At 24.3% G+C, this 72,089-nt stretch overlaps 2 protein-coding genes across 2 annotated transcripts; one reads left to right on the forward strand and one right to left on the reverse strand.

The window, feature by feature from the left end:
- Positions 1–1,749: 1,749 nt before the first annotated feature.
- On the reverse strand, positions 1,750–3,588 carry LOC122507944. The gene is made up of 2 exons (XM_043620968.1): positions 2,645–3,588; positions 1,750–2,208 (listed from the first exon to the last, which is right to left on the reverse strand). Exons 1-2 carry the CDS (start codon positions 3,460–3,462, stop codon positions 1,815–1,817), a joined length of 1,212 nt encoding a protein of 403 aa, XP_043476903.1. The 5' UTR covers positions 3,463–3,588; the 3' UTR covers positions 1,750–1,814.
- A 7,914-nt stretch (positions 3,589–11,502) lies between these two features.
- Positions 11,503–16,121, forward strand: LOC122507945 (venom acid phosphatase Acph-1-like). Its single transcript, XM_043620969.1, has 6 exons — positions 11,503–11,866; positions 12,438–12,548; positions 14,299–14,564; positions 14,752–15,035; positions 15,282–15,490; positions 15,835–16,121. The coding sequence occupies exons 1-6, from the start codon at positions 11,738–11,740 to the stop codon at positions 15,979–15,981; spliced, it is 1,146 nt and encodes a 381-aa protein (XP_043476904.1). The 5' UTR covers positions 11,503–11,737; the 3' UTR covers positions 15,982–16,121.
- Positions 16,122–72,089: the final 55,968 nt, after the last annotated feature.

Below are 72,089 nucleotides of genomic sequence, written 5' to 3' on the forward strand. Positions count from 1 at the left end.
TATATAAATAATAATTAATAATAATAACAATAATAATAATAATGATAATAATAATAATAATAATAATAATAATAATAATAATAATAATAATAATAATAATAATAATAATAATAATAATAATAATAATAATAATAATAATAATAATAATAATAATAATAATAATAATAATAATAATAATAATAATAATAATAATAATAATAATAATAATAATAATAATAATAATAATAATAATAATAATAATAATAATAATAATAATAATAATAATAATAATAATAATAATAATAATAATAATAATAATATTAATAATATTAATAATTAATTACTATAATTATTATAATATTGATACTATCACTCGGTCGTATAATTATTATTGTTGTTATTATTGTAATAATAACAATAAACAACAATGATAATAATAACGTTAATTATAATTTTAACTACTTTGTTTGAAATTTGGTAAAATTATAAATTTCAAGCAATTCTTGACTACGTTTTATTTTTAAAATAAAACAATTGAAATTTGGCAAAAATATAAATTTCAAGCAATTCTTGACTACGTTTTATTTTTATAAATAAAACAATTAAAATTTGGTAAAATTATAAATTTCAAGCAATTCTTGACTATATGTTTCATTTTTAAATTCTTTATCAATTATTTATAGATAAAAATTATGTCACCAATTGATTTCTTAAAAATAGTGAACGAATTAATATTGATAATAAATATTGGGTTATCTTGAAATTAGTCATAATTTTACTTATCAACTATACAGTGTTAATGCTATCAACCTTGAACCTGCGGCACTGTTTTGAAAGTTTGTCTTTATCAATTATTCCGTAATATTTAAAATTAATTCCATGATTAATGCTACTATATAAATACTTTATTCAATTAATTGTATTTATATTCATTTACTATTTATTTTTCACTAACTTTAATATTAATTTTTTTGAAAATTAATTTTTATTAAAGACTAATAAATACTGTTAATTAACTAGTTAATAATTAGAATGTTTATTAACAAATGATAATAATTATAAAATATTTATAATAAAAATTATTATTGTTATTATTATTTTTAATTAACAAATAACTCATAAAATTGAACTTTAACAAAAATTAAATTATTAAGTTATTAAATTAAAAATTAATATTAATTATTAATTATTAATTATTAATTATTAATTAATTAATTAATTAATTAATTAATTAAATAATATTATAATTTTACTGCAACATTGCTAGTATTTTGGAAAGTTTAGAAGTTGTAAAAACTATTAAAAATTAAAAAACAAAATTTTAAACAAAAAATTTTAAAAAATTAAATTATTAGGAAATAAATAAATTAATTAATTTGAAAAAATGTAATACATTTTAAACAGTAACTAGCAGCAAAAAATTTTCTAATTTCATTAATTTAAAAAAAGTAACTAAAAAAATAATATTTTTGTTTTTAATAAAATTTATCAAAAAGAATCCAATTATTTAAAAAGAGTTTCAATAAAATTGTATGCAAAATTGCAAACATTTAATTATTTTCATAAATAATAAAAATTTCACAGGAATTCAATTAATTTTATAAATAATAAAATTTTTTTAAGGATTATTTTCATAAAAAATAATTAATGATTCTAGAAAATAATAATTGAAAATTAAAATGATGAAAATAATTTTGATCAAGTTACAGTAACAATATTCTTATAATATAAAATAATGATAAATAAGGAATAGTATATAAAATCAACAAATATTAAAAATACAAATTTATTTTTCAAAAATATAGCCAAATTTGTCAAAAAAAAAAAAATAATTTTCAACAATCAAAATCGTCAAGCTTTTTATACAAATCAAATAAATTATCCATGATTCTGAATTTATATTTTTCTTCATTTTTAAATTCATTTACAACAATATTTGTGAGAGGCATTTTTTCATTGATTCTTTGAAAGGAAGCATCATGTCCCAATAGTGTTACTGACATTATAGAAAATGCTTGAATCATACAATGAACTTCGATTTTTGATACAGATTTTTTTAAATCTTCAAATGGAAATATTAAATTTACATTTAAATTTGCCTCTTTCATTAAACATTCTTCTAATGTTTGATGATAAATTAACAGTAAACTATCCATTTTTTCTTGGCGAAAATTTTCTGATGTTGTACTATATAGAAAATACAGTAAATCATAAGCTGGGGCACAGTATCTGTGTACAGAAATAAAAAAATATATGATTAACAAATTAATGAGTGGAAGGTGAAGAGATCATCATAAAAGCAACAATGTAAAATTTTTATTTGATAAAAAAATTTGTTCACTTATAATTGGTTTTTTAGAAAAAAAAATTAATAAAAGTGATAAAGATTTCAAGAATCGTAGTAGAGAAAAATTTTTAATTAATATTTTTAATTGATAATTTAAAAATTTTTTTATTTTGTTTTTTTACTTTTTTTCATTCTTTCTTTTTTTCTTTGTCTTCTTTTTTTGCCTTTCTTTTTTTTGCTTTTCTTTTATTTTCTTTTTTAGTTTTGCCATTTTTTATCATTTTTTTTTAGTTAAAAACAATTTTAATTAATAATTTTAATTAGCTTGAATTTAAATTGACAATTTTAATTTTTAATTAGTAGAGTGAAAATAATTACCGTGCCATTTGAAAATCGACGATACAACACTGCTTCACCTTTTCGTTTTGATATTTAAACAAAATATTATTTGTCCAAAGATCAGCGTGGACCAAAACATTAATTTCCTTATTTATCGGTGACGTATGTTTAAAATGATTCAAAGCAATTGTTTCAATTTTTTTTCTATACATCATTCGTTTTTCCTTTTCATCAATCTCCTCTGAATTATCAATTAGATGAAGTAAATTTTTCACAAAATAATCCAAAGTTGATTGAAACGTACAATCATTTAAATTAATTTTAATGTTCTCCCTCCAACACAATTCTAAAACCGTGATTTTCTTTTTTTCTTCAAAAATAATTGATTTCGCATGAAACCGAGCGATAGATTTCATGACAACAGTACAATGTTCAAATGAAAAGAAATCAAATTTATCTAAACACTTAAAATTTACCATCTCTTCTAAAACTAGGCAATTATCAAATCCTAAAAAACATTTCGGGATAAGTTGCCTTTCCTTCGATAATTGAAGTTTTGGAAATATTTTTACGTAAAGTCCAAGTTCAATTTTAAAACAATCGCCTTCTTCGACAAAATTATTTTGTGGACCATCAATTGGGGGGAGTTTTACAAAAAAATCTAAATATTCACGTTTGTTTCTTTTATTTTTAAAACTCACATTAAGATTGTAGTACTGTCCCAAAAAACCCTCGAATTCACTGCGCGGGGTAAATTTAAAATGAAAATTTTTATTTTTTGGATAATTGAGATAGACATTTTTTTTTATTATTTCAAAGCACTTTTCTGTATTTAAAACACTTTCGGCTTGCATCATTCTTTGCTCACTTATATTCAGCAACTGAATGAAGAATAAATATATATATGGTAATTGCTAAAGTTTTATCTCAGGAAATATATATATTTCATCAGTAAAAAAGAAAAAAAAATAGTGATAACAGTTTAAATACAGTGTTCCCTTTTTTGTAAAACATATGTGAAAAAAAGTCTCCATAATTCATAGAAAAACGTGATGAATCATAGAAATGAAAATTGAAAATAAAATTAAAATGTTTTATTAAATAGACAAATAGTACAACATATGGTACTCTCTAAATTAGAATTAGTAAAAATCTTTACTAATTTGAATTAGTAACTGACTTTTTGCTTTTCAATTAGTAAATTTTACTATTAAATAGTTATTTCTACGAATTTTTTAGTAAAATTTACTAATTCAAAAGCAAAAAGTCAGTCACTAATTCTAATTAGTAAATATTTTTACTAATTCAAATTTAGAGAGTAGCAATATTGACGCAACTTTGTTATATTGTGCTATTTGCGTTTCAAAAATTTCTGGAAGGTACTCAAATTTTCAGGAAGCAGACTTTGCACTCGATAATTATAATTTTAAAAAAGTAGCAGAAAGTAGCGTTAAAACTAAAAAAATTGTAAAAAAAATAGCTATGGAAAAATTAAACTTGACGACCAAAAAAATAATTTTAGACACTTCACAGAACAGACAAAAAATTTTATTATTTATGAAAGAATTAAAATATTTATAAAAATTATTTAATTCTTGCGAAGAATTTTCTAAAAATTTTTAAATAATTAATTTCTTTCGGATAATTTTATGCAAATTATAATTTAAACAATTGAATTCCTGAGAAATTGGTATTATTTATGAAAAGAATTGAATTCTTACGAAGATTTTAAAAAATTTTTTTTAAAATAATTAAATTCTGTTTGAAAATTTTATGAAAATAGTAAATATTGAAATCATTACTTGCGAAAAGTTTTTAAAAATAATTAAATTTAATAAAGAATTATATTAAAATTTTTGAGAATAATTGAATGTCTGTATGGCATTTTATTATATTTTTTTGAAAATAATTGAATTCCTAAAAAGAATTTTATTATTTATAAAAATAATTAAATTTTTGCGAACGATTTTATTAGAATTTTTTAAAATAATTGAATTTCCAAGAAAAAATTTATTACTTTTAAAAATAATTGAATTCTTGTGATGAATATTGTTATTTATGAAAATAATTGAATTTTGTAAAGAATTTTATTCAAATGCCTCAAAATAATTGAATTTTTGGGAATACTTTTGTTATTTATCAACATTATTAAATGCTTTCAAAGAATTATTTATATAAATAATTGAATTATTAAGAAGAATTTTATTAACAATCTAAAAGAATAATTGAATTATTTCAAAACAATTTAATTAAAATTCTATTTAAAATAAATGATTTCTATTGAAAAATGTTATTAAACTATTTGAAAATAATTGAATTCTTCCAAAGAATTTAAAAAAAAACATTTTTTAAAATAAGTAATTTTTTCGAGGAATTGAATTGAAATTAAATTTTAAGGAATAATTACATTTTTTAAGCAATGCCTATATAAAATTGTATTAAAAATAATTAAAATCCTGCGATAAATTTTATTATTTATGAAAATAATTGAGTAAATGTTAAGAATTTTATTAAAATTTTCAAAAATTATTGAATTTCTGAGAAAAATTTGATTATTTCCGAAAAAAAATTGAATTATTGCGCAAAATTTTATTAAAAATAATTGAAATTCATTGAAGAATTTTATTATTTATGAATATAATTGAATAGTTGCAAAGAATTTTATAAAAAATTTTTTAAATTATTGAATTCCTGAGAAGAATTTCATTATTTCGGAAAATAATTGAATTATGGCGAAAAATTTTCTTAAAATGTTTTTAAAAAAATTCAATTTCTGTGCAAAATTTTGTAATTTATGAAAATAATTGAATTCTTTATAAGAATTTTTTAAACAGTATTTAAAATAATTAATTTTTTCGAAATATAAAAAAAATTATGTAAATCGTATTTTAAATAATTGAATTCTTGCGAAAAACTTTATTTCTGAAAATAATTGAATTTTTCGATTAATTAATTTAAAACCTAGAATAAAAAATAATGGAAATTTTTTGATGAGTTTCATTATTTATGAAAATAATTGAATTCTTGCTTAGAATTTTATCAGAAATTTTTTTTAAAAAATTGAATTTCCTTGAAAAATGTCATTATTTGTGGAAGTAATTGAATTATTGTGAAGAATTGTATAAGAATTTTTTAAGTCATTGATTTTTTCGAAATGTTTTTGAAAATACTATTCCAAATTAATTGAATTCCTGTAGAAATTTTATTATTTATGAAAATAATTGAATTTTGGATGGATTTTATCAATTTCTTTTTTAATTGAATTCTTTTGCGAAATATTATGAAAATACTAGATATTGAAAGTAATTGAATTTCGAATTTTTTTTATAAATAATTGAATCGTTTTAAAAAATTTGATTATAATTTTTAATAATAGTTTTTTGATTTCTAGTATTGGCGAATTTAAAGTAAATTCTAAAAAAACAGAAATAGTAGCTTTTAGTGACTGAAATCTAAAAAAGTACCTAAACAGTAACATGACGTAAAAAAAGTAGTAAATAGTAGGTTTTAGTAGATAAGTGCGAAGCCGGGAAGGTTCCACCTTCTTGGAAATTTTGAAACCTTCCGGAAAGTTTTGTAATCTTTCTGCAAAGTTCAGGCAAGCTTTCCGCAACAAGAAAAATAAAAGTATGAAAAGTAGGATTAGAGAAAATTTACGTATAATCCACCCCCACAAACCAAGTGTTGCCCAGCCCCTACTTTAAATTTTTTATAGGGAACGATCAATTCTAACAGATGTTGAATGTCAGTTCCTAAAAAAAAGGGTTGTAAGAACCCAATAAAGGGTGGTGGAAGATCTATGCTCTAATAATCGAAGAAAAAAAGTGTCCAATGAAAGAAATTTACTGCCTCTACTAATTAAGAAAGCGTCTTTGTGACCAAGCTAGCCCTTTTTTTCCTCTCTTTCTCTCTCTCTCTCTCTCTCTCTTTTTCTCCAACCCTTTTCGTCGTCGACTATCCCAGTGGAAGAATTAATTAATTCAGAATGTATCAATTAAGAATAAAATTTACTCCTCTTGCATGGACTTGTTTTAATTCCATCTCATTTTTATTGAATCGTTTTGAAATAAAAGAAAAATATTTTCTCTTCCCTTTCTCAACTGTACGGCTATATCCATTTCTTTTCACTAACGGAAGGAGAAGGAGAGAAAAGAGAGGAGGGATTTTTTTTTCTCCATCACTTTTCGTTCTTTTTATTGCAAATTGGACGTGAAAAATGACGCCTTGATTAATCTGGTGGATAATTTAAAAATGAAGGGGTTACTGTCGACGGGAAAGACTGTGGATAAAAATGCAAGACGCGAAATTGCCAATCAGCGAAGGAGCGCAAGGGATGAATGAGGAAAAGAGAGAATGTCGGGAGTTCGGTGCGTAACTTAGTTAAAAAATTATCCTTTTAGTGAATCTCATTGGTTCGCTTGAACGCGTACGTTTAAGAGTGTCGATTTACATTTTATACATTTTGTACACTTTGTACATTTTGTACATTTTGTACATTTTGTACACTTTATACATTTTATACATTTTGTACATTTTATACATTTTGAACACTTTATACATTTTATACATTTTGTACATTTTGTACATTTTATACATTTTGTACATTTTATACATTTTATACATTTTATACATTATAAAAAATTTTAAATTTCTCTTTTTGATTTTAAAATTATTTTTTAAATGTGAAAAATGTATTTTCAAATATAAAGTATCTACATGAGCGATTTTTCTTTTTCAATTCGATTGAAGGGGGGAAAAAATATAATTTTTTTTCTTTATCTCAGTCAGACTAATGCGGACGATTCATTACTGTTGGAATACAGATAATTCTCGGTGGGTATAGTGAGAAGAAAGAGGTTATAGAAAAGAGGTGACACATGTGTTCAAAGTCTGTGTCCACTGATCTTTGCCGACTGGAACTTGGTCGGTAAAGTCTCGTTAAAGACTAAAGGTGGATCTTTGGTCGATTGCTTTCCGAACGCAAGAACTTAATTTGTCTCTTGGAACGAGACTCTATCGGTCCAATTTTCAAGATAAATTCTCCATTTTCGCGGCAAATGATCCCAATTTTTATTATTCAATTCAATAATTTCAATTACTTTTCTACTATTTATTTTAATTATATTATAACTATTTTTTGAAAAACATATTTTTAAGAAACTAATAATTTTTTCATTTCAATTTACAGCACAAAAGATATTTTGCATTTTGCAAAAAAATTGCAACAAAACTTATAAATAGACTCTAATCATAATATACAGTATATTAAAATAAAAAACTTACAGAATTTCCCTGGACTTTTCCCTGAGTTCCAGACAAAATTTTGAATTTTTCCCTGACCCTATAAAGAATATTCTGATTCACTTTAAAAATGATTGGATACTCAAAAAACTGTTCTATTACATTTAATTACGAATTTTTTTTCTTGTAACATTATTCCAAAACAGCAATAAATTCTTTTTTAAATAAATATTTAATCATTATTTATTATTCCATAGAAATTAAGATTTTCAAAAATTTCAATTTCAAATCTTTATGAAATTCAACAACTTATAATAAAATAAACTATGAAATTACCAAGAATTCTAAAAAAAAACCTTAAATTTTTTTCTATTTCTGACAATATTTTAATTTAAATAACTTAATTCTATTAAAGAAATGCCATAAAGTTATTATTTATAAATCATTGAATTAATTTTTTTTTAACAATTTTTATTTCAATTCTGTTGAAATTGGTTTCAATTACAAAAATTTTAACGAAATTCTTTGAAAGAATTCAATTATCTTAATAAATAATAAAATTCTTTCTAGAAATTTAATTATTTTCATAAATAACAATATTTATAACAAGAATTCAATTATTTTGAAAATTAATGAAATTCTTCTAAGAAATTTTTTTTAATTCAGTAATTTTTGTATCTATTATTTTAATAAAAATTCCCAAAAGAATTCAATTATTTTCCAAAAGAATAAAAATTTTACAGGAATTCAATTATTAAAAATAAAATTTACATAAATTTTAAAAAACCAACTGTTTGCCACTTTTTTTACAAAATTCTTCGCAATAATATTCAATTATTATCCTAAATAATAAAATAACTTATTTTAGAATTTCAATTTTTTTAAATACAATTTTAATCGAATTTCTCGAAAAATGTAATTATTCTTAATAATTTAAATTGAATAGGTATTCTTTTAGAATTTTCTGATTAAATTAAATTTTGATTTAATTTGCATAAATTTTAAAAAAACCAATTGTTTGAAACTTTTTTTTTATAAATTTCTTCACAATAATACAATTATTTTCATAAATAATTAAACTCATTGCAGAAATTCAATTTTTTTGTAAAAAAATTTTAATCGAATTCCTCGATAAATGAAATTACTCTTAAAAATTTGAATTGAATTGAATTCTCGTAAAATTTTCTAATAAAAATTGATTTAAAAATTAATTTCAGTTAAAGTTTTAGATAATAATTGAATTTTTGATAAGTTACTAATAATTACAATTTTTAAAAATAATTGAATTCTGTAAAGGTTTCAAATTAAAATCTTTGAAAAATCTGAATTTTTCATAAACTTAATTAAAAATTCTATGGAACTAATTTTTTTCCAAAAACTTAATCGAAATTTTTCAAAAATTATTTCAAGTTTTTATTTTCTAATGTAATATTTAATTGAAGAATTTACGAATAATCGAATTTTCGTAAAACGAATTGTATACAAATGTATATTTAAAAATTCTCAAAGAAGAACTTTTTCAAAATTTATTAAAAATTGAAATTGATGTATATATGTAGTTTCAAGTACAGAAACGAAAAAGTATTTTATAAAATTTTTTTTTTCGTATTTAACTTTTTGTGATGAAAAAAAAAAAACTATCGATATCGATTCTTTATTGAAGTACAGGGGGTGGGGGAGGGGGGGGGGAATCAGGAGAAATCACTGTCCCGTGGGAAGCAAAGATGAGAATCGTAAAGAAAGACGAGGAGAAATTTAAAGTGGAAGGGAAGAGAGGATTAAGAGAAAACAAAATCAAATACGTGAAAGAGGGACAAACACTCAAGGGGGGGGGGGTGAAGAGGGAATTGTTGTAAAAACGTTGGCGACAGACGAGGCATGGCTCGTCTTTGTCGGCAGGCCTGCTAATTAGTTTACTAACTTATCGACTCCTCTTTGTATTTACGACCACACTGTTAAACATCTCCACCGTGAAGGTATTGATGACTCCTGTCATCGTGCACTTGAGGTGTTGCCCTCTCTCACAAATAAGCCAATGGATAAAATCCACTTTTTGCCTGGCAAAATTGTCTTCAATTTGAAATTGCCCTACTTGGGCCCTATTTCAGCCTATTTTTGCCCTTTTTGACTTATTCAATTTTTTTTTGTGTTTCGTTTACCCGCACGTCGAAAAATTCCATGGAATTACCCTCTGGAAATTCCGTGGAGTTATTCTATAGAATTTCCATGAAGTTTCCATGAAAATTCTGCAAGTTTTTTATTTTTAAAATATTTTAACATTTTCAGGGTTGTCATACTCTCCAAATTTTATTAAAATTCGTCGAAAAAATTCAATTATTTAAAAATTTGTTAATAAAATTCTTTATGAGGATTCAATTTTGAAAAACATTTATTAGTAAAAATGTTTACTTATTTCAATTTGTGACAGATTTTTTGCTTTTGAATTATAGTGAATTTTACTAATAAATTAGTAGAAATTACTATTTCTTACAATTAGTAAAATTTATTAATTTAAAAGCAAAAAGTCAGTCTCTAATTCGAATTAATATTTTTACTAATTTAAATTTAGAGAGTAGGTCAGGGATATCAGGGAAAATCAGGGATTTTCATTAAAGTACATACTAAAAAAAATTGAATTTAGAAGTTTCAAATGATTGCAGAATTTCAATTTATTTCCCTGAATGTTTTCTGATTTCCCTGACCAGAGGCAATCCTATTCTTTTTTTGGTTGAAAATTGTAGTAAAAATTATAAAAACTCTTTGTTTATTTATTTTTTAAAAAAACAGTCGATGATAAATTTCCTGAAATAAAATATTTTATAATATAAATAAATGTTCATTGATGTGAATAAAAGATCAAACAATTTTGAAGGATATGTTGGAAACCTGAGAAATGTAGAAGTGACATTGTTAATTATTGTTTTTGGTATCATTTTATATATACCTTTGACATATTAACTGCATGGGGAAATAGCAAAGCATTACCTGTATGTCACTATTTCAATGAAAATGTGAAATACCTTTTCAGTTGTAATAATGGAAGCCCGGAAAATGTGATATTTCCAGAGCCTAAAGCAAAAGATACCGAATCTATTATTCTCATCTCACAGTGACACTCGAAACTTGTTTTTTATTTCTATTGTTCTCTATTATTGTTAATCCGAAAAGAAATATATTCAATTTTCGTTATATTTCATTTTTCACTTATTAATATTCATTAAAATTTATAAATTCATTTTCCTTTTTTAATATGCTGGCAATTTTTCCTATTTTCTATAACTGTTTATTTATTTTTATTTTTTTTTCTATAAAAAAATTTTCTATAAAGATATTATGACTAAAAATATATTAACTATAAAAAAATAAAAAACTAAAAAAATTAATTCAAAAAACTAAAAAAGCCAAAAAAAAATTAACTATAAATATACTAACTAAAAATAATAATATAGAAATCAACTAATAATAGAAATGAATAATTGTGTTTTATCAAAATTAAAAACTAGCAAAATGTCACTATTTAATCAGTAATTTTTTTTCTGACGTGATTTTTAATAAACTTTACGTCATATAGAATTATTTTTTTTATAAAATTCAAACAATAACGGATTTATAATAGGGCCTATAAAATGTTACAGCACTGAAAGTTTCTTATCATTTGGTTAGACTGAAATAAAACCACAGCAGAATGTCATAACAAGCGTTATCAGTACTCTGCATATTCAACAAGAAAATGTGAAACATTGTGATATTCTGTCATTTTTCTAAGAAAAAAAAAAGAATCAGTAAAATATTTTTGATAACATATAATTTATACCAGGGAGTTAATTAAATATATTTTCGAAAATTTATAAATTCAAAGAAAGAAAAGAAAAAGGAGAACAAACGAATAGAATGAAAATTGTGTATTATTTGGCAGCTTCCGTATTCATATTTATCACACTCTCATTGACAATTTACCTAGTTCTTCAGTTTGTTTATTCTGACGACGATGAAAAGCCTCAACTTGAATTAACCATTGTTGTAAGAAAATAATATTACTTTTAGATATATTTATTTTATTATTTTATATCAGATATAGAAATAATATGCGAATGAAAAATTTTGTATACTAAATTTTAATTATTTAATGCAGAGAAAAATTTTATTTAAACTTAGTAGAATTTATTTGAGTTGAGTAAATATGTATTTTTCTCAGAGCCAACTGGATTATTTATTTGGTTTAAATAAAAATTTTATTTTTTGAATAAAATTTATTAGAACCAAATAAAATTTATTTGAACCAAATAAAATTTATTTTAACCAAATAAAATTTATTTGAAATAAATAAAATTTATTTTAACCAAATAAAATTTAATTGAACCAAATACAATTTTTTTTAACCAAATAAAATTTATTTAAAACAAATATAATGTCTAGTTGGCTCCGAAGTAAAATTATATCTTTTTTCTGGTTGTATCAATAAAATAGAATAGAAAAAGTTTAAATTTAATTTTATTGATAATAAATTGATTTATTTATAAAAAAAACTGATTTATTTATAATAAACTAATTTATTTATAATAAATTAATTTATTTTTTCTTATATTTACAGGTTTTTAGAAATGGAGAGCGAATGCCATACACTGATGCTGGAGAGGGCTATAAGAACAACCCGAACGTGGAAAATAATTACTTTCCAATGGGACAAAGTGGATTAACAAACGTATGATTTATTTTTATTGTTAAATAATTATTTCAAAAAGAAAAAAAATTAAAATGAACTCCTATATTATAAAATTTTAGACAGCGAACAATTTTTAGAAATTTTTATTTAATTAAAATTTCGTTTGACTGCTCTAAATTATTATGCAAATTATTCTCCTAATAATTTAGGAGAAATTTATAAAAAATACTAGAAAATTGTTAATTGTTAAAAAATTTTTATTAAGAAGTAGAAAATATATTCATTTTATGCATAATTTTTATTTTCCAATGACAATATTGTTTATAAACTCATTTTTTTCTTTTGGGAAGAAAAACATTGGATATTCCCGTTTCTTAATATTTTTGTAGAAAATTCTCAATTTTCATAAGGAAATAATTTGCATAAATTCTATTTCTTAATTTCAATTGTTTTAATAAAATTCAAAGTTTTTTTTAAAAATAAAGGAAAAAAATGTTTATAAATTATATTTGTCAATTAGAAAATTTCATTGAAAATGAAACTGAAAATTTTTTAATTTTTAGAAAATAAAGGAAAAAATTTTATTCAAAAAAAAGTTCTGTTAAATTTATTTACTTATTTTATTTTATTTATTTAAAATTCTTCAAAACATTTAAATTTAAACTAAAATTCATTTACAAATCAATTTTTATTATAGAAAATTCTACGAGAATTCAATTATTTAAATACAAAAGCAAATTATTTAATGTTTCCTAAAATTTAATTCTTATAAAGAATTTTATTAACAAATTTTTAAACAATTAAATTCTTTTGATGAATTTTAATAAAAAATTTTGAAATAGTAATATTTTTCAAGGAATTCGATTAAAATTGTATTAAAAATAATTGAAATTCTGTGATTAGTTTTATTATTTCTGAAAATAATTGAATTATTGAGAAGAATTTTATAAAAAAGTTTCAAACAATTGTTTTTTTTTTTAAATTTATGCAAATTTTATTTTTAATAATTGAATTCCTGTAAAATTTTTATTCTTTTGGAAAATAATTGAATGTTTGTGTAGAACTTTGACAAAATTTTGGAAAATAATTGAATTCTTTTAGGAAATTTTATTAAAATAATAGATATACAAACTATTAAATTGAAAAATTTTTTGAAAATAATTGAAATTTTGCCATGAATTTTATTAAAAGTTTTGAAAATAATTGAATTTTATTGCTTTTGAAAATAATTGAATTCTTGTGATGAATATTGTTATTTATGAAAATAATGGACTTCCTCCGAATGATTTTATTATTTATAATAAAATAATTAAATCCCTGAAGAGAATTTGAAAATTTATGAAAATAATTGAATTACTGCTAAGAATTTAATGTCGAATTTTAAAACATTTGATTTTTTGAAAAAATTTTTGCAAATTCCATTTGCCATGAATTTAATTAAATTTTTTGAAAATAATTGAATTTTGAAGAAGAATTTTTTATTTCTAATGATAATAATTAGGATTTTGTCGAGAATTTTTTGTAATTTTTAAACATAATTAAATTTTGTGATAAGAATTTTATTACTTTTAAAAATAATTGAATTTCTGCAATTATTTGTAACTTCTTCAAAATTCCATTTTTTAGTATTTTTAACTAAAATTCTTCTGTAAATACATTATTTTTATTAAATAATTATATATATATATATATATATATATATTAACGCGAATTGTTGCTGTTTATTTTTATAGTCTAGGATTTACATTATTTTTATTAAATTCCATTCGCATTTTATTCAATTTTTTAGGAGGGAAAACTAAATGAATACAAATTAGGGCAAACTCTTCGAGAAAAGTATAAAGATTTTTTAAATTCAACATATCAATATGAATTTATTGAAGCACGAAGCACAATTTATGATTCGACCAAAGTTTCCTTGCAATTAGTTCTTGCAGGATTGTATCCTCCAGATAGTTCACAAATTTGGAATTCTTCAATTAAATGGCAGCCAATTCCTTTTGAATATGAACCGGAAACTGACGATATTTTGCTAACGTCAATAAAATGTTCTCGGTACATTGAGAAAATTAAATTAAAAATAAAAATAAAAGAATGAAAATTATAATCAAGCATCAAAATAACTTAAAATTAAAATTAAAAATTAAAATGAATTGCAATTAAGAACTATTGTTTAGTAAGTAAATGAAATAAATATTAATTCAATAGAATTGCATTTAACTTTTTTCAATTTTATATATAGCTATTTGGAAGAATTGAAAAATTTGAAGCAAACTATTCAGGTGAAGGAGAAATTACAAAAATTTGAAAATTTGATACAAAATTTATCGAATATTACTGGAGAGAAAATAAATAATTTATCTGATTTATATAAAATTCATTTCACCCTTGAGATGGAGGAAAAAATGAATCTCAAATTACCAAATTGGACGAAGTATGTTCTAAATAATACTCAAGTAATGGAGGCAATTTTATTCAACTTTGAATTAATGACTTACAATAATTTGATGAAAAAATTGAGTACCGGTAAATTTTCTACAGTACAAAAATAAACTTTAGATTTATAAATAGATAGTTAATATCTATTTATAAATAAACATTTAATATCTATTTTTAAATAGACGCATTTAATATCTATTTTCAAGTAGACATTTAATGTCTATTTTAAAATAGACATTTAATGTCTATTTTCAAATAGACATTTAATATATATTTTTAAGAAACATTCCTCACTAAAATTACTAATATCAGCAAAATTAATCTTTTTTCCAGGCTCTCTTATAAACAAAATAGCAGATGAAATGATAAGAATAAAAGATAATCTATTGAGGAAGAAAACAAAAATTTATCTCTACAGTGGACATCATGATAATCTCATTAACTTACTGTCTACACTTGGAGTCTATAAGTTGCACATTCCTAAATTTTCAAGTGCAATAATGATCGAATTGCACAAATTAAATAACCAATATTTTGTGCAGGTAAAGTTTTAATTTTCCCCTTATAGAAATTTATAGACTTCTTTTTTATTTTAATTCTCATTTAAGGGCATTGAACCATTATGACGTTACAGTTATAACACTGACGTCATAATAGTTCAAATGCTAAGTTCAAATGTTAAGTAAAATAAAAAGAAAAATTAATAAATAAAATTATAAATTATTTTTATAAATTAAATAAAATATAATGTAAAATAAACAAAGTGTAAAATAAATAAAATTTAGTAAAGAAAAATAATGTATGGTAAAAAAAAAAATAAAATATAAATATACAAATATATAAAATTATTTAAATTAAATACAATTAATTTAATATAAAATTTCAGATACTCTATTATTCGGGAATTCCATCTAAAATTGAAATTTTAGAAATTCCAGGATGCTTAAAGTTATGTCCTCTAGATGAATTTCTCGAATTGATGAAACCTGTGTTGCCAGAGAAAAATGAAAATGTTTGCATACAAACTTCTTGATAGACTATAGTCTACAATATATGCTGGAAAAATTGTGATGTACATCAGAGATTATTCAACTACCAATTGGAAATTGGTTCTTTAGTTATAATTAGCTTTTGTAACTATATATAATTTAATAAAATATTAATTTTAAAGTATTAACATTGGACTTCGATTAAAGTTTATAGTTTTTATTTATTTATTTATTAAACATTTTAATAAAATTTTTTGCAATAATTCAATTATTTTCATAAATAATAAAATTCATCGCAAGATTTCAAATATTTTTAATACAATTTAAAAAAATTGTAATTAATCTTAAAAAATTTATTTTAAATTCGTCAAAAAAATCAATTACTTAAAAAAATGTTTTTTTTAATTTATTGGGAGAATTTAATTAATGCAAAAATGTTAGAATTTTTTACAGGAATTCACTTATTTTTAAATATTTTAACCAAAAAAGTTCAAAAGAAATCTATTAATTTAAAATTTTAAATACAATTGTAATTAAATTTTTTTGAAATAATTCAATTATTCTTTAAGATTGTATCAAAATTCTTTCTAAGAATTCAATTATTTACATAAATAATTCTTTCCAAGAATTCAATTATTTACATAAATAATTCTTTCCAAGAATTCCATTATTTACATAAATAATTCTTTAAAAGAATTCAATTATGTCGATAAATAACAAAATTATTCCCAAAAATTCAATTATTTTGAGGCATTTTAATAAAATACTTTGCAAAATTCATTTATTTTCCTAAATAACAATATTCATCACAAGATTTGAATTATTTTAAAAAATAATAAATTTTTTCTTGGATATTCAATTATTTTAAAAAATTCTAATAAAATCGTTCGCAAGAATTCAATTCTTTTCATGAATCTTAAAAATTTCCCAGGAATTTAATTATTTAAAAATTGTTTTGTAAAAATCTTTGTAAGAATTCAATTCTTTTTATGAATAATAAAAATTTCTCAGGAATTCAATTATTTTTGGAAATTTTAATAAAATTCTTTGCAACCATTCAATTATTTTTGTAAATAATAAAATTCTTCTCAGGAATTAAATTATTTTTTAAAATTTTAACGATATTTGTTGCAAGAATTCAATTATTTTTATAAATATTAAAACTCATGGCAGGATTTCAATTATTTTTAATACAATAATTTTAAATAAATTCCACGAAAAAAATGCAACTATTATCAAAAATTTCAATAAAATTTTTTAAAAGAATTCAATTATTTGACAAAAATTTAAATAAATTTCTTTATAATAATTGAATTGTTTTTAATGTAATTTTAATAAAATTTTTTGAAAGAATTCAATTATTTGCAAAAATATTAGAATTTTTCACAGGAATTTAATTATTTTCAAATATTTTCATAAAATTGTTGGTAAGAAATCAATTATTTTAAGTACAATTTTAATTTAATTTTTTTGAAATAATTCAATTATTCTTTTAAATTTTATATAAAATCCATTCCAAGAATTCAATTATTTACATAAATAATTCGTGGAAAGAAATTCCATTATGTCGATAAAAGACAAAATTATTACCGAAAATTCAATTATTTTGAGTCATGTTAATAAAATTCTTTGCAAAATTCAATTTTTTTCCTAAATAACAATATTCATTACAAGAATTCAATTATTTTTAAAAATAATAATTTTTTTCTTGGAAATTCAATTATTTTCAAAAATTTTAATAAAATTGTTCGCAATTCAATTCAATTTAATTCAATTCAATTCAATTATTTTCATAAATAATAACATGCTTTTTAGGAATTTAATTATTTTCAAAAAAATTTAATAAAATGCCCACACAGACATTCAATTATTCTAAAAAATTTTAATAGAATTTTTTGTAAAATTGAATTATTTTCAAAAAATCTTTTTGCAATTCAACAGAATTCAATTATTTAAACAATTTTATTTAAATCTTCGTAAGAATTCAATTCTTTTTATAAATATTATAAATTTCTCAGGAATTCAATTATTTAAATATTTTAAATATTAAATTAGAATATGCATAAAATTAGTCGAAAGAAATCAATTATTCAAAAATGTTCATGAAATTCTTCGCAAGAATTAAATTATTTTTATAAATATTTATATTAAATGTCAAGAATCTTTTTTACCGAGTGATAAATTCTACTACTTAATAAATATTTTTAATTTTTCATGAATAATAAAATTCGTTGCAGGAATTTAATTTATTAGCAAAATAAGAAAGAAGTTAATATTTTTGCTGATAATTAGGAAAAAGTAAAATAAAATTAGTAAAATAAATAAATAAATAAATTAATTAATTAATTAATTAGTAATTAATAAAATTAATTATTAGGAAAATAAAATTTAGAATGGAATTTTTGTTAGTTTTGTAAAGTGTCTAAAACAAGTTTTTTTGGTCGTTTTTTCGTTGGCTACTTTTTTTAAGCTTGATAGCTACTTTTCAAAAATTAATTATTGAGTGCGAAGTCTGAAATGGGTAATAATTTCCGATTAGTTTTGAGTTATTATTGTAGAAGCACTGTTGTCTCGTTATGAGAAGTTCTCCCGATTTGGTAACGATCCTCGCAGAAAGCACCAGCAGTACGATGACAATGGTAATTATTGTTGAAGCTGAAATTTCAATTTTGCGATTGATGCATCTTCTGACGTTGTATCTACGTGGAAAATCTAACGAAAGGGGGTGGATAAGAGAGGAAGAGAAAGAGAGAGAGAGAGAGTAAGGGAGTGAAAAAGAGAGAGAGAAGGAAGAGGCCGCAAACACACGTATAGTAAACCGTAACCACAGCGTTAACCGGTAGACTGCTTAGATGCGAACCAACTAGAAACCATCATAAAGGTACAGTTCTCCCTTTGATACGGCAAACGGTAACGTATTTAGTTAAACATATCATTCGGTTTCTATCTATTGTGAGCTCGGAGAAACAAACTTCCCATTTCGTTTGAAGGCCTCAAATGACCGGTAGCATATAAAATCTTCTACATAATGAAATTTCTATTTAAAATTTCGGATTTCCATTATCTTTTGAAAAAGAATTCTGAATTTGGTTTCTTTTTTTTAATTATTATTCGAATTCGAAATATACATCGCGTGGAGGAGAAAAATTAAAAATACAATATCGACTTGTCACTTTTACTACCATAAAGGCGTTAAGTGAATAAAGGAATTCCCAATGCCGTTCAAGTGAAGTGGCAGGATCAAGAGAACCGGCAAAACCCCAAAAAGGAACCCCGCCTATAATGACCGGCATACCTTGCGTTCAACATTTTGGATCCGAGGACGACGACGACGTGCCTCGATAGATTCATCGAATACTATTGAAAGAATTTCGCGAACAATCCAGACCAATCGACACACTGGTTTGCTGGGAACCAAAGTTGCCGAACCACGTCTCAAACCCACCTTCTTTTCAAGTATCGTTCGTTCCCTCGCGAAATCGCTTTCCAAAAAAAAGAAACCAATGTAAATTGCAATTCATCTGCCCCCCACTTTTCTCTTCAAAACAAAAAAAGAAAAACAAAACGAGTGCGTTCCAAATTTTACCGACATCGGGACCAAATTGGCACCAGAACAAACAACAGAAAAGAGAGGTAAGGAGTCTGACCCCTTCGTGTGAGAACCGAGGCCGTCGGCCTTAAATCAAGGAGACCCTAATTCGGGCAAAAAATCACGTCCGCGCACGGGGCGATGTTCCCAGGATCAGCTGGTTGGCTGACGACATTTCTTCAAGGCATACCAACCCCTCATCAACCGGTTTTTCAAATTTTAACATTCAATCTTTTTTTTGGCAAAATGTCCTCTCCTCAAAAAAAAAAGATAAACTGGGACAATATGTAGAAAATTGAATTTTTATTCCCGGGGGTCAAAAGTTGACCCATTATAGAATTGCAAGAAAAACTAGGAGAAAGAAAATCCGAAACTGTTTATAAAAATCAAAATGACAGTAAAGTATCCTGTTTCTGAGCTTAAAACTAAATTAAGGATTAGTTTCACCAAAAAGTTCATTAAAAAATTAAAAAGATAAAGTTAAAAGTTAATCAATGAAGTTAATCATAAAGTCAGTTTAGCCGCATGTTTGGTCGGTTAAGGATTTAATCATTTAACTTTTAATCGAAGTTGATGAAACTGTCCCCCTAACAATTTAGAACCTATTTGCACCGAAAAGTGTACTGCCCAGTATTTTATTTAAATATTTTTAAAAAAACATTTTTAATGCTTTACAAAAATTTGAATAACGCTTTTTTAATTATATTAAGCTTATTTTAAAAATCATTTTCTATAGAATCTATAGAAAAAGAAGAAAGAAAAAAAAATAAACTAAAATTTTAAAAGAATAGTATTTCTTCACCAAACTGAAGCGAGAGAAGAAGAGAGAACTGAAGAGAGAGAGAGAGAGAAAGAGAGAGGGGGTTGGAAAAAAAGGAAAAATCCATCGCAAATTATCTCAAGGTCATAGACCTCTGACACGAGTCAAAGTAATATATATCCTTGTCTCGCACACGAAGAAAATGTCGTCAGTTGAGTATCATACCAGAAAGAGTACCCGTCCAGATATCACCTGCGTTACTCGTGGATAAGACAAGAACACGTAGAATGCAGGCGGCCCGACCTTGGCTAGGTCGAGCGTGTTGCATCGCGCACATGCGGCACTGATTGAGCCGCATGTGGAAGCTCCGCTTTTGAAACGAGTCCTTTTAAACTTTAAATACACTTTTAAATGCAGTGTAATATACCCACGACATGTATTATAGAGAAACTAGTGTTAGATTATATTTAAGAAAGAAAAGTACATTTTGGAAAAAAAATAAAATTTTCAAAATGTAACCATTGTTCTTAATTGACATGATTATTATTATTAAATTATTGTTATCACTATAGGTATTTTTTGTCTATTAATAAAGGGTGGTCACAAGTTTCAGTTTAACAAATTTCCCTGACAATTTACTGACATTAAAATTACTTTCCCTAACAAAATTCTTTTCACAGGAAAATATTAATTTTTACGGAAAATGAGTAAAATTGATGGATTTTAATAATTTCTAAAAATTACAATTCTAACCCTTCCTGAATTTAATTATTTTCTACAATTTTCAACTAAAATCTCTGAATCAATTAATTTAAATAATTTTCCAAAAGTTCTTCTAAAATTCAATTATTTAAATACAGAAACTCAATTTTTTGGAATAATTGTGACTCTCCATAGTTTTTTCTTAAGTTATTAAGGTGTAATATTTTCAAAAAGATATAATAAAGAAATTCTTAGAATTAATTTTTTAAAAATATTTTTAAATAATTTTTGAACTATAATAATTTTTCAATTTTAAAAAATTTCCAATCAATTAAAATTTGGTAAAATCTTTTAAAAATAATTGAATTTTTAAAAAGTATAAATAAAAATGATCAAAGTTTTGAAGAATTTTAATTATATGCAGGACTATGATTTCTCAAAAGTTTTAATAAGTCCAAATATAGTAAATTTTCAATCTTAAAAAATTATTACAAAACAATTCTAATAATTCGTTTTTAAAAATATCTTATTAATGTAATTTTTTTCGAAAATAATTGTATTTTCGTAAAAGAATTTTTGGATAATTTAAAAAAACTAATGAATTTTTTGATGAATTTTAATTAAAAATTTTGAACATTATTGTTTTCTCCAAAATGTAAAAAATAATTCTAAAATGTTATTATTTTTGGAAATATGTAAATTGAAAATATTAAAAATATTGAATTTTAAAAAATTAGAAGCTAATTTTCAATATTAAATTTACATTTAAAGATTTTTCATTAAAAGTTTTTGATAATAGTGTTATTTTCAAAATTTGCAATTAAAATTCTTAAAAAGTTGATTTTCAAAAATTGTAACAAAATACTTGAAATAAATTAATTATTTTTAATTCACTTTTACAAGACTTTAACTATTCAAAAACAATTTTTGAAAGATTTGTTTATTGTTATTTTTCGATAAATAAAAAAAAATTATTCCCGAAAATTCAATTATTTTGAGGCATTTTAGTACAATTCTTTGCAAAATTTAATTATTTTAATAAATAACAATATTCATCACAAGAATTCAATTATTTTTAAAAGTAATAAATTTTTTCTTGGATATTCAATTATTTAAAAAACTTCTAATAAAATCGTTCGCAAAAATTTAATTCTTTTCATAAATATTAAAAATTTCTCAGGAATTCAATTATTTAAAAATTGTTTGTAAAAATCTTCGTAAGAATTCAATTCTTTTCATGAATAATAAAAATTTCCCAAGAATTCAATTATTTAAAAATTATTTGTAAAAATCTTCGTAAGAATTCAATTCTTTTCATGAATAATAAAAATTTTCCAAGAATTCAATTATTTTTGAAAATTCTAATAAAATCGTATTCGCAAGAATGCAATTATTTTTATAAATAATAAAATTCATAACAAAATTTCAATTATTTTTAATACAATTTTACAGGAATTGCTCAAAAAATGTAATTAATCTTAAAAATTCAATTTCAATTCTTTAAAATAATGAATTTTTGAAATAAATGTTTTTTTTTAAATTATTTAAAAGAATTCAATTATTTGCAAAAATATTAGAACTTTTTACAGGAATTCAATTATTTTCAAATATTTTAATAAAATTTTTGGAAAGAAATAAATTATTTTAAATACAATTTTAATATAATTTTTTCGAAATAATTGAATTATTTTTTAGATTTTAATAAAATTCTTCCCAAGAATTCAATTATTTACCTAAATAATCCTTCGAAAGAATTCAATTATGTTGATAAATAACAAAATTATTCTCGAAAATGTAATTATTTTGAGGCATTTTAATATAGTTCTTTGCAAAATTCAATTATTTTCATAATTAACAATATTCATCACAAAAATTCAATTATTTTCATAATTAACAATATTCATCACAAAAATTCAATTATTTTCATAAATAATAAAATTCTTCTGAGGAATTGCATTATTTTTTAAAATTTTAACGATTTTTGTTGCAAGAATTCAATTATTTGGCAAAATTTTAATTAGTTTCTTTATAGTAATTGAATTGTTTTTAATGTAATTTTAATAAAATTTTTTGAAAGAATTCAATTATATTTATAAATAAAAAAAATTTCACAGGAATTCAATTATTTAAAACACAATTTTCATAACATTTATCGAAAAAAATCAATTATTTTTAAACAGATTTTTATAAATTGCTCACAAAAATTCAATTATTTTTATAAAAATAATGAAATTTTTCTCAGAAATTCAATTATTTTTGTAAATATTAATATCCATTGTAACAAAATACTTGAAATAATTTTTGATAATTCAATTATTTTCATAATTTGCAATTAAAATTCTTCAAAAGTTGATTTTCAAAAAATGTAACAAAATACTTGAAATGAATTATTTATTTTCAATTAAATTTTACAAAATAACTATTTAAAAACAATTTTTGAAAGATTTGTTTGTAGTTATTTTTCGCATTATAAAAATCAAAATAAGCTGCACTTTATTACTCAAAATTGTGGTATTTTGTTGCAATGTTTGGAAGAACAGTCGAAAAAGACGCAATTTTTGAAAATAAGTCGAAAAAGTCTGAATTTTCTTAATTTCCCTGACAAAAAAATTTTATTCATGATATTTACCTAACTTAACTGACAAAAATTTTATTTTAATGTGTCATGGAAATTTTATCATTTATCACCTGGAAATCATGGAAAAATCATGGAATTTTATAAGGAGAAATTTATAGAAACCCTATGACTGCATCTTTTGAGATGATCTTTAATGGGGGAGGAGAGCGAGGAAGGGTTGCAAATTTCTAAAAATTGGAAACAAACAAAATGTCCACATTTTGTTTCCTTTTGTTTTAGAGTTCAATTTTTCAAAGGATGCCAAATAGAGACCAAAAACCAATTCAAAAGTGTTGCCTTGCAAACACTTTCCATTCTTTTTTTTTTCTGTCTCAATTTGATATATGCAGAAAAACTTCGAATTAAGATAGAAAGAATTCAAAGATATATAAGATTTCGTCATAAAACTATAGAGAGAGTGTGTGTGAGCATTTATTTCTTGGGATATTGCGTTCCGCTTTTCTATTTTTTTTCATCTTCTTCTTCGCACACGTTTGCTCTCTTAAATCTTAGAATTCTGCCATCTGCAGAACGCCACACCGATCAATGCTTACCGTATGTTAAAATTTTCAAAAAAAGTTATAAAAAAACGTTATACATTTTACATTCCCGCGCGCACAGAGCGCAAGGACAGTATTAGTATGTTCTAAAGCAGTAATTGACTCAACTTTAAACGATGCAGAAATAGTCACTTAACGCTATGGCAAATGCAGCATACCAATGGCCATTACGTCGCTAAATTTTCACGAGCGCATAAGTATACACTATCAGAAATGATTTTCTCCTTCTTCTTGGCGGATAATTTACATACCGATAGAGTCCTCGTGCGCTTCAACACACACATATATATATATAGTTAAACAGTGCGTGCTTCTTGGATCGTACTGCGTTCTTTTCTTCACTTCCCTCTCTCTTCTTTCTTTCTTTTTCTCTTTTTCTCCCTTTTTCTCTCTCTTTCTCTCTTTTTCTCTCTTGTTCTGTTGATCGCTCTCTCTCTCTCTTAGCGTCGAGTCTTTTTTTTTACCCATTCGCGCGCAATTCAAGAGAGGGTTTATTGCTGCGCCTCGAGTAAATGGCAATAATTGCGGTTACGATATAGAAGAGAGAAGTCGGCATAGAGAAGAAGTTGCCGAGTCCAAGTCCAAGTCCAAGTCCAAGTCCAAGTCCGCAAGGCAACTTTGCTACCGTTGTATATGTATGTTCGGTGAAGAAAACAATGGAAAACAGAACGGACATAGGACATAGATGTATCTTGTTTTTATTGCCGCGTAAAGACCCACATAATGCAGTTTTCTGTAAGAGAGACCCCTTCTTGCAGCATAACTCGAGAAGCGTACACATTCATAGTTGGGATGAGGTGAGCAAAGAGAGGTGAGGTTCCGGACGAGAACATATAATACACTCTTTAAAAAAATTTTCCTAGCTCACTGCTCGGACATAGTGACTATGGACTACACCAGATGTGTTACGGCCTGTCAATTATTGAAATGAGCTAATTATCGTTTTCTCGCATGAAAACATCATGAGAGAGTTTCGATGTCTGCGTTTATAGTATATACATGCCTCTCATCAGGCCTATACCTACCTCTCGGTAGACAGCTGCACACCTCGCAGAGAAAAGGTGGGAATTATATATCTAGATGGTTAGTTATATACACTTGGAAAAGTGTACGTAATCCTCAGCGCGTGCTATACACAGGACGTGTCATTATCTTCAAATGTTTCAAAGTACCTCTCTGGATGCTCTTCAAATTTCTTGCGCATCGAAATGTTTGTCGTTTGTGGCAATTACATTACAAAGAATTCTTCATTTTTCAAAGAAGAATGAAGAATAAGTTTCTTCAAAGAAAACTTCGCTGGAACAACTTTTTCGAAAATATACTCTTTTTCTAAATATTCTGTTTTCTTTCGAAAGTAAGTGCAAAATAAGAAAGGAGTACTACACTGTAAAAAATTTATTTGATTCAAATTACCGATTAATTGACAATCAATTAAATACTTACTTGAATCAATTAAATGGTACTTGAATATTTACTTAACCCTTTGAGGACCAGTGTTACTTTCAGGCAACATGAACATTTTTTTATTAACTCGTGCATAAATTTCTTAATTTTCAAAACTGAATATTGATACAATAATTTTCACATAGTCTGAAACATTTCGGATGACAGATACTGGTCTTCAAATAAAAAACTTCAATAACTTTCCCTGAAAACTTTGCTTAAAAATCAAAAATCGAGATTTTTTAAGAAAAAATTTGGTCCTCAAAGGGTCCTCAAATAATATCTATTGAAGTCAATTAAATGGTACTTGAATATTTACTTGAATCAAATAATATCTATTCGAGTCAATGAAATGGTACTAACTTGAACCAATAATTTCAGTATTTGAAGCAAATATGACTTGAACCAGCATTTAATTGACTTCCATAAATATTATTTGATTTAACTAAATGCTAAATGCTATAAAAGAAAAGAAAAAATGTTAAAATTTGAGAAATTCGGTTTTTTGAATTTTTGCGAATTTTTGATAATTTAAGATTTTTTACCAAAGAGTGAAGACTATTGAATAAGTAAAGTATTTTTCAAGAGCACAAAAATAATAAAGGCAAATGCCATAAAAGAAAAGAAAAAATGTTAAATTTTAAGAAAATCGGATTTTTGAATTTTTTCGAATTTTTGATAATTTTAGATTTTTTACTAAAAAGTGGAGACTATTAAAAAAGTAAAGTATTTTTCAAGAGCACAAAAATAATGAAGCTAAATTCTATAAAAGAAAAGAAAAAATGTTAAAATTTGAGAAATTCGGATTTTTGAATTTTTTCGAATTTTTGATAATTTTAGATTTTTTACCAAAAAGTGGAGACTATTAAAAAAGTAAAGTATTTTTCAAGAGCACAAAAATAATAAAGCTAAATGCCATAAAAGAAAAGAAAAAATGTTAAAATTTGAGAAATTCGGTTTTTTGAATTTTTGCGAATTTTTGATAATTTCAGATTTTTTACCAAAGAGTGAAGACTATTGAATAAGTAAAGTATTTTTAAGAGCACAAAAATAATAAAGCCAAATGCCATAAAAGAAAATTTTAATTAAAAAAAATTTTTTAAATCGTGATTTTATATAATTGATTTTTTGGAGGAATTGAAATTAAATTTCTAAGATTAATTACAATTTTTGAGTGATTCCTGTAAAATTTTATTAAAAATAATTAATATCTTGCGATGAATTTTATTATTCATGAAAATAATTGAATAGTTGCAAAGAGCTTTATTAAATTTTTCAAGAATAATTGAATTCCTGAGAAAAATTTTATTTAAATGTTTAAAATGGAATTGGATTTCTGTGAAAATTTTTATTATTTTCGAAAATAATTGAATTCTTGCGAACGATATTATTAGAATTATTGAAAATAATTGAATTTCCAAGAAAAAATCTATTATTTTTAAAAATAATTGAATTCTTCTGATGGAATATTGGTATTTATGAAAATAATTGAATTTTGCTATTTTATTTTGTTATTTCTGAAGATAAAATAATTGAATTCTTCATAAGAATTTTATAAACATTGTTTTAAATAATTAATTTTTTCGAAATATAATAAATATTATGAAAATTTTATTTTAAATAATTGAATTCTTGTGGAAAAATTTGTTTATGAAAATAATTGAATTTTTCGATTAATTAATTTAAAACCTACTATTAAAAATAATTGAAATTCTTCGATGATTTTCATTAGTTATGAAAATAATTGAATTCTTACTTAGAATGTTATATCAAAAATTTTGTTAAAAAATTGAATTTGCATGAAGAATGTTATTATTAGTGAAAGTAATTGAATTATTGTGAAGAATTGTATAAAAATTTTGTTTAATAATTGATTATTTCGAAATGTTTTTGAAAATTCTATTCTAAATTAATTGAATTTCTGTTGAAATTTTATTATTTATGAAAATAATTTAATTTTGGATAAATTTTATCAATTTTTTTTAAACTGAATTCTTTTGCGAAATTTTACGAAAATACTAGATATTGAAAATAATTGAATTTCTCATATTTTTCAAAAATAATTGAATCATTTTAAAGAATTTGATTATAATTTTTGAGAATAGTTTTTTGATTTCTAGTATTGGCGAATTTAAATAAGTAAATTCTAAAAAAATTAGAAATAGTAGCGTTTAGTGGCTGAAATCTAAAAAAAAGTACCCAAATAGTAGCATAACGTAAAAAAAAGTAGTAAATAGTAGGTTTTAGTAGATGAGTGCAAAGCCTGTAATATTGTTTTGAAAAATAAAATTGTTTGGTGAATTGGTGATGTGCATGTGTATCAATGTTAAAGGAAAAGGGTCGGAACCGTTTGGCTCTTATAAAGACGTCAAACCTTACGGCCGACAAAACTTTCCTGATATATTGTAGCCATTACCGGTACAAGCCTCCGACATCTTATATACGTTTCCACTGCTCGCTCTCTCTGAAACTTTGTTTATCAAATAAATATCGTAGCTCCATACCGAGACGTTATAGCTACTAGCCCGCAACTCGGAACGATGTGTCTCCAATTTATTTAGGTGGTCTCGTACTTTCTCGAGTAGGAGAGAGAGTCTATTACGAACAAAACCGTTTTGTAAACTGTGAATTGAAACTTAAAGTTGAATTTATTCCATTTTCTCCCAACTTCTTATTTTTGCTATACATCATAAAATAAAAAAAAAAAATCTCATTTCAAAGTTCGAAATAAACTTAATGTAATTACCATATCAGGAAAATAGAAGAATAAGGAGATAAAAATATTAATTCAAGTGAAAAATAGAAAAAGTTTTTTTTTTTGGGTAATAAAACAAAATTAAATGTTATATAATATTATATTCTTGCTATATCTAGTTTTTCAGTAATGAACAGAACAATTTTAGAAAGATTTTTTTTAAATCAAATTAGTTACGTAATTTATTACGAGAGTACATTGGGATTAGCTGCAATGCAAGGGCGATCTTCAGTGCATTCTGGCACGCCAACTACTTCGCGTTATACTGTATCTCCTTGCATGATAATTACAGCGATAATGAGGGTTTACGATAGAAGCTCGCCAGTTCATAGTGAACGTTGGTCTTCGGTATATTTTCGGGCTCAATTCGTTCGCCACATATCAAGCCGAAAACATTGCGAAGGAGGAGGAGGATTCTACGATTCTTGCATGGAAAGAATTTATCGTTGATTGCACGATAGCTATTGTAATTCCTTGCGCGGGTCGATGAGAAACTACATAGGGGAATTAAAAAATTATCATAAATAACAGATTCTTTTATTTTCTTTTTAAAATTGAACTTTTTTTTCCGTTTTTCTATGATGGCAAATATTCGATTTTTAAACCTTAGCTCCGTAAAGAAATTTCTTTTCTTTTTTTGTTCGATGAGAATTCCCTTTGATTTTTGCATCCACGATTCGTTAAGCTTTAAATGAAAAAGGGGTGACTTTCGGTTGGTATAAAGGTTTCGTCAAGCGAGCGGCGGACTTCGTGCAAGAACGGAGCAAGTAGAGAGAGCGTCGTTAAACTTCTTGAAATTGGAATGCAAACAAACCCATTATCGTAAAATCAAAAGGGGAAAAGACAACCGTTTATTTAAAAGTCAAGTCAGCACACGTCGCACGGACTATGGCGACGATATAAACACACCAAAAAATAAACCGTCAACGAAAAACTATGAAAAAGTAATTAAATTCACGTCTCACTTGATGGTTATGGTATTACAATTCTTTTCGCACTTTATTTTTCCTTCTAATATGACACCTTGATATCAACTTTTGTAAATTTTAAATTTTTAAAACCAATTTTGGTTGGTATTCAAAATTTCCCTTTCTCTTTTTCAAATGGTATCAAATTGAGACAGAAAAGGTATCAAAAGTGTTGCAGCAACATATTAATTGATACCTTTTTTGTCTAAATTTAATACCCTTTGAAAAATTGCAAAACAAAAGTTTCAATTCACCCAAAAAGAATTTAAACTTCCTTATTTTATATCAATTTTTAAATGTAAATGTATTATATAAAACTTTATTTTTGTTTTAAAATAAAAGTTGGTGAAAAGAAGAAAAAAAAAAGTTTGATTAAGTGGTTAAAGAGACTTAGACAGTCACTTTAAAAAACCACTAAGAGATAAAAAGGGTAGCGTGCATTTGTTGACGTGCGATTGTCGACGCGTCCCTTTTGCCAAAAGGGAAGTTTCGTGACCAAAAAGTTTTGATATCGTGCCCCTGGCGTCAACCCTCAATGAAAATAAAGGCATCGAACATTTTTTTGCAAACGATGCATGAGGACAATAAAATGCTTCAAAATTACATTTCCGGACTGAAAAACAAAAGAGGAACAATGAAAGTTTAAATGAGTTTAATACGATTATATGCGGGAAGTTGTGTGTGTGTGTGTGTTTTTTTTTCTCCTCTTTGATAAGCTGTGTGATAAAACTTATTAAACTTCTCTTTTTTAAAGCTTCCCCTATTTTTAATTACTTAAATTATTAATAATTTTTAATTATTTTTAATCATATTCCTAATTTCGTAATTATTTTTCATTTAAATTATTTTTAATAATTCTTAATATCTAATTGTTTTTCATTTAAATTTGAATAAATTCTACGCAAACATTCAATTATTTTCATAAATAATAAATATTTTTACAAGAATTAAATTTTTTACAAACTTTTTTTTCTACTTCCGACTACAAAAAAAAAATATAAAATAAAATAAAATTCTTCTTAGTAATTCAATTATTGTTGAAAATTTTAATAGAATTCTTTGCAGCTATTCAATTATTTTTATAAATAATAAAATTTATCGCAAGATTTCAATTATTTTTAACCTACAATTTTACAAGAATTGCTCAAAAAATGTAATAATTCTTAAAAATTTTATTTCAATTCTTTGCAATAAATAAAATTCTTTGCAAATATTTAATTATTTTTATAAATAATAAAATTCATTGCAGGATTTCAATTATTTTTAAAATTCATTGAAAGAATTCAATTATTTAGAAAAATATTAGAACTTTTCACTGGAATTTAATTGTTTTCAAATATTTTAAATTTTTAATAAAATTATTTTAAAGAAATCAATTATTTTAAATACAATTTTAATTATATTTTTTTGAAATAATCCAATTGTTACTCTAGATTTTAATAAAATTCTTCTCAATAATTGAATTATAAACATAAATTATATTCCCGAAGATTCAATTATTTTGAGGCATTTTAATAAAATTCATTGCAAAATTTAATTATTTTCATAAATAACAATATTCATCACAAGAATTCAATTATTTTTAAAAGTAATAATTTTTTTCCTGTAAATTCAATTATTTTAAAAAATTCTAATAAAATTGTTTGCAAAAATTTAATTATTTTCACAAAGAACGAAATTTTTCACAGAAATTCAATTCCCAAGAATTCAAATATTTACATAAATAATTCTTCGAAAGAATTCAATTATTAAAGATAAATAACAAAATTATTCCCGAAAATCCCATTATTTTGAGGCATTTTAAAAAAAATTCTTTGCAAAATTCAATTATTTTCAAAAAATTTCCTAAATTCAATGATATTCAATATCTATTTTAATAAAATTTTCTAAAAGAATTTAATTATTTAAAAAAAAAAAATTTCAATTATTTTTTATGCAAATTTAATCGAATTCGTCGAAAAATGTAATTATTCTTAAAAGTTTTATTAAAATTCGTCCAAAGAATTTAATGATTTAAAAAATTTGTTGGATAACATTTTTTATGAGAATTTAATTTCAAGGAACATGAAATTAATAAATTATTTATTTGCATTTTATTTGTATTTAAATTTTAAATAATTGAATTCTCGTAGAATTTACTAATAAAAATGGTTTCAAAAATTAATTTCAGTTAAAATTTTAGATTATAATTAAATATTACAAGCATTATAACGTGGATTTTTAGAAATAATTAAATTTTGAAAAAGTTTCAAATTAAAATCATTGAAATTCCTAATTTTTCATATTTTTCACAAACAATTCTGTAGAATTAATTCTTTTTAAAAGTTTAATAGGATTTTTATTGAAATTATTTCAAGTTTCTATTTTTCAATATATATTTAATTGCAGAATTTCCGAATAATTCAAATTTTGTAAAATTGAATTGTAAACGAATGAATTTGAAAATTCTCAAAGAACTTTTTTTAAAAAGTATTAAAAATAATGGATTTATTGAAGAATTTTAGTTAGAAACACTGGAAAAAAATTTAATTTTAGAGAAGTTAGAAATTATTGCAGAAATTCAATTATTTTCAAGAGTAATAAAATTCTTCTGAAGGATCCAATTATTTTTACTAATAATAAAACTCATCGCATCGTTTCAATTATTTTTCATACAATTATAATCGAATTCCTTGAAAAAAAGTAATTATGTTCATGCAAGTTTTAATAAACCACGACCAAAGAAGTCAATTATTTAAAAATTTGTTACTAAAATTCTTTATGAGAATTGAATTTACAGAAACATTCAATTATTCAATAAATTATTTACTTTTACATTTAAATAATTAAATTCTTGTAGAATTTTCTAATGAAAATTGATTTTCATTTCATAAAAATGAATAAAAAATTTTAGATTATAATTGAATATTAAAAGCAATATAGCGTGAATTTTTAGAAATAATTGAATTTTGAAATTAATTTTTCTGAAAAAGTTTAATTGAATTTTCTTTTATATTATTTGAAGTTTTTATTTTCTAATAATAATAAAGAATTTAGGAATAATTGAAATTTCGTGAAATTGAATATTGCAAACAAAAGGATTTGAAAATTGACAAAGAACTTCGAAAATTATTAAAAATAATTGATATAAAGTAACATTGTAGTTAAAAATTTTTGAAAATAATAATTGAATTGAAATAATGAAAATAATTTTGAAGAAGATTTTTTTATAATATAAAATAATGATTTTATTACTTGGTCATCTTTAATTATTATAAAATATGAAGAAATCGATGACTCCGAGTCGAAGACTTGGAGTTATCGATATCTCCATGTTTTATAGTTATAAAAAAATTTAATGAACTATTTCATTCATTGTAAAAAATAACACCAAAATTGATTGTTTTAATCTTTTTTGGTGTTAATTTAATCTGTAACACTTTTTAATAATTCACGATTTACTATGTGTTGTTCATAATTTAGGTATCTATAAATAAATATAAAAATCAATAATAAATATTAATAGAAAATGATTAAAATATTTATGTACGTAAATGGATTCCCTCTCCATATATTTATTATGTATAAACTCCCCCTCTATAAGGGGTAATAAATGACCATTGCGTTTTGCCAATCGATGTAATTTATATTGATTATTTAATCAATGAACTATATTCTGAGCGACTGATAATAATCATCGGAATGAGAGAGGAAATATCTCCAACAAGAATGAATATGACTGAAAATTGGATCTTTGTTGGGATAATAAATAAAGGTATGGTCCTTGATGCCTACAGCATCCCCCCAAAGAACCAATCATTCTATCACGCACGTTTTACACGCAACGACTCAATCAATTTTCAACTTCCCATAAATGCTCCTCCCTTCAGAATTACACTTAAAATACATGCAATCGGAAAATAAAACGGTCTATTTCATTTATTGCATTCAATTCGATTTCCGTATATACACAAGTGTTTCAGAAAAGGGATTAAAAATTACATCCATTTCTATTATTATCTATTATTATTATTATAACAATTATTTATTATTATAATTGTTATTATTATAATTTGTCTGATTATAAATTATATTGTTGATCTTGATATTATAAATTATTATAAATATTTATATAATAATTATTATATTTATATTACTATATTATAAATTATTAAAAATATTTATAATATATTAATATTTGCAGTTAATTATTAGAACTAATTTTTGCAACAACAACAAAATGTGACAATAAATGTTGCAGATACAATATTACCATGTTGAGATCTGTATAATAAAAGTTACGAGGCAATTCAACTAAATATTGACTACTTTTTTTTATTAATGGTTATCTCTAGATTGGAAGTGATGGTCGAAGGGAAATTTTTATCTATTGTCGAAGAAAAAGAAAAATGTCTCTGACGAAGAAATTATTGAGTACTGACAAGGGTGCGCGTGCTATAAATAATTCCTAATGAAAGAGAAGAATATTGGTGAAAATAAAAATCTTTCATCGAAACAAATATTCTGTCTCAATTCGCATGAGCATACGTTGATTCCCACGAAATAATAGAAAATAAATATATCGGACGATGATTAGTCTTCTTTTGTGTTTGTGTAAAAAATACATATATATAGACATTTCTATATCTGTGTTGTATTATATGATTGCATGAGGTGTCTAAAACACGTGGCAACACACACAAACACACCCCAAATATATACAATATTTGTTGCACCTGGATATGAGAAACCTGCTAATGGTTCCTTCGACAACTTGATTATCCCCCAATTTTCGTAATTCACCAATGAAACATGTTGATTAACACGATACGAAATATATTGAGTGATAAAATACACTGCAATATAGTAGAAAAATTAACGTCATTATTGAAATAATTAACAGAAATTTTTATCTTTCTTCTTTTTCTTCCGTTTATCAAGAATTGTTTGCAATAGAATTACTTTGAAGTACTTAAAAAATTGATAAGAAAATATTGAAATACTTATTCGATAATAAAATATCTAAATATCTAATGCTCTCTCAAGATAGAAGTACCTAAGAAACAAAATTTTAAGAAAATGAAATACTGAAGTAAATATAATATTCGCACAAAAAGAGGGATAACAATAGATTTTTGGAAAAAAAAAATACTATTTTTTGATGTGAGAAAAAGTTTATAGACATTGAAACAGTTTTAAAAAAAAGGAGAATAATAACTTTCATGAATTATATACATTGTGAAGGAATGATGTCTTTAACTTGAAGAGGGTATACATCAGGCAGAGACAGGTGCATAGCAATTAAAAGCATACCAGTGTTTGTTCCCTTTGGAACTTGACTTATATCTTGTCTTTACTTTGCTACTTTTATAGTCATAGTTTCCTGAGAGGGTGAATATAAGCTACACGCCTACTCTCTGAGAAACTCACTTCGACTACAATTACAAATAATAATAAGAAAAAAAAAACTGAGCAAGCTGAATGACTATTCAAATACAAAATTTGCCGAAGATTTAACTCTTTTTATTCGATCAAATCCGATTATGTCTCTATTATCCAGATTTGAACCAACTAAAGTAATGTTTTAGATTTAATAACATTTATACACTGCTCGATATACACTGTAAATAATAAATCCTACTTTTAGCCTCCTTTTGACTAAAATCGTTTATATTAGAAACAATTTTCTGAATCTTAGCCCTGTGGGTCCTAAAACTTTTCAAATTAAAACAAGTCCTAATTCCTAAAATTGACTTAATTTAGTTTTAAGCTTAAAAATAGATTCAATCATTTTGGTTGAAGACTGTTTAGATCCAAAGAATATAAACTACTATACCGAAATATTATATTTATACAATTGAGAAAATTTATCACTTGGTGTAAATATAGATATGTACAAAATTTATATTGTAAATTGTATGGCAAAAACTTGATCTTCCCGATGATATGAATTCAATAAATATTGCGAAATATGCTGAAGGAAGAAATTCTATTATCAACGAGGCAATCAATATTTGAAAATGAGGTTATGTGTTTGTTGGCAGGTGGAAATGCTCTGAAGTGTGAATCTAAGGGGTTATAAGGATCTTGAAAGTGGTTGGCATGGCCCTTATAAATATGTATAGCCAATATCAGCTTATATATTCGGTTATCCCACTTTGCAATATCGTCATATGTGCCGAGTATGTACAAGAGAACACCTATCGTGAAACACATATGCGGACTGATAGGCAAGTGTCTCTCAAGGGGAAAGAAAAGCGAATCCTTTGCCCTCGGAGTGTATCATCACTATCAAAACCCGGAAGAGATCTAATTTGCATCTATTTGTCCCTTAAATTTCTCGCATAAGGAAAGTATTTCATTTTTGGGGAAAACTTTTATTAGTTTCATATTGGTGTATATTAAGACATAATACTATATATATGGTTATAAATAAAAGTATTATAAAAGACAAAATACTTTTAGTTTTTAGTAATTAGTTAAAGATCCTCCCTACTCTCTACATCTGAGTTAGTTACAAGTTAACTATTAATTAACTATTAACTATAATAATTTGAATGTTTTTTCATTCATTCACTTTTTCTGACAACACTCTGATAGATATTGAAAATCATTGAAATTAGAAAATATTTAAAAATAATTTTAAAAAGTAAAAATCAAAATAAAATTCTTTAAAATATAAATTTATTTCAACAAAATTTGACAAAATTTTGATTAATTGGAAATTTTATTTTATTTTTTTAAAATTATTTACGGGAATACAACTAATTATCGAACTATTTTAGTTAAATTTTTTATAATTTCTATATTAAGGGCATTTGAACCATTATGACGTCACAGTTTGTCCAAAGCATTTGTTCTAAATATGTGACGTCATAATGGTTCAAATTCCCTTAAACTATATTTAAAACTTGATTAATTTTTATTAGAAATAGTAGAAAATTTCCTTCCGAATTATTTATTTGTAAAATGGAAAATTTTGATCCATTTTACAAAAAAATTGAATAGTTTTTGTTAAATAAATATTTAAATATTATTAGTTTTACAACAAATCAAATTTTACAAAGAATTCAATTTAAAAATCTATTGAAATTTAATTATTTCTTAAAATTTCGACTATAATGCTTCTAATATTCTTCAATTATTATCTAAAATTTTATCTACAATTAATTTTTCAATCAATTCTGCGGACAGAAAATTCTAAGAGAATTCAATTTTTTAAATACAAAAATAAATTAAATTGAGTATTTTTTTTAAATTTATATATTTATATTTTTAAATTGTTTATTTTTTAAAATTCTTCATTTTTTAAAATTGAATTCTTGTAACGAATTTTTTTCAAAAATTTTATAAATATTTAAAAGTTTTCGACGAATTTTAATAAAATCTTTAATAATTAGATTTTTTTGAGAAACTTTTTTTCAAATTCAATTAAAAATAATTAAAGTCCTGCGAAGAATTTTATTATTTACAAAAATAATAATTAAATTCTAGCAACGAATTTTATTAAAATTTATTTCTAAATAATTCAATTTCTGAGTAGAATATTATTATTTGTGAAAATAATTGAATTCTTGCAAAGAATTTTATTGCAATTTTCTTAAAAATATATGAATTCTTAAAAATATAATTCACTCTTTTCGAACAATTTTTAAAATATTATTTTAAATAATTTAATTATTTTAAAAAAATTATGCAAATTATGTTTAAAATAATTGAATTTCAGTAAAAATGTTGTTATTTATGAAAATAATTGAATTTTGGGGGAAGATTTTATTAAATTTACTTTTTTTAAATAGTTGAATTATTTCGAAGAATTTTAATAAAAATTTTAAAAAGAAGTACACTTTTCAAGGAATTTTTTTCCAAATTCTATTAAAAATACAATATAATTGAATTTCTGCGAAGAATTTTATTCAAAATTAAAAAAAAAAAATTGAATTTCTATGAAGAATTTTATTATTTCTGAAAAGAATTGATTTCTTGCAAATAATTTTATTCATTTTTTTTTATGGAATTTAATTACAATTCTATTAAAAATATATCACTTCTTTTAAAACAATTTTTATTAAAATCCTTAAGAATAATCCACTTGTTTTTAGAATTTTATAAAAATTGTTTCAAATAATTAATTTCTTTGAACAAAAATTTATAAAAATTCTATATAAAATAATTTAATTTCTCTAAAAACTTAAATTATTTATGAAAATAAGTGTGGAACAATTTTATTAAATTATTTAAAAAGAAACAATGTAAAAATAATAATTTTATCAATTATTTAAACAAATTACTATTGTTTTTTCAATTTGATGAAAAGTTAAAATTAAACAATAGTTATTTGCTTTATCAATTGTTGAAACAAATTACTATTGTTTAATTTTAACTTTTTGTCAAATTGAGTTACAAAGTTCAGATTTTTTCTCAATTTTGCAACTTTTTAGACCGAATGTAACTAGCAACCAACAACAATCTAAAAATAACAATTTTATCAATTGTTTAAACAAACTAGTATTGTTGAATTTAAGCTTTTTATCAAATTGAGAAACGGAGATGCGATTTTTATTTAATTTCGCAACATTCCAAATCAAATGTAACTATAGTCATTAACAACAATCTAAGAATTACAATTTTAATAATTGTTTAAACAAATTATTATTGTTTAACTTCAACTTTTTATCAAATTGAGCTACAGAGTTGCGATTTCTTCTGCATTTTGAAACTTTTCAAGCCGAATGTAACCAGTTACTAGCAACAAACTAAGAATTAACAATTACAATTTTACCAATTGTTTAAACAAATTACTATTGTTTAATTTCAACTTTTTATCAAATTGAGCTAGAGTTGCGATTTTTTTTCAATTTTGCAACTATTCAAATCAAATGTAACTAGTTACTAACAACAAACTAATAATAATAATTTTACCAATTGTTTAAACAAATTACTATTGTTTAACTTCAACTTTTTATGAAATTGAGCTAGAGTTGCAATTTTTTCTCAATTTTGCAACTTTTAAGGCCGAATATAATGAGTTACTAACAAAAATCTAAAAATAATTATTTTATCAATTGTTTAAACAAATTACTATTGTTTAACTTCAACTTTTTATCAAATTGAGCTACAGAGTTGCGATTTTTTCCCAATTTTGCAACTTTTAAGGCCGAATATAATGAGTTACTAACAAAAATCTAAAAATAATTATTTTATCAATTGTTTAAACAAATTACTATTGTTTAACTTCAACTTTTTATCAAATTGAGCTACAGAGTTGCGATTTTTTCCCAATTTTGCAACTTTTAAGGCCGAATATAATGAGTTACTAACAAAAATCTAAAAATAATTATTTTATCAATTGTTTAAACAAATTACTATTGTTTAACTTCAACTTTTTATCAAATTGAGCTACAGAGTTGCGATTTTTTCCCAATTTTGCAACTTTTAAGGCCGAACATAATGAGTTACTAACAAAAATCTAAAAATAATTATTTTATCAATTGTTTAAACAAATTACTATTGTTTAACTTCAACTTTTTATGAAATTGAGCTACAGAGTTGCGATTTTTTCCCAATTTTGCAACTTTTCAGGCCAAGCGTAACCAGTTACGAACAACAGACTAAGAATAACAATTTTATGAATTGTTTAAACAAATAAATAATAATATTTTTACTTCTTGCAACAAGCTTACAAGATTACTGCAAGCCTAGTTGAGTCACAGCTTTTCTAAGGATATCAAATTGAGACAAAAAATGAATAAAACTTGTGGTTTTAAATTTTTAACACTACACTACTAATCGGAATCAGTGGAAAAAAATTTGGTGTTTATTGAATTAATGTAATTTTCGTAAATGCTTTTCTTTTTGCAAGGTTTTTGTATATAAGAAAAATTACCGAACAAGATATTTTTTTTGTTCATATTTTCAATACACATAAGGCAGTAGCGGCATTTTTCAATTAATTTTTTTCCCCAATGCCGGCAACGCTTGAAAGAGAATTGAGAAGGGAGCGCGTGCCGTGAGGTGATTCGTATCGACAGGCACAGAGGCACCAGTATCGTAAAACCCTTTTTTTTTCATTATTAATTCCTTTTTATTTTTTCGTCTATAGAGTGGCTGAAGATCAATCAGAGGCGGCCTATAATTAACGAGTTACGGCCGGGCGCGCGTTTGCATTAAGACGCGGCTTTTTGTCACTCCTCGAACGTAATTACCTCCGGCTGCAAACGGTCGGTTGGCTGCCGCGCAACGCAAAATCGCCTTCAAGATTCTCTCCACCTCCATTTCGGTACATATTCTCTCTTTCTCATTTCGATTGGTTATACGTGTAGGTTTTTCTTCTCTTTCTCTCTCTATATATATATAATTCTCAACTCTTGACTCTTTAAAGTAAGGCGAAACCCCAATGGCTCTTGGATGTTCATGAGACGAAGAATATCGCGCTACTCGTTTCGTGGCGAGCATAACGACGTCTACAATCGTAATTAGTAGGCGTGAGCTTATACGCCTACTGGACACTGCTTTGCGTGTCTAGTGAAAACCATTCGGCGATTCCCAAGACCAAAGAGGATCGATAAATTACTTTACTTCCAAGACAAAAAAAAAAATTTTTTTTTTTTTATAAATTGAAAATTAATTTTTTGAAAGAAATTTTGTTTTTTTATTAAACTGTCAAAACAGGGAAAGGAATTGCTTTTTTTTTTGGTGTGTGTTCGAAATCAAAAAGGAAATTAGTCTTAAATTGTCGAGACAGAGAGAGACTTCCGTTCAAGTTTAGTTCACACGCTTGACAAGAGGGAAACGGTTAAAGATAACTATCGATGCACTTCGCAAAGACATTTCTCCTCTACTTACCTATAACTTAACGTTCAATGTCGCGATCATGACAAAAAATGATGTATTTCCGCCGGAAATAATACTTTTCTTTCTAACTTTCACATATATATCTTTGTTTTTTGTTTTAAAAAGGTAATTTTCTATTTTTTTCTTTCGCAAATACTTTAATTTTAAAAGTAAATTTTTAAAAATAATATTCTTGATCATCAATGAATATGATATTTTTAATCATCATTGAAAATAATATTTTTAATCATCAATGAAAATAAATGTAATATTAATCAAAAATTATTTCTACTCTTTAAAATAATTTTCATTCATGATTAAAAATAAGATTTTACATAAATAATAACATTCGTCGTAAGAATTAAATTATTTTTATAATTAATAAAATTTTTTGCAAAAATTCAATTATTTATAAACAAAATTTAAATAAAATTTCACAAACGAATACAATTATTCTCTAAAATTTAAATAAATCCTTCGAAACAATTTAATTATTTTTTTAAATAGTAAAATCTTTGCAAAAATTCCATTATTTTAAAAAAAAATTTCACGAAACAATTCAATTTTTTTCTCAGTTCGTTATAAAATCTTTGCAAACATTCAATTATTTTCTAAAATTGAAATAAATCCTTCGAAACAATTCAATTATTATTTTAAATAGTAAAATCTTCAATTCAATTATTTTCTAAAATTGAAATAAATCCTTCGAAACAATTCAATTATTTTTTTAAATATAGTAAAACCTTTGCAAAAATTTAATTATTTTTAAAAAAATTCCACGAAACAATTCAAATATTTTTTTAAATAATAAAATCTTCAATTCAATTATTTTCTAAAATTTAAATAAATCCTTCGAAACAATTCAATTATTTTTTTAAATAATAAAATTTTTGCAAAAATTCAATTATTTTCAAAAAAATTTCAGGAAACAATTCAATTATTCTTTTAAATAGTAAAATCTTTGGAAAAATTCAATTATTTTCAAAAAAATTTCACGAAATAATTCAATTTTTTTCTCAATTCGTTATACAATCTTTGCAAACATTCAATTATTTTCAAAAAAAAATTAATTATCTTCTAAAATTTTAATAAATTTTTCGAAACAATTTAACTTTATTTATTTATAAATATTTAAATTTTTTTGCAAAAATTCAATTATATTTAAAACATTTTAACGAAAGAATCCAATTTTTTCCTTTATTTGTTATAAATTTTTTAATAGAATTCTTTTATTTTCTAAAACTTTAATAAATTCTTCGAAAAAATTAAATTATATTTATAAATAGTAAAATTTTTTGCAAAAATTCAAATATATTCAAAACAATTTCACGAAAGAATTGAATTTTTTTCTTAATGCGTTTTAAAAAATTTCAGTAGAATTCAATTATTTTCTAAAATTAAAATAAATACTTCGCAACAATTCAATTATTCTTTTGAATAGTAAAATCTTTGCAAAAATTCAATTATTTTCAAAAAAATTTCACAAAAGAATTCAATTTTTTTCTTAATTCGTTATAAAATCTTTGCAAACATTCAATTACTTTCAAAAAAATTTCACAAAGGAATTCAATTTTTTTTTAATTCGTTATAAAATATTTCGAAAAAATTCAATTATTTTCTAAAATTTTAATAATTCCTTAGAAACAATTTAATTGTATTTATAATTAGTTAAACTTTTTGCAAAAATTCAATTATATTCCAAACAGTTTGACGAAAGAATTGAATATTTTTCTTAATGCGTTACAAAACATTACGAAAAAATGCAATTATTTTCGAAAAATTTCAAAAATTCTTTAAAACAATTCCATTATATTTATAAATACTAAAATTCTTCGCAATAATTCAATTATAATCAAATCAATTTTACGAAAGAATTCAATTTTTTTCTTAATGAGTTATAAAAAAAATTTCAATAGAATTCAACTATTTTCAAAAAAATTTCACGAAAGAATTCAATTTTTTTTCAATTCGTCATAAAATGTTTGCAAACATTTAATTATTTAAAAAAAATTTCACAATAGAATTCAATTTTTTTCTTAATTCGTTATAAAATATTTCGAAAAAAATTCAATTATTTTCTAAAATTTTAATAAATCTTTCGAAACAATTCAATTTTATTTATAAATAGTTAAATTTTTTGCAAAAATTCAATTATATTCCAAAAAATTTCACGAAAGAATTCAATTTTTTTCTTAATTCGTTAGAAATTTTTTCAAAAGAATTCAATTATTTTCTAAATTCAAATAAAATTCTCGGCGCCTATTTAAGTAGAATTTTCTTAAATTTAGAATGTAATTTTTTCAGTTGCGAAATCTTATTTTTAATCATCAATGAAAATTATTTTAAAGAGTAGAAATAATTTTCAATTAATCAGTTTTTAATAAAAATATTTTGTCAATAAAAAATTGGAATTTTTTTGAAAATTTTTTTCTTTTTTTTTTGCACACACATTATTCGTTTGGCGATATTTTTCAACTGCCATCATTTACTTCATTACTGGGAGTCACGACGTAATGAAAAACATCTGCCACCAACCATGTCGAATCTACTTTTCATTTAATCGATCGTTTCATCCGAATTTCATTTCTATTAAGGGGTGAAATGACTGATTTTTATCGTTATATTGAAACAAATACGTAAACATCAAACTGTGATGAAACTTCATAAAACGAGAAAATAAAAATTTTTTCGTTAAATTTACATCTAAATGTAGTTAGGGAAAAAGAAGGGTAAATAATTTCCTATATTAGTGTAACAATAAAAGGGGAACTTAATTCCCATCGCGAAATTTTAGAAAATTTTGTCAATTCTTTTTTTATTTTAGTTAAATGTTTTCAAATAGGTTTCGACCTATTTTTTCAAATAATTCGAAACCAATTTGGAACTTTTGATTTCGATTTAACTAAAATAAAAAAAATTGACATTTTCTAAAATTTCGCGATGGGAATTAAGTTCACCTTTTGTTGAAGAAATAAAAAACCTATTTGGAAAAATAAATTTGTAAAATAAATTTTTCTAAGTAGATCGAAACCTATTTGGGGAAAAATTTGAGTAAAATAAAAAAAAACTCCTTCTTGAGTAAAAATTGGAATTATTTTTTGCTCCCGATAAATGACGAGGAGAATTTATAATCTATCAGCAAAAATCATAGGTCGTTATAATATGTTTTGAAACGACCGAAACGCGTGTAACTCGTTACGCGTGTGTACACATAAATCATTCGACCAACGCTAGTAGAACATAGTAGCCGCTTGCAATTGTTATGCTAACTACTTGCCAGTATCTGCTCTTATACATACAGATAGTCTGTATTTCCTGCCCGACCACCTGTTACCCCTTAGAACCACCAATTCGCCTTACTGATATCTTACCTCTTTTTTTTTTTTTTTTTTTTTTTGACTCGATTACCTAATTCTACTCTCTGCTAAACGTAAAAGGTTATAGCAATTTACTATTCCTACAGTTATTCCTTTTAGAAAATTGCATTTACGTTTCTGGAAATTATTTTATCTTAAAATACACACAGTATATGTGACCCCCACACCCTTTCTTTTATTATTATCTTCCCTCCCTTATTTTAAATTTTTTAAACTTACTCAGGGCTTGAACCAGTGAAAGTATTTAAAAATACGGACTTTACGAACCAACATGAAAAATTACGGAATTACGGATCAATTACTGTCAAAAATATCACCAGTCCGAGTCAAATAAGAGAACATTTTATTTTTAAAAATAAAAATTAAATTTTTCATAACTATAAAACTGAAGATAACGATAAATCCGAGTCCACCAGAAAGCTCTAGTAAAGCTTCCAGTAAAATGTTCGTTTTCTTAACCCTTTAACGTCGCTGGGACTTAGCTTAAAGCTAAGTGGGACACTGTCCCACTTACAAAAAAGTACAATATCTATAAAGAAAATTAACATTTTTGATTCAAATTTGGTGCGTTATCTTTAGCAAACAAAGGGACTGAAAAATATATTAACTAGGAGTCGATTACATAGATAATGCACTTTTTTATAAGTGGGACACATATGTCCCACTTACAAAAAAGTGCTATATCTATAAAGAAAATTAACATTTTTGATTCAAATTTGGTGCGTTGTCTTCAGCAAACAAAGGGACTTAAAAATATATTAACCAGGGGTCGATTATATAATTCGTTTTCACTTTGATTTCGAATTTAAATTGACTTTGACGTGAAATGCATTTTAATAAGGAATTCGAATTGACTTTGGCTTCAAATTCATTTTGATTTCGAAATAATTTTGAAGCTAAATTTTGAAGTCAGTTCTAACTCGAAAGCGAAATGAATTTAGCGCCAAAGATAATTCAAATTTTAAAATAAAATGAACTTGACGTCAAAGTGAATTCGAATTCCAAATCAAAGTGAAGTCAAATCCATAATTGACCATCCGTAAGTATCTAAAATTTGCTATTGTTTAAAAAAAAATGTATTAACAATTGTTCATATTTACGATTTTTTTTTGAAAGATTTTGGATTTGCACGATATCGACTAGATTGTTACTTCATGTTTTATAATAATTAAAGATGACCGAGTGATAAAATCATCAATTCAATTATTATTTTCCAGAATTTTTAACTAAAATTCTTCATCAAATCAATTATTTTGAATAATTTTAGAAAAAGTTCTTTGCCAATTTTCAAATCTATTTGTTTACAATATTCAATTTTACGAAATTTCAATTCATTGTAAATTCTTCAATTAAATATATTAGAATATTGTTAAATTCAAATAAATATACAAAAATTCAATTAAACTTTTTCAAAAAAATTAATTTCAAAATTCAATTATTATCTAAAATTTTAACTGAATTTTATTTTTAAATCAATTTTTATTAAAAAATTTTACTAGAATTCAATTATTTAATTAAAAAAAACAATTTTTTGAATAATTAAATGTTTTTTAAAATTCAATTCCCTTTAAGAATTTTATCAACAAATTTTTAAATAATTGAATTCTTTCGACAAATTTTAATAAAATTTTTAAGAATAATTCCATTTTTCAAGAAATTTGATTAAAATTGTATTAAAAATAATTGAAATTCTGCGATGAGTTTTATTATTTGTAAAAATAATTGATTCCCTAAGAAGGATTTTTATTATTTTTGAACAATATTTGATTTTTGCGAAGAATATTATTACTGTTGGAAATAATTGAATTTCTGCAATAATTTGTATTTTTAAAAAAATAAAAACATTTTTTTGTGTTTCTAACTAAAATTCTTCATCAAATAAATTATTTTTTAATTTTAGAAAAAGTTCTTTAACAATTTTCAAATCCATTTGTTTACAATATTTAATTTTACGAAATTTCAATTCAGCGTCAATTCTTTAATTAAATATATTAAAAAATAAAAACTTCAAATAATTTCAACAATAAAATTCGCAATTAAACTTTCTCAAAGAAATTAATTTCACTTGTTAGATAAAAATATGAAAAATTCAGATTTTCAAAGATTTTAATTTGAAATCTTTTCAAAATTCAATTATTTATATGAAAATTCACGCTCTAATACTTTTAATATTCAATTATAATCTAATATTTTAACTGAAATCATTTTTTTAAATCAATTTTTAATTAGAAAATTGTACTAGAATTCAATTATTTAAATACGAAAAAAACAATTTATTGAATAATTGCATCTTTCTTAAAATTAAATTCTCATAAAGAATTTTTTCAATAAATTTTTAAATAATTGAATTCTTTTGATGAATTTTAATAAAATTTTTAAGAATACCTAATAATTACATTTTTCGAGGAATTCGATTAAAATTATTTTCAAAATAGTTGAAATTCTGCAATGAGTTTTATTATTTCTGAAAATAATTGAATTCCCCAAAAAGAATATTATTATTTACAAAAGTAATTGAATCCCTGTAAAAATTGTATTATTTATGAAAATAATTGAATGATTGCGAAGAAATATATTACAAATTTGTAAATAATTGAATTTCTGTGAAATTTTTATTATTCTATGAAAATAATTAAAGGTTTGTGTAGAATTGAAAAATTTCGAAAGTAATTGAAATTTTGCCAAAAATTGTATTAACATTTTCGAAAATAATTGAAATTTTGCCAAAAATTGTATTAAAATTTTTGTAAATAATTGAATTTTGGAGAAGAATTTTATTATTGAGGAAAATTTTCGAAAATAATTGAAATTTTTCCATTTTATTAAAATTTTTTAAAATAATTGAATTTTGGAGAAGAATTTAATTATTTCTAAAGATAATTGAAATTTTGATTGGAATTAAAAAAAAATATTTTGGAATAATTGAATTTCTGCAAAGAATTTTATTACTTTCGAAAATAATTGATTTTCTGCAATCATTTTTAATTTCTCTAAAATTTTCCAAAGTATATAGTTCAATTTATGAAATTTTCGTCTTTTCTCAATTAAATTACGGACTTTACGGACCTATTTACAAAAAAAAAGACTTTTACCGATTTCCAGCAAATTTATGGACCTAGTTCGAGCCCTGCTTATTTTATAATTTGTTTTAATTTTGAACTCATTTGTTGAACTTATTTTAATTTATTTTAATTTTTTGAATTTAATTTATTTTATATGTAAATAAATATTTTTTTTTTTATTTAAAATTAAGAGGAGTGTATGCGGGTGGATTGGAGTGATTAAGAAATTTATATTCTCCCCCGATTGATAGTTGAGTAAAGAAACCTCCGCGAGGCTATAACGTATGGTTCGTAAATTAAGCAATTTACTAATGATATTCTCACGTTGCTCGTATTTCAGTCTTCACGACTCAACCCTGCTTTTAATGTCAGGCGATTTTGAGCACAACACAACACAACACAGTGTATGGCAAACCTCCATATCCTCAGTCCTTATTTAATGACCACGGTATTTTATCCTAACCAATAAACTTGAAGAAGAAGCCTTAGACTATTTTTTGCTTGTGTATCGCACAATAAACCAATCGTAGAGCGCCACCTACACGGTCGATTAGCAAAAAACTTAGTAGAGGGTTAAATTAAGGTTTAAGGCCCTCTTTACAATAGCAAGTTCTGAAAGAACTTGCTATTGTAAACAGGACCTTAAACGTCTTTATTAAGGTTAAATTAAGGTTTAAGGCCCTGTTTACAATACCAAGTTCTGAAAGAACTTGCTATTGTAGACAGGACCTTAAACGTCTTGATTAAGGTTAAATTAAAGTTTAAGGTCCTGTTTACAATAGCAAGTTCCTTCAGAACTTGCTATTGTAAACAGGGCCTTAAACGTCTTGATTTTTATTTCTTTTTTTCTTAAAATACAACCTGTAGAATCTTAGGCCCTATCCACAATAGAGACCTTTAGATTGCTTCAAAATACAACATTTGACCGAGTTTACAATTCTTAAAAATTTAATACCCACTTGCAGCATTAATGCTGAATTAAGAGCATAAATTAAAATTTATGATTCGAATTTTTTTTTTTTTTTTTTGATAATTCTCGAAGACGAAGGAAGAAGAAGCGTCAATGATGTGGAACGTCCATCATTCTGAATGATAGCGTCATAAAAATTTCTTTTTCGACATTGACGATCTTCCGTTGACTCGCGCGGCCAATTTGCAAGGTGCAGTGAGTCGCATTAGTCAAGGTACCTATCGCTGTGCAGCCATCGCGTAACGGTAATGCTTGCCTTGCGATTCGTTGGGCTCTACTCTATATGTGGCGATGACGTTAATGATCTGTTTAATTACTGTGCGACACGAAAAGGAGAACGTCGACTTAAAAACCATTTTTTTTTCTCAGGGACATATACGCAACATATAAACTTTTTCCCTTCTCGATTTTAATTTCTTTTTAGGAAAAGAAAAAAAATTTTCTTCGAGGAGAAAATTATTTTTTTGTCAATACTTTTCCTGTTTCAATACTTTTTTTTTAGTGTTTTGGTTTATATTTTTCGCTCATTTATTATGGAAAAGAAAATGAAAAACAGTTGCATTGTTCACTTTTTTTTTCTTTTATTTTTTTTAACTACGTGAATAATGCGGCTAAGACTGCAGTCTTAATTTCATGCAACATTTATTACTCTACTGGCATTAGAATTATCGCGAAAATGACGGATATATCGCAAGATCTGGCTGCATTTCCGGACCATCGTGCCGAGAGAAAGCAAGTTAGAATTGATTTTCTCGCTTCACAGCTCAGAGAATCGTACTTACAAGAACACATAATAGAATCGTGTAACTCTGCACTTCATGTACCAATGAATAATCCAAACTGATTTTACTAGAAAGTTATAATTATGAAAAAGGTCTTAAATCTTTTCTCCTTTCATTTTTAAAAAAAAGAATATTTATTTCCCTTTATTTTTTTAAAAATTAATTTCCGAAAAAAAGATTTATTTTAATTTTCCTCCTCTTGTAGGAAAAATTAGAAATGAGAGATAATTAAAGTGACAGACGGTAATTTTGATTTTGTGTATAAAATTGTCTGAGGCCCGAGACGACGACGCTCGTTGCACATCTCGTCAGTTTGGTACGTACGTCGCGTAGCTCATCGCTCTCGTATGCCAAGTAAGAATTCAAAGCTGGAAATCAAGTAGGGGGATATTCGTTTGTGATGTGGCCAACACCGACAATTTCGTGCCAAATTCCTAACGTTCCCAACCAATTTTCATTTGACCTTCAAAGATCCCCAATTTTCTAGCGACAAATTGACAAAAAAGAAAAAAAAATAATATCTATTTTTAAAAACAACAATCTTCTATTCTAAAAAAAAAATTAAAAAATCTTGTCACAGGGTCAGAATTTCTCAAAAAAAATTATTTTCTTTTAAATGATCCGTTTGAGAAATTCTACAATGTACTGTAGTCGTAAATTCAGCAAAAAGGAAAATATTTATGATGCACAGAGAAAGGAGAAATAAATCTTATCTTAATATTACCCTTAATATAAAACGGATATGAATAATCCAAACTAAGATAGTAGATGTCAATTCATATTTTACGAGCTGCCCACGCCCTTTAAGTACGATTATGCCACTAATTACTAATAACGGCCCTATAAATTACGATCGTTTATTGCATCTCCTTTGATCGTCAACAAGCTTTATTCCAAGTATTATACCGGTTTTCGGGACATATTTATGTGAAGCAGACGAATATATCAATAACAGGTAAATATTCACAGAAATGACACATAATGTATATTTTAGCATTTCTCTCTACCATATGTCTGTTAGTGTGTGTGTGTTCTAAACTTTAACATTGTCCACTGTTGAAGTAAACTTTAGTATTTCAATTTATATGACATAGATATAGGTATATGGCTATTGTGAGCCATAATGTGAACTCGAGAATTCTAAAATTCACTAATACATAGTATAGAAGTAAATACTTGATGGTACATTATGTTTGTTCAACTTATTTTTCTTATGAACCCAGACGCACTCTCCCGTGTCGTTTCCGATGTCTGCGCTTGTTAGAAAACGCGTGAATTGTATACTATGTATATATATACACAGCACTACTCTCTGCTCTCAATTACTTTAGAGAAATTACGACAAACTTTACAGTTAGTGAGGTTAACTGAAATCGGATTGAATAGTGTGGTCGTTCTTTTTCACCTTCAGTGATTTTAGGCCTACCGCATTACTTAGCGGCGATAATTTTTATTTATTTCTCTACATTCTTTTTATTTTCCTAATTTTTCATTACTTTTGTTTGGTTTCTTTTTATTATTAATTAATATTTCGAATTTAACTTCAAAATTATTTCGAAATCTAAATGAATTTGAAGTCAAAGTCAATTCGAATTCCATATTAAAATGCATTTCACGTCAAAGTCAATTCAAATTCGAAATCAAAGTGAAAACGAATTATATAATCGACCCCTGGTTAATATATTTTTAAGTCCCTTTGTTTCCTGAAAACAACGCACCAAATTTGAATCAAAAATGTTAATTTTCTTTATAGATATAGCACTTTTTTGTAAGTGGGACATATGTGTCCCACTTACAAAAAAGTGCATTATCTATATAATCGACTCCTGGTTAATATATTTTTAAGTCCCTTTGTTTGCTGAAGACAACGCACCAAATTTGAATCAAAAATGTTAATTTTCTTTATAGATATTGTACTTTTTTGTAAGTGGGACAGTGTCCCACTTAGCTTTAAGTTAAGTCCCAGCGACGTTAAAGGGTTAAGAAAATGAATATTTTACTCGAAGCTCTACTAGAGCTTTCTGGTGTACTCGGATTTATCGTTATCTTCAGTTTTATAGTTATGAAAAATTTAATTTTTATTTTTAAAAATAGATAGATTAATTAACAATTGAAAAAAGCTAGAGTGGAGATTTAGGTCTAGGTCAGAGGGTTAAAATATTAAAAATGAATGTTTAAAATAGAAAAAATTGTCAATAGAGATTGAAAAGAATAACAATGTTAGAAGATGCGGATGAATCTGTATTAAAAGTTTGTTATTCGTTTCAACAATGAAACATTTGAAGGTCCGAATGAACGCCGCGGGAAAACAAAGTGGCTATTCGCGGCGACGTACGATAATATATTTAAGGCAAATGCACGCGTGGGGCCCCGAAAGAAAGAAGGGCACTTCATTGGGACCCCACGCACCCCCGTCATATATAATCTCGGACGTTAAGTGGGGACCTCCGCGGCGTTCTTGGCCCAACGCGTTTTATCACCGCGCTCATACCATTTCAATACGCCATCAATAATAAAGTCCCTATGATACTTGAGACGCGTGCTTTTGCTTGTAGTCCTTGCAGACAATTTTTTTTCATTTTTTTTTTTTTTTTTTTTTTTTGTATTTTGTAAACCGGTATCGCACATATTTTCTTATGGCAAGATGAAGAATATTGAAAAACACGACGGCAATTATTAAAACAACCAATATCTTTTTTATTTTTCTGATCTAATTATCTTTACATTCATTCAAAAATTTTAATTTTAATGTTCTTATTTTAACCTTATGGCTATGAAATATTGAAAAATTTTGGTAAAGACACAATATTGTCTGTATATTGTTATCATGATATAATAATGGAAATTTTTTCCTAATAAATAAAAACAAAAAATATTTATAAATATAGAGTAGAGAGAAAGAGTGGGATGGAGAAAGATTTTCAGTATCTGCATAAATTTTTGCGACTTTTCGTTTGAGATGCAGAAAGTGCTTCGTCTTACCCAAAGCGTACTGCTTTCAAAAACATTATTCTAGTATGTTCGTCGCTAAGAAGACTTACGTAAAGCAGATCTATAAAATATTCCCTGTGCATTTTTCCTTATTGTCTAAATTTAAATCAGAACCATTTGCATTAAAGAGTAGGCGACACATCAAGCTTCACCGATTTCAAGCACATTTCATATTATCCTCATATTTCAAGTACGGATTTAGTAAAAAGAAAAATAATAATCGTCATGTGCATTAAAAAAGTATTTTTTTTCTTTTGTTAATTCTTTTCAGAAAGCAGGCATCAAAGTTGGTCCCCTTTTCCCCTTTTGTCCCCTTATTTCAATTTTCTTACCTTTTTCATCATCTGCTGACGATTTGGCGCACCTTTTTCCCCTTTTTCACCGTTTTCTAAACAAAAATAAGGAAAACTAATTAATTTTCATTCAAATAATTAAAATATTGTTATTAATATAGTTTTTTCTGAAAAAAACAAAAATTCTCATACAAAACCTTCAATTTTTTCCATTTCTGACAATAATTTCTTTTTAAATAACTTAATTCTTGAAGAACTAATCATAAAATTATAACTTAGAAATTATTTAATGAATAATTTTATTTATACATTTCAAAATTAATTAAATTTTAAAATAGTTGCATTTACCATTTTCTTAAAAAGGTGTATAAACCAATAAATAAATAAATAAATAATAAAATTCTTCTTCGAAATTCAATTATTTTCAAAAATTTAAATTAAATTCTTGGCAAAATTTCAATTATTTTCAAAAATTTTCCTGAATTCAATGATATTCAATACAAAATTTTCCAAAAGAATTTCATTATTCAAAAAAATTCTATTAAAAATCTACGCAAAAGTTTCATTATTTTCATAAATAGAAAAATGATTTCACAGGAATTCTATTGTTTACAAATTTTTTTTTCCACTTCCGACTACAAAAAAAAAATAAATAAATAGAGTAAAATTCTTCTCAGTAATTCAATTATTTTTGAAAATTTTAATATAATTCTTTGCAACTATTCAATTATTTTTATAAATAATAAAATTCATTGCAAAATTTCAATTATTTTTAATACAATTTTACAAGGATTGCTCAAAAAATGTAATTATTCTTAAAAATTTAATTTCAATTTCTCGAAAAAATCAATTATTTAAAAAACTGTTTTTTTTACATTCTTTGAAAACATTCATTTATTTACAAAAATAACAAAAACTTTTCATAAGAAATTAAATTCTTTTTAAACATTTTAATAAAATTTTTTCTCAATAATTCAATTATTTACATAATTAATAAAATTCATTGCAAGATTAAAATTTTTTTTAAAATTCCTTTGAAAGAATTTAATTATTCACAAAAATATTAGAATCTTTCACTAGAATTTAATTATTTTCATAAATAACAATATTCTTAAAAAAAATTCAATTATTTTTAAAAGTAATAAATTTTTTCTTGTAAATTCAATTATTTAAAAAAATTCTAATAAAATTGTTCGCAAGAATTCAATTATGTCAATAAATAACAAAATTATTCCCGAAAATCCAATTATTTTGAGGCATTTTAAGAAAATTCTTTGCAAAATTCAATTATTTTCATAAATAATAATATTCATTACAAGAATTCAATTATTTTTCAAAGTAATTGATTTTTCTTGGAAATTCAATTATTTTTAAAAATTTTAATAAAACTGATCGCAAGAATTCAATTATTTTCATAAATACTGAAATGCTTTTTAGGAATAAAATTATTTTTTAAAAAAATGGAATAAAATGCCATACAGACATTCAATTATTTTCAAAAATTTTTTATAAAATTCTAGGCAAAATTTCAATTATTTTCAAAAATTTTCCATTTCATATTTTCATAAATATATCAAACTCATCGCAGAATTTCAATTATTTTTAGTAGGGGAACATAGTCTAGGTCGGCCACCTTTTTGACTTTTGTTTATAACTTTTTTTTAAAAATGAATTTGGACAATTGAAGTATATGGTTGGAAAGTCCTGTTTAATAGGAACATTTTTTCTGTACAAAGTAAATTGACAGGTTTAAAAATGAAAAAGTTATAAAGATTTAAAAAAAAAAAAATTTGTAGTCCAGGTTGGCCATTACAGTCAAGGTCGGCCATGTTTAAAATTCAAAGGGCATTAATCGTTAAAAAATAAAATGACATGTTTAGAGTTACGGAAAATTGATTCTTTATTGTTTACAGTTTGTAACTTAATGAAATAACAAAATAATAACAATAAACAATATAAAAAAATAAATATAAATAAAAAAAATTTTTGCACTAAAATATTAATAAAATTAAATAAAAATATTAATAAGATGATCAATTATATTATGAGTTATACAGAATTGCAGTTTTTGCAAATGAAGTAGCTCGTCCTCAACTTTGCGCATTTTAAACACATAGTGGCCGACCTTGACAGTAAGTAACATTACCGAATTGTTGTAACCATAAAGAAATACGTTTCGGGATTCGATTTTTTACTTTGTTTTCCTTTCAACCATGAGTCCCACAAATTTTCTGCATACTTGCCTTGACGATTCAATTTGTTTTTTATCTTTTATTAATGGTTTTTCACATTATGCACAAAACTTTTTTTGAGCTTTTTTTGTACCGACGTCACAGAAAACACAATTTTCGATTTTCCGAAAATGTAATTGAACAAAAAGTTAGGTTTCACTAAGACAAGCTTCGACAAAAATGCGCGTAGGTGGCGCTAGTGAACTTGACAAAAAAACGCGAGTGGCCTACCTAGACAGTAGGCCAACCTTGACTACATTCCCCTACAATTATAATTGAATACCTCGAAAAATGTAATTATTTTTAAAAAGTTTTATTGAAATTGGTCAAAAGAATTAAATTACCTATTTAAAAATTTGTTTATAAAATTTTTTATGAGCATTCAATATTGAGAAACATTTAATTATTCAATATAAATTATTTATTTATGTATTTAAATAATTGAATTCTCATATAGATTTTTCTAAAAGAAATTGGTTTAAAAATGAATTTCACTTAAAGTTTTACATAATATTTTAATATTTAAAGCATTATAGCGTGAATTTTTAGAAGTAATTGAAGTTTCAAATTGAAATCTATGGAAATCTGAATTTTTCATATTAATTTTTTTTCAAAAAGTTTAATTGAAATTATTCGAAGTTTTTATTTTCAAATATATTATTAATTGAAGAATTTCCGAATAATCGATAAAATTTCGTGAAACTGAATTGTAAAACAATTTTGTTATTTTTGAAAATAATTGAATTCTTTGTAAGAATTTAAAAAACGTTGTTTTAAATAATTAATTTTTTCGAAACATAACAACCATTATGAAAATTTTATTTCAAATAATTGAATTCTTCCAAAGATTTAAAAAAAACAGTTTTTTAAATAAATAATTGATTTTTTCGAAGAATTGAAATTAAATTTATCGGAATAGTTTTTCCGATTTTAATTTTTTTTATTTCGGAATAATTTAGAAAATAAATTTTTTAATTTTACATGTTTCGAGCAATTCCTGTAAAATTGTATTAAAAATAATTGAAATCTTGCAAAGAATTTTATTATATTTATGAAAATAATTGAATAGTTGCAAAAAATTTTATTAACATTTTCAAAAATAATTGAATTCCAGAGAATAATTTTATCATTTATGTGAATAATTGAATTGTTGAGAAAAATTTTATGAAAATGTTTAAAAAGAATTCAATTTCATGTGGAAATTTTTGTTATTTTTGTAAATAATTGAATTCTTCCAAAGAATTATAAAAAAACAGTTTTTTAAATAATTGATTTTTTCGAGAAATTGAATTTTTAAGAATAATTACATTTTTCTAGCAATTCCTGTAAAATTGTATTAAAAATAATTGAAATCTCGCGATGAATTATATTATTTATGAAAATAATTGAAAAGTTGCAAAGAATTTTCAAATAATCGCTGAAATTTCGTAAAATTGAATTGTAAACAAATACGATTTGAAAATTATCAGAATTTAAAAAAAAAATTATTGTAAATAATTGATTTAAAAAAGAATTTTAGTTAAAAATTCTAGAAAATATTAATTGAATTGAAATGATGAAAATAATTTCGAAGAATTTAGAGTAAATTTATTTTTTATAGTAGAAAATAATTATCTTATCACTCGGTTATCTTTAATTATTATAAAACATGATGAAACTGATAACTCCGAGTCGAAGACTCGAAGACTCGGAGTTATCACTTTTTTCATGTTTTATAAATAATATTCTCATAAATTGTTGAATTTCAAAAAGATTTGAATGTGAATGCTTTGAAAATTTTAATTTCTATGGAAAAACAATAATGATTGTATTTTTTTTAAAGATTTGAAATTTCAAATATAGTTTGAGATATTATACATATAATACTATATTGTTCTAAAGGTTTAAGCCCGACTTTTCGGGGTCGAAGGTGAGGGGTTAATGAATGAATCGCCGGATATTCACGGTCATGGTCCACAAAGGAGGCAAGTGGAGTCTTCAAAGCAAGACCCTCTCTTAATTAATATAGATTACTTCTGATTGTATATTTATCTATTAATTCATATTAATGGAGGGCCTTTCTATATTGAAAACAACTTCGACCGGACTGATTCGACTTAATCAGCGCGCTAAAGGGTAGAATTAATCGATAAGGTTCACCTTCTCTTTAAATTCTCATTTTATTATTCAATCATCATTTGACCTTTGAGATCACATCCTCTTTGCAAAAAAAAAGGCGTAAGCCTTCATTCTCCTTTCTTTTTCGCTAAACAAAATTGTATTTCTTAGAGTAATCTTTTGGAAGCTGCTACTTTAAATAAGTAGCTATTGTATACAAGAAAAAAGAAAAAAAATATTTACAGGTATATTATTCGCCCCACCAGAAATGAAAGACGAAAGTTTACGACCCGAGAATCTTTAAGAAAAACAAAAAAAAAAAACATCTTCAATCCAGTATTATCTACATCGATATCGAGAACTCAAAGGGGAGAAAAGAATAAGAATCCAAGTAAATGGAAGTCTCGGCTTTCTGATTGAATGGCTTTGCCGTAGGCACTCGAGTGTCCTTTTATTTCTTCGTTTGATACGAGCAGCGAATGACGGTGCTGCACTCGCGCAATGGCGACGGCATTCGGTATTTGAAATCCCCAATATTTTTAAAAGCTCGCAAAAGGGAGGGAACGGGATCTTGCACTTTCGGGGAGAGAAAAAAGAAAAGTGATTCGACAAGAGAGAGAGAGAGAGAGAGAGAGAGAAAGAGAGAGAGCAAAAGAAGATAAGAGGTCTCGAGCACTCGTTTTTTTTCCTCACCTTCAAAGGAAAGTCATACCGACAACCATTAAAATACGTATAATAATTACGCGCAAGCTAGAGAATGATCAGTCTGAAGATGCGATCGTCCATACCAGTCGAATAAATTCCCATGAAAAAAATTTCCTCTTTCTTGAAGCATTTTTTTTTTTTATTTAACTTTAACAACAAGAGTCGTCTATTATTCTTAGGGTGTTTGATTCACTTTAATTAACTTGCAAGCTTGCAGAAAACTTGAACTGTAAGCTTGCTGAAATTATAAATTGTCCGCATAACGACTAAAAAATGAAAGATTGATGCCAGCTTGTGGCAAGCTTACATGTCAAAGAGTTAGGAGAACATTGCTTCTTGCCGCAAGCTTGTACTGAAATTTCTGTAAAATCTTTGAAAACTTACAGAAGACTTAAAATTTAATTCAGACCGAAATTATCTATAAATTTACTACAGGCTTGCAGAAAGCTTGCACCAGGCTTCCAATTCATCTATACTAAAACCTAACTATTTACTACTTTTAAGTTATGCTACTATTTCTAATTTTTCTAGAATTTACTCTGTAAATTCGCGAATACTAGAAAGCAAAAAACTATTCTCAAAAATTATAATCAAATTCTTTAAGACGATTCAATTATTTTCGAAAAATAGTTGAAATTCAATTATTTTCAATATCTAGTATTTTCATAAAATTTTGCAAAAGAATTCAATTAAAAAAGAAATTGATAAAATCCATCCAAAATTCAATTATTTTCATAAATACCTAATAAAATTTCTACTGGAATTCAATTAATTTAGAATAGCATTTTCAAAAAAAATTTCGAAAAAATCAATTATTTAACAAAATATTAAACAATTCTTCACAATAATTTAACTAATTTCACTAATAATAACATTTTTCATAAAAATTCCATTTTTTAAAACAACTTTTGATAAAATTCTTTGCAAAATTCAATTATTTCCATATTAATAATAAAATCCATCGAAGAATCTCTTATTATATTAAGTTGAAGAACGACCGACCGACCGACCGACCGACCGACCGACCCTAGCCGTATATATATGTATATCTTTTAAAAATAATATTAACACAAATGTATACATATTCACAATGTCACGCATGCGCAGTAGTGTTCTGTCAATGTTACGCATGCGCAGTAGTGTTCTGTCAATGTTACGCATGCGCAGTAGTGTTCTATCACTGTTACGCATGCGCAGTAGTGTTCTGTCAATATTACACATGCGCAGTAGTTTTCTATCACTGTTACGCATGCGCAGTAGTGTTCTATCACTGTTACGCATGCGCAGTAGTGTTCTGTCAATATTACACATGCGCAGTAGTGTTCTGACAATATTACACATGCGCAGTAGTGTTCTGTCAATATTACACATGCGCAGTAGTGTTCTGTCAATATTAGGCATGCGCAGTAGTGTTCTGTCAATATTACGCATGCGCAGTAGTGTTCTGTCAATATTACGCATGCGCAGTAGTGTTCTTTAAATATCAGGCATGCGCAGTAGTGTTCTATGAATATCAGGCATGCGCAGTAGTGTTCGATCAATGTCAGGCATGCGCACTATTGTTCTATGAATGTCAGGCATGCGCAGTAGTGTTCTATCAATGTGAGGAATGCGCAGTAGTGTTCTATGAATATCAGGCATGCGCAGTAGTGTTCTATGAATATCAAGCATGCGCGCATAACACCCACACATGTATACTCACACATATACACTAATCACATGTACATGTATACTCACACATGTTCATAAATTACATACACATGTATACTGCTCATATGCAGATATAAACTCCTACATATACACAAATCACATATATGTATAGATTTAATAAACGATTGATAATATAAATTGTTGAATTTTTTAAGGTTCGTTGATGCACGTAGTGTCTGTTGAAATTTTTTTAAATATACGTAAATACCTCACTCGCTAATGCTGCGCTGTCTGTGTTGTAATGGAACTTATTTATTTACTTGTGTATTTACTTATTTATTTCAGGGTTGCCACAAGACATCGATTTTAAAATTCCATGACTTTTCCAGGTTTTCCAGACCATTTCTTAAAAAATTCCAAACCAGAAATAAAATTGTTTTGGTATGTTTTTAGCTAATTACGACAAAAAGTATAAAATCCTTTAAGTAAATTGTTAACAAAATAAGTTATTAATTTTTAATTTCATTATTAACAAAAAATTAAGTTAAAATTTGTAAGGTTATTTGAGATACGCTCCGAAGAAAGATGAGGAGCAAATCTTTTTAAATTTAAAAATTTAGTTAAGTTTAGAATTTTTCACAATTATTAAACCAGTATTTTAAAAAGCATTTTAATAACATTTTATGAAACTGAAGTTACCTACGTTTATTCAATGACAATTTTTTCTTTGCTAATTATTTATTTTAATGTTAGAAGCCTTTTAAAAAATTTTAAAAGATCGAAGTCGGGGAAATTATTAATTTTGATTTTTTACACAGATTTTCGAAAAATCCCTATATTATTTAAACAAAATTATTATTTCCTCACCTCATAAGCAATTTTTTCTTTTACAAATTATTTATTTTAATGTGACAAGTCATTTAAAAAAATTGTAAGAGGATCTAAGGAAGGCAAGGAAATTAGTGATTTTTAATTATTTTTTCGTAGATTTTCCAAATATCCCGAAATTTTAACTAAATTATTATTTCCTTGCTTCAGAAGCAATTTTTTTCGATTGCAATTTTTTAAAGGGCTTCTTACATTAAAAAACAATTAGCAAAAGAAAAAATTTTCATTGCATAAAAGTTGGTAGCTTCAGTTTCATAACATTTTGGGGTTTCTAAAATGTATTAATTTAAAAATTATTTAAAGGAAGATAGAGACCAAAAGAAACTAAAATTTAGAAATGCCATATTGATTTCAATTGTAAGCACTAAATTTAAAATCAAAAAGTTGTATGTCAACTTGAAAACTTGAAATTTTTACGACTCAAATACAAAAAATTGAGCTTTTAGTATCAGGCTTTATAAAATTCCCTGACAATTCCAGATTTTTCAGGTTTTCCATGACTGAAAAAAAATTCCATGACAATTCCGGGTTTCCCAGGTTTTCCAGGTCCGTGGCAACCCTGTATTTGTTTGGCAGACATCAACAATAATTTTTTAAATGGATAATCAGTGAAAAATGACTTATATTTCTGTAAGTTAGTGTTTCACTTCGATCCGCGAATTTCATTTTTTCGAGCGATTATTTGGTTATCGTCTTTGGTTTTCAAACGATCATCTTGTTTATTCTTTTGTTAATTGTCAAATCGTATCGTCTAATTTTCTAATTGTCATCGACCGAACTTCTCGACTGCTTCTCGACTTTCCCATAACTGACAACTAAAAATAATACAATAATAACCTATTTTTTGAAAAAAATCGATATCCAAAAACATTTAAATTCTTTTTTATTAATTCTATTAAAAACTAAAATTAAATTCATTTTAGTGAATTAAAATTATTATATCAAGTTAAAAATTAATTCAAGGTGTCTAGTGAATTATTATTTTTAAATTCCCGGACCAAAAATAAATATTCCCGGATTGATTTTTTAAAACAGCAATTACTATAAAATTTAAATATTAATACTTTTAATAAAGAAATTTTTAAGAAAATCATTTTTAAAAAGTCAATAGACATCTTTATTTAGAGAAATATATATAATACTAGCTGTCGTACCCGTCTTCGACGGGTTTTAGTTTCTACCAATACATTTAAGTTTCTACCAATCTGGAAAATCAGGAAATAGCTAGGGAATTTAATTTGACCGGAAAAAAATAATAATTAGTTACCATTATAGCTATTTTAGTAGGAAAATATTACTATTTGAATCAGTGATTGACTTTTTGTTATCAAATTAGTTATTTTAACCAATTCAAATGCAGAGAACAATATTTATCAATTTGTAGTACTTTAATTAATGTATTAAAAAAATTAAATTTTCCATACAGTTTTTGGAGTTATAGTAGAGTCTAATTGGAACTAATTGTATCGCAAGTAGACCCTACGTTACGACTGCTAAAACCTAACATAAGACCTAAATTTTAGGCTGAAAGTAGGGCTTAAATTTTGACTCGGGTCTGTTTTCATAAATATTATACATCAATAAAAATTGAAGTAAAAAGCAATTTTTTAAAAGCGAATTAATATAATGAAACTTTTTCTTAATTTGATAGGAAAATTCCCGGTTCGGCATATTCCCAGCTTTTTACAGTTTTTCCCGTTTGGTAGATACCCAGTTAAATGTATTAGTATAAACAGAAAACTGTACGACAGCAAGTAATACAATCTATATTTATATGAACTTAAGAAACAGTATTTTCATAAAATAAGTAAATTTTTATAGCCATTTGTAGATTTATTTATGGATAAAATCAAGTAAATTTAAATTTGACAAAAAAGAGATAAACCGTGAAAAGTTTGGACAAAGCAGGGAATTTTGTTAAACAAAAATAGACACCGTGTTAACTTTTGTCTTTACATTGCTCAAAACATCTCTTAAAGTTAAATCTAGAGTTAAAATGAAAAAACGTTTTAACATGTAAGTTTTTGCCTAGTGGCATAATATGCTTGTATTGTATCACAGGTGACTTACAATTCTTGACATCCTGCGAAATCATTTTAATCATAAAAAATTTCCATTTTCAATATTTCTGAACTTCTTGAAAATATTAGATTGATTTGATAAATAATTTTGAATTGCACTATTTTGACATCAAAATATTAATCAGAGACTCCAAAAATACTACTGAATTATACTTCATATAGTAATTAGTATCGATTTTTTGATATATTGAAAATTTTTTTATATTTCTTGTAGGATAGTATTTTTTGCAAAATTATGATAAAATCTGACTAAATAACATATAATATTCATTTTTAGAAAGTTTAAAAGCTATCCATTAAAAATTGTGAAATTTGGAAATTTTCCATTTTTCAAGTTTTTGAAAATATTTTTATATTTACATCTTAGTTGTAGAATAGTATTTTTTGAAAAATTATGCTAAAATGTGACCAAATAACATGTAATACTCAAATATAGAAAGTTTAAAAGCAATCCATAAAAAAATGTAAAATTTTGAAATTTTCGATTTTTTGAAAACATTTTTATACTTACATATTAGTTATAGGACTTTATTTTTTGCAAAGTTATGCTATAATGTGACTAAATAACATATAATACTCAAGTATATAAACTTCAAAAGCAATCCATGAAAAATAAAAAATTTTGAAATTTTCGATTTTTTGAATTTTTTGAAAAAATTGAATATCTCCCGTTCTAATTAATATTTTTTAAATCTGTAAATTTATAAACCTTCCTTGGGTCAATACCTAATAACCTACCAAGTTGGACTTAAATCGATTCACATGTTTTTGTGTGATTGGGGTACAAAGTTTTTGTGACAGACAAACATACATACATACATACATACATACATACATACATACATTAAATTTTTTAAGAACATTTTTGGAATCTCTGATGTCCATAATAACTAATCATGTTAACATTTTGAAGTTTTAAGCAATGTACAGACAGACATCTGATTTTATTAATAAGGATTACTTGTTATATATTACTTAATAAATCTATAACATTGTAATAGTTGGATCTAAATTTAAAATTAACCTACTTTTTTATTTTTCTATTAGTTGGGCTTTTTGCGGAGTATTATTATTATTTTTAATTGTGTATTTAAATAATAAAAATTAAAAATAATTATTTTTAATTTTTATTATTAAAAAAAAAAGTTGTCTGTTCATTGAACAAGACCTACATGTCTTATAGTATTTTGGCCCCCTGAATACGAATATGAAGTCAGAATTGCTTTATCACCCTCTGTTTTCTTTTAAATCGAAAAAACTACCCTTAAGTCTAAAATTCAAGAATTAAAGTAAAAAAAAATAAAAACACGGCTTTCTTCGGAGTAGAAGAATATATTTATGCGTTTTCTTCTTTCAACAACTCAAATATCGTCAAAATTGCTCCACCACCCCTACTTTTTTTTAAATCGAAGAAAGTACCCTTAAATCTAAAATTCAAGAACTAAAGTGAAAAAAAATGAAATAACCGGTTTTCTTCGGAGTAGAAGAATATATTTATGCGTTTTCTTCTTTCAACAACAAATAATGATAAATTAACTCTGATTCTGCTTTTTAGTTATGAGAACAAAAATAAAGGAACGTATGCTTTTGTCTAAAACTAATTGTTTTTATTGTTGTTAGTATACTCTGGGTTCATACTTAAAGGGGTAGTTTTTTCAATATAAATCAATAAGAGGGTGATGAAGCAATGCTGATGCTTTTTTAAAAAGTACATAAATATATTCTTCTACTTTGGAAAAAACCTGTTATATCATTTTTTACTATAATTCTTGAATTTTAGATTTAAGGGCAGGGGGTGATGGAGCAATTTCGTCATTATTTCTAAATTGTTGAAAGAAAAAAACGCATAAATATATTTTTCGACTTCGCAAAAAAACTGGTTATTTCATTCTTTGACTTTAGTTCTTGAATTTTAGATTTAAGGGTAGTTTCTCCCATTTAAAAGAAACAGGGGTGGTGGAGCAATTTTGACATTATTTCTGAGAGGTTAAAGGAAGAAAACGCATAAATATATTCTTCTACTCCTAAGAAAACCGGTTATTTCATATTTTTTTACTTTAGTTCTTGAATTTTAGATTTAAGGGTAGTTTCTCCCATTTAAAAAAACAGGGGTGGTGGAGCAATTTTGACAATATTTCTGAGTGGTTGAAGGAAAATTCAATAGATTAAGTTATAGATAATTAAAAATAAGTATACTTAGATTTCTTTGAATAATTTTTTAACACAATTAAATTTTTCAAATATGTCTACAATAGAAACCTTTTTGAATAGTTGAAATTGTGCAAAATTTAATTGAAAATAATTAATTATTTCAAGTATTTTGTTACAATTTTTTGAAGAATTTTAATTGCAAATTTTGAAAATAATTGAATTACCAAAAATTTAAAAAAAATTTTTAAAGGTAAATTAGGATATAAGAATTATTTTAAGAAATTCAATTATTTTCGAAAAATAACATTATAATATTTTTAAAAACTAATATTATTAGAATTTTTTTATAGTAATTTTTTAAGATTTAATTATCTTCGAATAATGTAAATAAACATTTATGAAAATTTACTTCAATAAGACGAGCGAACATGACAGCTTGGTTATCAAAACAAAAAGAAAATCGTTTTTTGTTCGTTTCTCGGATCGTGTTGCTCGAATGAAACACTACTGTAAGTGTAATTTTCAACTGACTTTTAGTAAAATTATTTGTTTGACAGAAATTTACAATATTAATAAATAAATCACAATAAAATAATAATCAGTGAAGAATGACTGATATATTAGTACTTTTCAACTGATTTTCAGTAAAATTCCACTGATTATGAATCCAAAGTCACTTTTTAAAAATACAAAATGGCGAATCCAGGATAGCGGACGAAAATGAAAGGTTTAGTAAGAGAATACGTAAAAATAACATTTCGTATAATGTACAATGACATTTTTTGTAAATGTCACTTCATAATTTTTGTCTTATTACACAATGATTTTAAATAAAATAATTTATATTTTTATAAATATTAATAATTTTTTACATTTTCTAACCACTATAAGGTTTTAATTTTGTAAATGTTCAAATTCTGGTTTAGAAAGAAAAATTTATATTATTATACAACTATATTGTCTAGACTTGCAAAAACCCAAAGTCTAGACTTTGTTGTAACAATATTGTTACAATATATATTGTAACAATATTGGTGACGGTGACATGCGTAAGAATAGTGCAGTAAAAATTTCAAAAAAACACCCTGATCATTACCTACAGAAAATCCTATTAGTAAGAAAAGAATGGACGTATCTTCGCCCTTTTCTTACTAATTATTCAGAGAATCAGGCTAACATTCAAAATCTAACCTTCTAAGTTTAGTTATTTCAAAAAAATTATTTTATTGATGCAAATAAATATTTATTTTAATTAAAAACTATGCATTATTTAATCAAGTAATTTTTATAATTGATTTAAAGCAATATTTATTAAATTAAATTATTCTATTTAATTGACTTAAGTAATTTGTATTTGGTTCAAATAACTATTTAATAGATACCATAAATTAAAATATTTATGTCCAGTAAATATTTACTTAGTTCAAATAAAAAAAAAAAAAAAGTAAAAACTAATAAGTTTAAATACAACCGAACGAGCGTTAGCGAGTGAGGTATATGTTGCTAGTTTCAATTATTTTTAATACTGTTTAAAATTAATTAAATGAAAAATTCAATTATTTTCACAAATAAAGTTTTTCCCAAGAATTCAAATTATTTAAAATAAAATTTTCATAATATTTATTACATTTCGAAGAAATTAATTATTTAAAACAATGTTTATAAAGTTCTTATGAAGAATTCAATTATTTTAAGGGCATTTGAACCTTGATGACGTTTCAGTTTGTGCAAAGCATGTGTGACGTCATCAAGTTTCAAATGCCCTTAAAATAACAAAATTTTTCACAAAAGTTAAATTCTTTTAAAACATTTTAATAAAATTTTTCGTAATCATTCAATTATTTTTATTAATAATAAAATTATTTTCGGAAATTCAATTATTTTTGAAAATTTTAAATAAATTTCTTTGCAACTATTCAATTATTTTTATAAATAATAAAATTCATAGCAAGATTTTAATTATTTTTAATACAATTTTACAGGAATTGCTAAAAAAATGTAATTATTGTTAAAAATTCAATTTAAATTTCTTGGAAAAAGTAAAATATTTTAAAAATTGTTTTTTTATAATTCTTTGAAAGAATTCAATTATTTACAAAAATAACAAAATTTTTCACAAGAAATTAAAATCATTTTAAACATTTTAATAAAATTTTTCTCAATAATTCAATTATTTACATGAATAATAAAATTCTTCTCAGGAATTCAATTATTTTTGAAAATGTTATTAAAATTCTATGCAAGTATTTAATTATTTTCATAAATACTAAAATTCATCGCAGAATTTCAATTATTATTAATAAAATTTTACAGGAATTGATCAAAAAATGTAAAATTACAAAATTTATTTAATTTCATTAAAATATAAAATGAAAAATTATTGCGATAAATTTAATTTATATTCTTTGAAAAAATCAATTATTTAGAAAACTGTTTTTTAAAATTCTTTAGAAAAATTCAATTATTTGAAATAAAATTTTCATAATATTTATTATATTTCAAAAAAGTTAATTATTTAAAACAATGTATATAAATTCTTACAAAGAATTCAATTATTTTCAAAAATAATAAAATTGTTCACAAAAATTCAATTATTTTCAAAAATAATAAAATTGTTCACAATTCAATTCTTTTTAAACACTTTAATAAAATGTTTTGCTTTAATTCAATTATTTTTATTAATAATAAAATTCATTTTAAGATTTCAATTATTTTTAATACAATTTTACAGGAATTTTTCAAAAATTGTAATTAATATTAAAAACTTAATTTTAATTCCTCGAAAAAATCAAATATTTAAAAAACTGCTTTTTTAAAATTTTTAGCAATAATTCAATTATTTTCATAAATAATAAAATTCTTCCCAAGAATTCAATTATTGACATAAATAATTCTTCGAAAGATTTTAATTATGTCAATAAATAACAAAATTATCCACGAAAATTTAATTATTTTGAAGCATTTTAATAAAAATCTCTGGAGAATTCAATTATTTTCATAAATAACAATATTCATCACAAGAATTCACTTATTTTTAAAAGTAATAATTTTGTTCTTGGAAATTCAATTATCTTAAGTAATTCTTATAAAATCGTTAGCAAAGAATTCAATTATTTTCATAAATAATAAATTGCTTTTTAGGAATTGAATTATTTTAAAAAAAAATTTAATAAAATACCACACAGACATTCAATTATTCTCAATAATTTTAATAAAATTCTTTGTTTAATTTAATTATTTTTAAAAATTTTTTGCAATTCAATTATTTTCAATATCTACTATTTTCATAAAATTTCCAAATATAATTCAATTATTTGAAAGTTTTTTTGTAGAAATCTTCGTAAGAATTCAATTCTTTTTATGAATAATAAAAATTTTTCAGGAATTCAATTATTTAAATTAGAATTTGCATAAAATTAGTCGAAAGAAATCAATTATTTAAAAATTTTTATAAAATTTTTCCCAAGAATTAAATTATTTTTAGAAATATTTAAATTCTTTCATGAATAATAAAATTTTATTGCAGGGATTTAATTTATTATCAGGATAAGAATGAAGTAAATATTTTTGATGAAAATTAGGAAAAAGTCAGGATAATTAAATATAGAATGGAATTTTTGGCGCAGTTTTGTAAAGTGTCTAAAACGACTTTTTTGGTCGTTTTTTCGATAGCTACTTTTTTTTACTATTTTTTTTAGTTCAAAAACTACTTTTTGCTAGTTTTTTTTTAAATTAATTATCGAGTGCGAAGTCTGCTTGCAGTAATCTTGCAAAAATACAACAATGGAGGTTTTGCAATTTTTAAACGCCAAACATACCAAACAGCAAACTAAAAGCGAAAATCTACCCTGAAAGTTGATACAGCAATCTTATTTTCAAAGCTAGCTAGCTAACAATAAGCAAGCGTAAAATTCACAATTTTACATTCGCATAGAAAATTAACAATTGCTGTCCAGCATTGCAGTCATTGAATTTTAATTCCATCACCTGCAGGGTGAAAAACAGTCAATTATGATTATAAATTTTTTCTCTGAGAGAGAGAAGAAGAAGAAGAAGAAGAAATAATTTTCAGCAATAAATTAAGAGAAATGTTTTGTTTCTTTGTTGCATTAAGTGTTTCTCTCTGTGCGTATATATGTATAAGTATGAGTGTGTAAATGTGTGGAAGAATAGCAAGACGTGGCATAAGTAAATAATGGCCGCGATGGCTGCTATACGAGTTAAGGGCGATACAGCGGGCAGCCTAGCGACGGTGGTTTCCTTGAACGATGATAATCAGCGATTTCGTGACAGACACGGGGCCGTGGCCACGCTAACGAGCAATCACATACTAAGACTCGCTCGTTCGCTTATACTCGGGCGACAATTCTCGCCAAGTGCGCTTACTTTAAAAACCACCTCTTTACCCCCTCTCCAATTGCTCTTCATCTATTTTACTCATAAACTCTTCTTACTCTCCTTATCCTCCCATTCCCTCCATTCCCTCCAATCCCTCATTTCCCTCCCTACCCCCACTCTACCAATTTTTAAAAAAATCACATTGACCATCAATTGCTTCATTTTGACACTTTTTCCTTTATATTTTTTTTTTAATTTTTGATTTTCCCCCGACATCGCATTTAATATATCAGAAATGCTATCACAATAGATTTTGTTTTCTAAAAAAAAAAAGTGAAATATATAAAAATCGCAGACATTTATAAATATAACTCTTTACAGAATTTTAAATTTATATACCATGTCGAAAAAAAGATTTACTCTTAAAATGGATTAAATTTTATATTCAATTCTAAAGATAAGTTTCCATTATTCTTAGCCTTGGGGGGGAAAAATATTTTCATTTTCGTGACAAATGTCTCTTGAGAGAAAAATGATATTCGAATAAAATGTATAGAACTTAATTGTAAAATTAAACTTGTTCAAAAGTAATTATTTTTAAGTCCGCTGCAAGTATACTTTTCTCTTTTAAAATCCGTTAATTCGATATAAATTTTTTCGGTACTTTTCTAAAAATTTTCGTTTCTTAATTTTTTTTAATTCTTTTCTTAATTTCTCAATTTCTTTTCTTAATTCCTAATTCGTTAATTCGATATACATTTTTTTGCTTCTTTTCTAAAAATACAACCATTTTGAGGATTATTTTCTTTTTAATAGCTTCTTTTTCTGTTATTATAGAAATTAACTATATTAACTATACCAGTGCAAAAAATTTCCCTACTTCGCCCTTATTAAAATGGGGAAAAGCCCCAAATGGGGTAAAACCCGAAATTGGGTAAAACGCAAAATTGGGGCAAAGTAGGGAAATGATAAGCCCATCATGCCAAGGCCTCATTTTAAAAAGAACTATAAGTAGGTCAATTTATGGTTAATTTATGGTAAATATTATTAATTTATATATTAATTAACAATATTAATATAAAAAAAAATTAATATTAATATAAATTTGAAATAAATTAAAAATATTAAGAATATTAACTCTTTTGAAAAACTAAATAAATTAATTAGAAAATTAATTGATCTTTCATCTATAATTAAAGAATGGAGGAAATAAAATTAACGATAATTAACGTATATTAGTCTATAGTGATAATTAAAATAGTCGCACTGTGAGTTAATATATAATACTAAAACCGCACATGTATGCCCAGTGATTGCGTTCACGCAAGTGACCACAAGACCATAATTCGTTCACACATCAGTCTCAAACCATGGATTTTCACGCGCGGACGACATACACACACCAGGCGACGATCGTGTCTAACTTGAAATCAGAGGGAAGACACTCGTTATTTTATTTCAAGGTTCGGTTCGCGACGGAATGACTATAGTTTTTGAGGCGCGATGCGTGTAGCGATACGAGCATTTGATTATTGTGAACGGTATATTTTTTTTGATATTATGAGAGAAAAGAGGAAAAAATGAAAAAGAAAACACGAATTTGTTTTCTTTTTCAATTTTTTTTCACGATAAAATTGAAAGTTTGAGTATGGAATTAGATTAGATCTTTTTAGAAAGAATTAGATTTTTAGAATTAGAAATAATCTTTTTTCGTAAATGGTGTTGAAATTCAAGGTCTAATTTGGGCCTGATTTGAACCTAATTTGACACTATTGGATCGTTATTAGGGCCAGATAGCAGACTTCGCACTCAATAATTTACAAAAAAATTTAAATAATTGAATTCTGTTTGGATATTTTAGGAAAATAGTGGATATTAAAAAGCATTAAATTGCAAAAAGTTTAGAAAAATAATTAAATTTTACAAAAAATTCTATTAAAATTTTTAAGAATAATTGAATGTTTCTGTGGCATTTTATTAAATTTTTTTTGAAAATAATTGAATTCCTAAAAAGCATTTATTAATTTATGAAAATAATTGAATTCTTGCGAACGATTTTTTTTTAGAATTTTTTCAAATAATTGAATTTTCAAGAAAAAATATATTACTTTTAAAAATAATTGAATTCTTGTGATGAATATTGTTATTTGTGAAAATAATTGAATTTTGCAAAGAATTTTATTGAAATTCCTCGAAATAATTTAATTTTACAAAATAATTTTGTTATTTATCTTTAATAATTGAATTCTTTCGAAAAATTATTTATGTAAATAATTGAATTCTTCGGAAGAATTTTTTTAAAATCCAAAACAATAATTGACTTATTTCAAAAAAATTGAAGTACAACTGTATTTAAAATAATTGATTTCTTTCCAACAATTTTATTAAAATATTTGAAAATAATTGAATTCCTGAGAAAAATTCTAATATTTTTGCAAATAATTAAATTCTTCTAAAAATTTTTTAAACAATCATTTTTTTCGATAATTGATTTTTTTGAGGAATTAAAATTAAATTTTTAAGATTAATTACATTTTTTGAGCAATTCCTTCAAAATTATATAAAAAATAATTGAAATCTTACAATGAATTTTATTATTTATAAAATTAAATGAATAGTTGCAAAGAATTTTGTTAAAATTTTCAAAAACAATTGAATTCCTGCAATGAATTTTATGATTTATGAAAATAATTGAATTATAGCGAAATATTTTGTTAAAATGTTTTAAAAGAATTGAATTTTTGTGACCATTTTTTTTTTGTTATTTTTGAAAATAATTGAATTCTTTGTAAGAATTTATAAATATTGTTTTAAATAATTAATTTTTTCAAAATACAATAAATATTAAGAAAATTTTATTTTAAATAATTGAATTCTTGTGAAAAACTTTATTTATGAAAATAATTGAATTTCTCGATTAATTAATTTAAAATAGTATTAAATATAATTGAAATTCTTCGATGAGTTTTATTATTTATGAAAATAATTGAATTTTTGATTAGAATTTTATCAAAAATTTTTTTTTAGATATTTAAATTTTCATGAATAATGTTATTATTAGTGAAAGTAATTGAATTATTGTGAAAAAATGTCTAAAAATTTTGTTAATTAATTGATTTTTTCGAAATTTTTTTTCAAAATGCTATTCTAAATTAATTCAATTTCAATGGAAATTTTATTATTTAAGAAAATAATTGAATTTTAGGTGGATTTTGTCAATTTTTTTTAAATTGAATTCCTTTGCGAAATTTGATGAAAATACTAGATATTGAAAGTATAATTGAATTTCAAATATTATTTTTTATTAATATTATTTTTTAAACTAGCTTTAATCAAAAACAAGAAACATTTGGAGCAAAAAATAAAACGGAAATAAATTCAGACCAAAGAAACAACACAGTTTTTCTGCAGATATCAAATTGAGACAAAAAAACAGTGTTAAAGTGAAAATTGTCATTTGAAAACCCCTTTCGAAAAATGTGATAGCTATTATGCTGATACAATTGAAGAGAAAATTTATGTAAAAGGAATCTTCGGTTGATAACTATAGTTTATAATGTCCTATAATAATATTCCTTTCCCCCCCTCTCTCTCTCTCTCTCTCCCTCCCTCTAATTATATTAATGTCTATTTATTAGATCTATTCTCATAAACTGTAATTATATTTTTCACAAAAAACGACTCCCATGTATATATTCATTATATTCTTAACGGCACGACATGTTTGACAACAGATCTACCTCATATTATAAAGAATTGTAAGCGCAATGTCGCGGAATTTCTCATATTTACAAATACCGGAAGTCTCGAGTAAAAGTCGCGATTTAAAAATAAAAGGAACACCATACCGACAGATAGATCTGTTCTTTTTTACGCAGTAATTCCATAAATAAAAGAAGTAAGCGCGCAGATCGCGTAGGTGAATTTTCATATCATGATAATGAAGCATCTTCTTGGCTTTTATAATACATAGGATTATCGAGACTTCCCATGCTCTACATCGGTCATTATGGAATAACAGTAATTATTAATAAGCGAGCACATCATATCTCTTATGGTATTGTGAGGCGCCGCTCTCCCCTTCTCCTAGAAGTCTTTAGAAGTTCTTTTTTTTCTTTAAGAAGTCGGTTATTCTCTTGTCAGAAAGGTAGGAGGTGAGATTCGATGAGAGCGGATGCGGAGGGACAGTTGCGTGAGTATATTTTCTTTTTTTTTTTTTTTTATTTGCGTATTGTTGAGTTTTGTCCTCAAGATATAAGTACTGAGTGACTTTGAATTGTATGTGTGGCCCGTAGGTAGGTAAAGTACTTGGAGGTTAGGCCAGGTCGGG

This window comes from Leptopilina heterotoma, unplaced genomic scaffold (assembly GCF_015476425.1).
Source record: "Leptopilina heterotoma isolate Lh14 unplaced genomic scaffold, ASM1547642v1 Lhet_52, whole genome shotgun sequence".
Classification (NCBI taxonomy): Eukaryota; Metazoa; Arthropoda; class Insecta; order Hymenoptera; family Figitidae; genus Leptopilina; species Leptopilina heterotoma.

Excerpts from the sequence above, each read along its gene's own strand:
- LOC122507945 (XM_043620969.1), top strand. The coding sequence starts at position 11,738 with ATGAAAATTGTGTATTATTTGGCAGCTTCCGTATTCATATTTATCACA. Across the intron at positions 14,565-14,751 it reads ACGTCAATAAAATGTTCTCG|CTATTTGGAAGAATTGAAAA; the intron begins GTACATTGAGAA and ends TTTTATATATAG. Across the intron at positions 15,036-15,281 it reads GATGAAAAAATTGAGTACCG|GCTCTCTTATAAACAAAATA; the intron begins GTAAATTTTCTA and ends TCTTTTTTCCAG.
- LOC122507944 (XM_043620968.1), bottom strand. The coding sequence starts at position 3,462 with ATGATGCAAGCCGAAAGTGTTTTAAATACAGAAAAGTGCTTTGAAATA. Across the intron at positions 2,209-2,644 it reads GTCGATTTTCAAATGGCACG|ATACTGTGCCCCAGCTTATG; the intron begins GTAATTATTTTC and ends TTCTGTACACAG.